This window comes from Musca domestica, unplaced genomic scaffold, assembly GCF_030504385.1.
Source record: "Musca domestica strain aabys unplaced genomic scaffold, Musca_domestica.polishedcontigs.V.1.1 6, whole genome shotgun sequence".
In the NCBI taxonomy this organism is placed as follows: domain Eukaryota; kingdom Metazoa; phylum Arthropoda; class Insecta; order Diptera; family Muscidae; genus Musca; species Musca domestica.
The window spans coordinates 6,416,472-6,488,560 of NW_026712363.1; the positions used below are offsets into that span (position 1 = coordinate 6,416,472).

Below are 72,089 nucleotides of genomic sequence, written 5' to 3' on the forward strand. Positions count from 1 at the left end.
GTACCTCCCTATATTCGGTATTTCGTATTTTAATACTATAATGACTATGACAAAAATTGCCACGTTTTCGTATAGACTCCAATATAAAAGGGAGTTATATTCTGCATTCCTAAGATTTTATTTTTTTTTTTTTGAAAACTTCCAATTATGTTCCATTTGGTGGAGGGTATTCAAAGTTCGGCCAAACTTACTGCTTTTTTTCTTGTTTTATGAACCTTGGAATTTTTTTACAAAAAAAAAAAAAAAAAAAAAAAAATAAGTAAATAAATAAAAAATAAAATAAATAAATTAATCTATATCTATAAAAGAGGAAAATGTTTTGTATGTTTGTTTGTTTGTAATTTATGGACTCGAAAACTGCTGAACACATTTTCCTGAAAATGTGCATGTATACTGCAACATCGCCTGAAAGTAACATAGTAACATACATTTTTGAAATTCCACTTGGAAGTGGAGATATAGCATCAGAATGTATGCACATATCTATTGATCGATTACAGATACAGTCTCCAAATTTAGAATGCGTAACGGAATTTGGAACAAAAATAAATTGGCTACATTATATTGAAATCGGTTCATTTTTGGATATAGCCCCCATATATATTTTCGGCCGATTTCAAGCATTTGATGCACCAAACACTCTATGTATCCCAAATTTCAATGAAATTTGAAGCGTGTGATGGATTTTATCTAAAAAATTGATTTCCCAAATTATATTGAAATCGGTTCAGATTTGGATATAGCTTCCATATATATTTTCGACCGATTTCGTTCATTTGATGCCTCAAACACGATATGAATGTTCGATTCCAATGAAATTTAAAATAAGTAACGAAATTGGGAGCAAAAATTATTTTGTCAAATTATATTGAAATCGGTTTAGATTTGGATATGGCTACCATATATATTTTCGACCGATTTCATGTATTTGATGCACCAAACAATGAAATTTGGAATGTGTAGCGGAAATTAAAACGAATATACATTTGTCAAATTATATTGAAATCTGATTTAATTCAGATTTGGATATAGCTCCCATATATATCTTCAACCGATTTCGTTTATTTGATGCACCAAACACGATATGTATGTTCGATTCCAATGAAATTGGGTATGTGTGACGGGATTTTGATTAGAAAATAAATTAGTCAAATTATATTAAAATCGGTTCAGATTTGGATATAGCTCCCATTATATTATCCGCCGATTTCACATATTCGATGCACAAAACACGATACGTATTTCCGATTCCAATGAAATTCGCCATAAGTGACTAAATTTGGTACAAAAATAAATTTGACAAATTATATTCAAATTCGCTCAGATTTAAGGTTTGATATAGCTCCCATATATATATATTCTCGGCCGATTTCACATATTTGACCACCAATTTCAATGAAATATGATAGTTGAGGCGGAATTTGGTGTAAAAGTAATTTTTTTAAAATTATATTTAAATCGGATCATATTGGGATATGATTTTAATAAGAACCATTGACTCACAACGCCTTAGGCTAACACTAAAAAACAACACAACAATTAGTTTGAAATACGCTTATTACGGGGAATTATGTTGCTACCTCGAATTCACTAATTGCAATAGAAATGCCACTCAACTTCAAAAAATTGCAGTTTCCTGCACGCTTGGTATTTGCTATGAAATAAATAAATCCAAAGGACAAACCCTTCGTGTATGCATGTCATGTTACTGCTTTTCTAATGGTTTTGTTTATTAAAGCATTAAAGTAGTCAAGTATTTTTTTTTAAATTTGTTTTTTTTGTCCAACATATATTCGTAAATAAAATTTTGAATGCATATAAAATCAAAAGGGGTAGCGAAGCGCACCGGGTTCAGCTAGTATATATATATGGGGCGAAACTTCATATATATATGTAGTTTCGGGCATTATGTTCGTAGTTACCTTTTTCATTGATTTTATGATATAGAATTATTTTCTAAGTCAATATTTATCTATGCATTCAAGTAATTAAAGAACAGCATGCAATTTAGTTTTATTAAAATAAAATTGAATTTGATTTCATAATTATTGCGCACTAAATGCACAGAAAGTCCACTTTAACCCTAAAATGTGTATTTATACAATACATCAGTATATGTTGAGGGTATTATATGATTTGGAAAAATTGTGGGTAGACCAACCATTTAGTATATCGATCCTAACTCGCGGATCTAAGTCTATCCAGTTATGTGTGTCCCCCCGTCCGTCTATCCATGTTACAGGCCGCAATTATGTCCCGATTCTCATGAAATTTAGCATTGAGTTTGGGTTAGCGTCAGCCAATAGTTTTTGTTGGTAGTCGCAAAATTAACCAAAATAGTTTCCAGATTTTGCAGTTATTATACAAGTCACAGTTATAGACCAATTTATTATATACTTATTTTTTGTCTATCGATTGCTTTTTACAACCCCCTTCTTAAATTTTGGCTTTATCAAATGTGCTATTTTTATTTGTGTGTGAATTTCCGAAGTTAAGAGTATCTCAAATTAAATATTGCATATGCACATCATCATTGGCATTTACAAATTCCGTTTGAAGGTTTTCGAAAGCTATTCGTTTCAAACATAAATTGTGTCAATAAAAGTGTAAAAACAAGAATATGTATTGATGTTTACGATTTTCAATTCAAACACTTTTACACTTTATCTATATTGTCTTTGAGAAGAATGTTGCTTTCTGGAAGTCGTAAGTCTAAATTACAGTCGTTAAAGGCGGAAAACGACACAAAACATAAAAGTAAAAGGCATTTTTAATGAGGCGTAAAATTAATTTTGGGTATAAACATTTTTCGCTATTCTCATTCTCAAGGACATTTTATGAAAATTTTCTTAAAGAAATCATTTTAATTAAAAAGCCATATATGAGGTTTACTGAATGAAGAGGGTCATATTTAATTTAACTGAGGTTGCACTCTTTCATTGCAGTCTTTTTGATCAAAGTAATACGAAGATGTTATTCTGTGCATCGGTGCGGTGTAATGGCTTTCCGTTGCTGTTTAACAATGTTCGCTTTGAATTAGTAACAAGGATGACTAAAGACTAATGGTAAAACAGGTAAACAAGCAGTTAAGTACGGCAGGGCTGAACTTTTTATAACCTTCACAATTGGGAAAGTTACAAGTTACGGAAATATGTCTAAAAGTGCCGAGTTCCACAATACGAGCCGTACATGTTATTTATATTGTAGTGAACAAAACTCATTGAAAAATGTATCTAAAATTATGAAAATACTCAATAATCGGATTATTATATCATTAATAACTGTGCCTTCCTATATTCAGTATATATAGAAAGGCACAATTACTTTACTGAAAACGTGTGCCAGTATGAAAAAAAAAATCAAAAAAATGCCAACTTTGAATAACAAATATTTTACGAACCCTAAACACATTTATGTAAAATGTTATCAACCTACTTCATTTCTTTCGGAAGTTAGAGTGTTGTTTGGAACGTCTTTAGAAACTATTTGTAACCCAAACTTTTGATATGGATCACCAATCTGCACTTGTTATAGCCTCCACAAAACAAGTTTGATATTTAGCGTTTGTCATGAGTTCTACCTCCTGCGGTAAACCATTTTCCATTATAGCCGCCATATTACGGTACCACTCACTTTTTAGTATTTTTAAGATGTTAACAACTGTATTCTCCAACCAATTTCAATGATATTATCTATTTGAAATAGATCACGTTCCAATATTAAATCCCGATACTTTCTTTTTCTACCTGAAAGAGAAAATACGAGAACAGATTTTTATACCCTAAGGGTATTATGTTTTTGTGCATTTGTTTGTAACATGGTGAAGGAGGCGAAATAGACCTATATTTATTTTGACGATCTTCATAGAATCACTTTCTGAGTCGATTTATGCATGTCAGTCCGTCTGACCGTCCGTCCATGTATTTTTGTGAATAAAATGCAGGTCGCATTTACTATCCTGAAATGCAATTTTGCAAACAATATTTGTTTGGCCCAAGGACGAACCCTATTAGTGATAATCGGATCAGATTTAGATATAGCTCCCATATATATCTTCAACCGATTTCGGGTTAAATGTGCACAAAATATAATATAAGTCCAAATGACCTGAATTTCGGTAAATCCCATGGAATTCAGTCTAGCAGAAAGTTAATCAAATTTGGAGAAAATCGGTTCAGATATAGCTATTGTACAAAATACTTTGTACATACTTTTGAGTGCGGTTGAGGCGCTGGGAAAATCTAGTAATAAACAATAAATATTCTAAAATTACATATTTCCCAGCCGCCATAAAACACCACAGTGAACGATTCGGTGATCTTGTGCGCTGACGCATACGATAATGTGAGAGATAATAAAGGTTATGACCCACACGCACATATATCGATGCGCTCAGTAAATGCACAAGACCACTTGAATGAGATGTGAAGCAGCCATGCAGTGTTCTCCATTCAATATTAGAATAGATAAGAACAATTGTGTGGCTGCGACTAGGTTAAGTTAGATTAGTTTCAGTAGTACGTAAGGAACATATTTTAAAAATAAAATCAGAATTGAATCAACAACCAAACCATTAGGTTGGTTTTCTTTTCTCATTCATTGGTCCTTCGAGCCGGATCCAAAATAGAATTGAAATAACACCCTAACGAAGCGGTCGTGTTTCTTTTCTCACTAAATAGTGCTCCAGTCGAGCCGAAAACGAAATAGAGTTGACAATCGAAGAGGGAGATTGGACTCTATTCTTATCATTAAAAACATTGATCCTCCGAGCAGGATCCAAAACTAGAACTGAATCAACAGTCAAACCATTCAGTCGTATTCTTTTCTCGCCCTTTTACAGCTATAGCTCTCATATATATGTTTCATCCTATTTGTCAAATTTGATCGAGATCAGTTCAGATTAGCATATAGCTCCCATGTATATATTTATCCGATTCAGGTTTATTGTGCACCAAATGACCAATATCAACCCAAATGGACTGAATTTTGGCACTTACGACTGAATTCATAATATTAACCATTGCTTCAAATTTGGTGTATATCGGATTAGATATAGCCATAGCTCCCATATATATGTTTAGTACTAGATATCAAATACAGCTCTGAAATAAGTGTATCAAATGTATCAAAAAAAGATCGGTTCAGATTTGGATATAGCTTCCATATATAACCTCAACCGATTTCGGGTTAATTGCGCACCAAATGGCTAATATCAGCCCAAATGGACTTAATTTCGGCATATCCGACCGAATTTAGTCTAGAAGATAGTACATTAAATTTGGTGTTTAAGTCCCTCACATTTGTATTATGTTCCATATATATATATATATCTTCAACCGATTTCGGGTTAATTGTGCGCCAAATGGCCAATATCTGTTAAAGAGTTCTGAATTTTGGTACATCCGACGAATTCAGTCTAGAAGCAAGTTAAAAAAAATTGGAGAAAATTGGTTCAGATATAGCTACAGCTCCCATATACATCTCCACATATGTATCCTTAATCCGATTTCAAGTTTATTGTGCAAATAATGGCTAATTTTAGCGCAAATGTAGTGAATTTCGGGATTAGAATTTTTGTCCGCCTGTCTATCTGTTGTAATCACGCTATCTTTCGAACAAATTGAGATAGAAGGCTAAAATTTTACACACTTGTTTTTTTCCAGTAGTAGGTTAAGTACGTAAATGGGCCATGTAGGTCCACGTTTTCATGTAGACTCCATATAACGGTATTTCCCGATATTCGGTATTTCGATGATTTTAGCGACAACATTCACCGGAATTGTTTCAAATTTGGTATTTGAAGTGCCAAAGGGATACTATAGCCTAAGACAGAAAATTGTCTGTGCAGGTCCACGTCTTCGTAAAGCTCCCATATATCAGTACCTCCCAATATTCGGTATTTTGATGATTTTAGTTTTGTTATTCACCGAAGTATTTTCAAATTACGTATTTAGAGTTCGTAATGGGAACTACAGTCTGTGACAGAAAATTGTCTATGCACGTCTTCAGATAGGCCCCATATGTCAGTACCTCCCTATGTTCTGTATTTTGACAATTTTAGGCCGAACTTACTGTTTTTAACTTGTTTTAATATAATCCCTAATAGCGAGCACTCTATAGCGATGTTTTTATACCCTCCACCATACTATAGAGGGTATATTAGTTTTGTCATTCCGTTTGTACCTCATCGAAATAATGATCTTATACCCAACAAAGTATGTATATTTCTGATCAGCGTAAGATTCTGAGACGATTTAGCCATGTCCGTCTGTCTGTTGTAATCACGCTATCTTTCGAAAGAATTGAGGTAGACGGCTAAAATTTTGCACACATGTTTATTTTGCCAGTAGGCAGGTTAAGTTCGTAAATGGGTCATGTAGGTCCACGTTTTCATAAAGCCCCCATATAACGGTACCTCCCGATATTCGTTATTTTGTTGATTTTAGCGACGTTATTCACCGGAATTATTTCATATTTGGCATTTGAAGTTCGAAATGGATTCTACTGTATTTCGAAATGGATATTCGGTATTTTAACGATTTTAGGTAAAATACTCACCGAAATTGTTTGAGATGACGTATTTGAAGTTCGTAATGGAAGCTACAGCCTGTGACATAAAATTGTCTATACAGGTCCAGGTCTTCGTATAGCTCCTATATAACGGTATCTCCTATGTACGGTATTTTGATGATTTTGGCTACATTATTCACCATTTTTTTTCAAGTTTCGAATTTGAATATGGTAATGGCTTGTGACAAACAATGCCTATGTAGATGCACGTCGTACAGGCCCTAATATAGCCGTTATATATTCTTCTCGAAAATTTTCTAATTCGTTTTAAATGGTGGAGAGTATTCAAAGTTCGGCCCGGCCGAACTTACTGCTTTTTATACCCTCCACCATACTATGGAGGGTATACTAACATTGTAATTCCGTTTCTAACTCCTTGAAATACTCATGTCAGACCCAACAAACTATATATATTTTTTAAAATTCTAAGTCGATGTCCGTCTGTCTGTCTGTCCCTCTGTCTGTTGTAATCACGTTGTCTTTCGAACGAATTGAGATAGAAGGCTAAAATTTTGCACACGTGTTTATTTTTTCAATATGCAGGTTAAGTTAAATGGACCATGTAGGTCCACGTTTTCATACAGCCCCCATATAACGGTGCCTCCCGATATTCGGTATTTCGATGATTTTAGCGACATTATACACCGATATTGTTTCAAATTTGGTATTTGAAGTTCGAAATGGATACAAATGGATTTTATTTTTTGAAAATTTCCAAATCTGTTCCAAATGGTGGAGGGTATTCAAAGCTCGGCCCGGCCAAACTTACTGTTTATACCCTACACCACAAGGTGGTCAGAGTATTATGTCTTTGTGCATTTGTTTGTAACAGGCAAAAGGAAACGAGATAGACCCATAGTTCCTTTTGATGATCTGCATAGAATCACATTCTGAGTCGATGCATGTCCGTCCGTCCGTCTGTCTGTCCATGTATTTTTGTAAACAAAGTACAGTTCGCAATTATTGCCCTATCCAGATGAAATTTTGCACAAATCGTTTGTTTGGCCCAAGGACGAACCCTATTGAAATTGGAGATAATCGGTCAAAATTTAGATATAGCTCCCATATATATCTTCGTCCGATTTGCCTTTTATTGTGCACCAAACGTGTAATATCAGCCCGAAATTTTGCACATACAACTAAATTAGGCCTGAAAATAAGTGTGCCAAATTTGATCAAAATCGGTTCAGATATAGCTATAGCTCCCATATATATTGTTCATCCGATTTGTTTTTTTGTCCTTCGCAGCCGTAATGTGTTACAACGATATTTGTTACAACGATATTTGGGGAAATATATCAACTACAGCCCAGAAATACATGTGCCAAATTTTATCGAGATCGGTTCAGATTTGGATATAGCTCCCATACATATCTTCGTCCGATTTACCTTATATTGTGCACCAAACGTCTAATATTTGTCCAAATGGGATGGAATTTGGCACCTAGGACAGAATTTAGTCTAGAAGCTAGTGTGTCAAAATTGGTGAAGATCGGTTCAGATATAGCTATAGCTCCCATATATACTGTTCATCCGATTTGTAATATTTGTTACCCACAGCCGTAATATGCACTTCTTAACAACGATATTCATGGAAATATATCAAATACAGCTCAGAAATATCTTTGAGAAATTTTATGGAGATCAGTTCAGATTTGGATATAGCTCCCATATATATCTTTATCCGATTTCAAATTAATATTGCACTAAATGGGTAATACACGTCCGAATTTAAAAGATACAAATGCTTCGGCATATTTAGTCCTTTCAACTTTAAATTATAATTATAATCATAGCTTGTATGATTGAATTCTCCCATTAAAAGTTTTAATTTTTATGCGGAGCTCTACTAAAGTGGCAAAGTGGTGTAAGATATCATAAAGTCGGCCCGGCCGACTTTAAGACTTTCTTTACTGGTTTTTAACTTGTTTTTTCTTGTTTGGTATAAAATATTAAAATGTCTGCGTCAAATTTAATGCAAATAGATTCAGAATTGGATATGCTTTTTATACCCTCCACCATACTATGGAAGGTATATTTACTTTGTCATTCCGTTTGTAGCTCCTCGAAATACTCATGTCAGACCCAACAAAGTTTATATATTCTTGATCAGCCTAAAATACTTAGTCGATTTAGCGATGTCCGTCTCTCTGTTGTAATCACGCTATCTTTCGAACAAATTGAGATAGAAAGCTACAATTTTGCACACATATTTATTTTTCCAGTAGGCAGGTTAAGTTCCTAAATGGGCCAGTAAGGTCCACGTTTTCATATAGCCTCCATATAACGGTACCTCCGGATATTCGCTATTTTGATGATTTTGGCGATATTATCTACCGGAAGAGTTTCAAATTTGGTATTTAAAGTTCAAACTGGATATTACCGCCCAAGACAGAAAATTGTCTGTGCAGGTCCACGTCTTCGTATAGTCCCCATATAACGGTGCCTCCCTATATTCGGTATTTTGATGATTTTAGCGACATTATTGACCGGAATTGTTTCAAATTTTGTATTTGAAGTTTGTAATAGATAGTACAGCCTGTGAAAGAAAATTGACTGTGCAGGTCCACGTCTTCATATAGCCCCCATATAATGGTATCTCCCTATATTCGGTATTTTGATCATTTTAGCGTTAATATTCACCGGAGTAGTTTCAAATTACGTATTTAGAGTTCGTAATGGGAACTACAGTCTATGACGGAAAATTGTGTATGCAGGTCCAGGTCTTCGTATAGCTCCGATATAACGGGACCTCCCTACATACGGTATTTTGATGCTTTTAGCTACATTATTCACCGTTTATTTCAAGTTTCGAATTTGAATATGGTAATGGCTTATGACAAACAAAGCCTATGTAGGTTCACGTCGTAGAAACCCCAATATAACGTCAAGCCAAGTGTTGATAGGTGGTATTAAATACTTGAAATAAATTCTTTTGTTACGGGAGCTCTACTAAATATGCATATTCGTTTATTTATGTGACGAAATTTAATTTTCATTTAACATTCAGTATTTGATGCAGATATTTTCCCAGAGTAAAATGTGATCATATTTCCACATCCTCTTTGTATATAAGACATTTGTAGCAAACTAAGAAAACATGAAATCAAAGTCCATGTTTTGGTATTCATCATTATTTATAAGAAGACTTTTCTATGAAATAGGATTAGTAACACTTCTAATACTATTCTTACTTTCGTGCTAATAATAAATCCGCTTATGTCTTTTGAATGAATATATTTACACAGTTTCCCTTCTTCCGGTGGTACACATATTGTTTGATTTATTTTGTTTGCATTTTAATATTATTGGTTTGAATATGTTTCCAAAGATTTGTTTGAATTCAAATAAACTGGTCCATATCAAATTAGAACACACGTTTTGATTGGTATTATTTCTTTGCGAGCGCGTGTTTGTGTTTTTTTTTTTTTAATTTTAATGTGTAAAATGTAATGGAAAGCAATTAAATTGAACTGCTTAAAATGTTTTCAAACAAATTCATAACAAATTTAAAATGCTTATTTTTTGTTACCTTTAGACGTGCGTGATGCCAATTCAAGAAGCAATCATTGCAGATTGTTACCGCTTTCGATTTATAACATGCAATTCATCCATGCGACAGACATAACCCATTTGAGAAAGACTTGTTCAGAAACCAATAAAAAAGTTTTATTGAGACAGCAAATGGGCCATGAGATATATGATACGTCAACACTTAAGCCAACAAACGACAACCATCTGTTGTTACCCAAATGATTGCCGAAATGGTCAGTACATTCCAATTTCATTTACAACAAAACTGTGATTACGAGACATGATGACTTCGCTTGAAACTGCTGTGGAAGGATTATCCTATAAATAAGCATTTGTCTTGCATCGACTGAAGTTATTGTTTGTATGTTTTAGCAATAATGGCGATTGTTTTGGTTCAACGAAATCATAGGGAGGACTACATAATTTATTTATAATGTTTATGTAATGTTTCACCATTCAAACCCCAAATGAAATGCATAAATGCCCAAAGTTGGATATACCGCCCGGTTCATGCGGATATTCTATTAATTCCATTATATGGACCATTAATATAGCTTACTCGGAAATAGGCAAATGTGTGAAAGTGAAGCCAACATCTATATATATATAAATCAATTGTTGTTCGTTGGTAATGGAATCAGTTGAGAACGGCTGGACCGATTTGCATATTTTTTGTACAAACGTTCGTCGTACCGTCGTCGTGTTAGGTTTTTAAAGAAAAAAAATTGAGCACGCCTACTTTTACGTGCACTATTTCGATTTATCTAGAATCCTTATATTTGTCAAACAATGAAGATATCGTTTGAAAATTATTACACGACATACTGTTGACTTTCCCTCCAATCCTATGTATTTATTTGGGAGCTGAGGAACTGACCACGCCTTCTACTTCTATATATTAACCAATTGTTGTTCGTTGGTAATTGAATCACTTGAGACCGGCTAGAACTATTTGTATATTTTTTAATGTTCGTTCTACCCGGATTTAGGTTTTTATGCAAAGAAAAAGGGACCACGCCCAATTTTGCGCAAATTTTTTCGATTTATCTAAAATCCTAATATTTGCCAAAATCATGAAGATATCTGTTCCACAGTTAGTATACGACGTAAGCTTGACTCTCCCTTCAACCATAGGTATCTGTTTGGGGTCAGAGGAACTGGCGACACCTACTTCGTTAAATTTATATGTAAACAAGTAAGCAAAGGCTATAGTCGTGCGGGGCCGACCATGTGATACCCTACAACACTACAAATGTTAGAAGTCCCTTTATGTCCAAATCCATTTTGAAAGATTTCGCTTTTGAAATTATGTCACGGAGCACTGACCAGACATTACCCTTAGCATTTTGAACAGGGACATTTGCCCAATATTCACACACTCCGTCCATTTTATAGCTAAATATAATCCAGTGGTCATCCAAAATGCTAAAATTTTTTCCTGTCCTTAACTCTCTATCTCTTCTTAAGCGTGTCGATTGTCTTCAATTGTGTGATTCAATTGTGTGATCAGGAAATTTTTTATGTTTTTGATCCATTTAAACACCCAAATATATTGCGGACATCTTTGAAAACAATAGGCCTAGCCCTTCCGAGCCTAACCCTACCCTTGTGACAATTTTCGTGAGGATCGAACGATTCATGCCATCGGTATATAATATCCCCAACCTGTGTTGTAAAATATTACAAAACAAACACATCAATATTATAAGTCAATATGAAAAAATCGCATGCAATAAAAAAAATATGGAAATATAAAAAATGTCACAAAATACTACCAAATCTATATTAACATCATTATTGGCATCTTTTTAAGCGATTTGTTTAGATTTTATTCTTTTATGCCAAGAGGGCATTCTGAATTGACAAAATTTGTCAAAATCGGTCCAGCCATTCTTGAGATATAAGCATTCTAGCTAACATCCCCTTCCCTTGTATATATATATATATATATATATATATATATGTTAGCTACAATGCTTATATCTCAAGAATGACTGGACCGATTTTGACAAATTTTGTCAATTCAGAATGCCATCTTGGCATATATATATATATATATAAATAAATATATATATATATATATATATATATATATATATATATATATATATATATATATATATATATATTGTATATATTTCGCTTTATATATCCGATACATTTACTATCGGCATATACGTAACGGTTAGGATTGACCCGTTCGTCTATTTGTAATTTCGCCGGGATTAAAAATATTCGCGGTTTAATGGAAAATTCGACTTTTATTTAACACAAATGTTATGGTCTATTCACCCACTAAATATTCTATTATTCTATTTCACCCACTAAATATTACCCAATGACCACCAAATTTAGAAGACTTGTGCCCAGCCCTAAGCTCTAGCCCCATGCTAAATTCGTCGATTGGTCTATAATTGCGACCTGTAGAGCAACTGCAAAATCAGGAAATTTTTCAGTTTTTGGTCCATTTCGACTCCCTAATATTATGCGATCATATCTAAAAACAATAGGGTTCTATTCTTTTTCTAGCCCCACCTCCATTCTAAATTTCGTGAAGATCGGGCCATAATTGCGACCTGTAGAGTGATTACAAATTAACATGGACAGACGGACGGACATACATAGCTAGATCGACTCATCTCGGCGAGATAGGAAGATCCATATATACTTTCCTATGTGGGAAATCAATATTTCGTGGTGTTACATAATTTTTGGCCCAATCAAACTTATAATTGGGGGTATTATACATTCTTATATCCACATAGTATTGTAGGATATAAAAATGTGAAAAAGTATAGTAACACATCAGTTAAGAACGGCTGGGCCGATTTGATTTTTTTTTTTTTTGTTATTTGTAATTACAGTGGAAACGTTGTCATAAAAGAGAATTTTGAGAAAAATCCCGGAACTAAAATAAAATTGACTGTTCTATTTTTATATGGAATTTTGTGTAGAATTGTTTCAGAATTCCTTTTGGAATTGAACATTTTTATTGAAAAAAAAAAAAAAAAAACGAAAAAATCGAGAAAGTTTGCATATTTTCTATACATGCTGTTATATGGTTGCCATACCCAAATTTTGATTAGATATGGAAATAATTTATCCAATGAGAACTCAAAATGAAAAATTCAATGGTACTTCAATCACTGAAATACCGAATATGAAAGGCACTGCAATATGTGACCTATACAAAATAGTGGAGTGAATGGAAAATATATTAAGAAAAGGATTCATATACTCGGAAATTTCTTCCGAACCCTTACAAGTAAACTTAAATCATAGGTAACGTTATACGGGCACTTTGCGCTATCGTCAGTAATTACACTACACCGCAGACAATCTTGGGGTTAGAAAATGTTTCCATACAAAACGGTCCGCAAATATTTTGCCCTATACTCCGCAAAAGTTACGATAAAGTTTTAAATTTGATACAGTCACAGGGGTTACATGAGGAATCATTTGTACAAAATATGTATCAGGTTGGTCTACATTGTGATGTAGCCCCCCTCAAATGACATAGTCTCTTTCAAATGCCTAAAATGTTGGTAATTTAAGATTTTAAAAAGAAGAACAAATTCTTTCAAATAGTTATAAGTATAGGACACTGCTTCATTATAACTCTTATGTAAAGGTATACGGTGATTTTAGCTATTACCAAGGACTTGGTCGCATTTTTCAATTGATATTGTCCTTATTTGGCATCTACACGCAAAAAAATATAAGCCTCTCTAACATATGTCCCAAACATATTTTGCAGCAAACAAATATATGTTTGCAAACATTCCCAAACATAACATATGTTTGGGTGCTGCAAACAAATTATGTTTGGGTCCAAACATAATTAATGTTTGGGTCCAAACATAATTAATGTTTGGGTCCAAACATAATTAATGTTTGGGTCCAAACATAATTAATGTTTGGGTCCAAACATAATTAATGTTTGGGTCCAAACATAATTAATGTTTGGGTCCAAACATATTTTTTGTTCGGGTGCAAACATAATTTATGTTTGGGAGCAAACATAATTTATGTTTAGATCCAAACATAATGTATGTTTGACTGGAAACAAACTTATGTTTGGGTCCAAACATAAGTTGTGTTTGGACCTAGATATAATTTATGTTTGGGTCCAAACATAATATATATTGGGGTGCAAACATAAATTTATGATTGGGTCCATTTGTATACTTACTGCAGATATAATTCAACCATAATGCAAACTAGTTTTAAAATCAATTTTTGATATTCACATTTTATTTAACATAAAAGAAATTCATACATATTATAATATATAATATAACTTCAGAACTTCAAAATCTTCACGTTTAAGTCTGAAAGATATTTTTTTTAATAAATAAATAACAATAATTATTGAAGTATTAAAAAATAATAAAAGCAAAAAAATATAAAACTTTTGCAAATACTAAAAAAAATAATAATAAAACTGATTAAAATCAATAAAAATATTGATATTAATAATTAATATTAAATTATTAACACATTTTTATTTTATCAATAACAACAATATATTATTTATAAAAATTAAAACATAATAAATTAATATTAGAAACATAAGAATAATTTTAAGCATAATAAAAATTGTAATAATTAAAATAATAAAATAATATCAGTAATAAAAAATTGTTAAAAATAATAATATTAAAATAAAAATTCTAATTATAAAAATATTAAAGAAAATAAATAATTTATACTGAAACATAGTTTTTTATTTTCTTTAATATCTTTATAATTAGAATTTTTATTTTAATATTATTATTTTTAACAATTTTTTATTACTGATATTATTTTATTATTTTAATTATTACAATTTTTATTATGCTTAAAATTATTCTTATGTTTCTAATATTAATTTATTATGTTTTAATTTTTATAAATAATATATTGTTGTTATTGATAAAATAAAATAAACATTTGTTAATAAGTTTATAATTTATATCGTGCCAGTTTTCATAAAACTTTTATTTTATATTAATTTTTTAATTTATTATTATTAATATTATTCTTAATATTTGTTATTATTTTTATTTATTAATTTATTATTTTTCCTTTTATTACAATCACTATTTTTTCAATAAAGTAAAATACTTACAATCTGTTAGGGTCTTCTTTTAGACATTCGTCAATAAGGGCCTTCGAAATATTCACCCTATCTTTATTTTGCAGGCGTTTTTCGGCAATAAAAATTCTCCAGATTTTGTTGATAGCCGGAATTGACTTGATGGACTCTATGTCAGTCTTTAAAGTTGAAATAACATTTGTTTTTGGGGTAAGATCCCCAAAACCACCTACGGATTCACACTCCGATAGAGTGCCACTAACTGTCGATGCTGATGCCACTGATCGAACGGAGTCTAAATGAAAATTAAATATATTATTTAAAAAAAGAAATATATTATTTAAAAAAAGAAAAAAATATTAACAGCCTGTTTCTTTATTTTGAAACGAAATTTTTTTTGTTCCGACATAAAGAAACAGGCTGTAAATCCAGTGTACTTACCTCCAAATTGCAACTCAATATGAAAAGTAGGTGTTGACATATATTGATGAATTACTTTTTCAAACTGGTCTTCTTTAATGGTTGCACCAAACTCTAAGGCTGTTATTTTTCTTGAGGCATCAATTTTTAACTCTAATTTGGCTGCTTTTATAAAGCTTTGTAGATTTAAAGGCTCCGGCGCTTCGACAAATAATTTGTCTTCCCCCAAAACAGTTGGTATCAACATTTATTACAACACTTGTGACACGACGCGAAGGCACAAAACAAATAAAAAGAATAAAAAAGAACACAACCAGAATGCCAACATGAGACACGCGCAAATGTTACGCTCTTTTGTTCTCATCAAGCAAATCGGTGTGTATGCGAAAAACGCATGTATGTATGCATGAACATTAGTAAGAAGCAACGTCTCAGCAACAAAAAAACATCCAAACAGCTCTTTGTGTGTTGTTGTTGGCATTTTTTGGTGCATGGACAATAGAAAAGAAATAAACGTCTCAGCAACAGTTTCCATCCCATCTCAACTTGAGACACGCGCCAATGCTACGCTCTTTTGCTCTCACCAAGCAAACACTGCCGATCGCTGCTGTAACTATGTGTGGTGTGTGCGCGGCAAGAGGGATGGAAACTGTTGCTGAGACGTTTATTTCTTTTCTATTGTCCATGCACCAAAAAATGCCTACTTGAGAAAGAAAACGTTACAACAACAACACACAAAAAAATTGACTCCTCTGTATATATGTCGGTGTTAATGCGAAAAACGCATGTATGTATGTATGCATGAACATTAGTAAGAAGTAACGTCTCAGCAACAACTAGAAAATTCACACCGCACAACAGCAACGAAAAAACATGCAAAAAGTTTTTTCGTTGTTGTTGTTGTGCGGTGTGTATTTTCTAGTTGTTGCTGAGACGTTACTTCTTACTAATGTTCATGCATACATACAACTTCTATTTACAGTTATATTTGGAAGAGAGCAAAAAATGTTTCGGTTCTGCTTTGTTGTGCGGCCAACCAAGCCAACACATCATCAACGCAAAAACAGACTTCTCACCCTCCTGTCTTCTTTTAAGTCACCTATAACACCAATTCAAAAGTAATCGAGAGCTCTGTTGTTTAGCTCTTTGAAAAAAATCCTCTCCGCACCCATAAAAAAATATGTTCTAACATATAAAATATGTTGGTACCTAACAAATAAAATTGAGTTATGTTACAAAATGTTGCAAACAAATATTTGTTTGCACCGAAACAAATTATGTTTGCATCCAAAAATATATTTGTTTGCAACCAGTCCCAAACAAATATATGTTTGGATCCAAACATATTTCTAACATATATTTTTCTGCGTGTAGCTTCTGGTAGAAGACCTCTTCGCGAAAATTTTTCAATATTTCGGAGTAGCGCTTATATAAAAGTACCTCCTGATTTTACATATTTCGAGGGTTGTGATTATATTTTCGAATCGATTTGACTTAAAACTAAAACCTCTTACTGAAAAATAGGATCAGGTTTTCTGAAAGACGTATTTATTTCTATTTAATCGAGTCATCATTTTTACTAAAAATTGTACCACTTATGTGAGCCAGATTTGTGAATTATTATGCTTTAAAAACTATGCAATAAAGACTAAAACTACGGGTCGACAACGGGGACTGGGCCAGCTAGTTTTTTATATTATTCAAAAGCTTCATATTAATGGGAGTTCAAAGTAAAAAAATATGGTGCAAATTTTTTTTTTTTTAACACAAATGTTGACTGTAAAATTTACGGCGTTATACTACTTTTATTTATTTATACTTTTTATACCCTCCACCATACTATGGAGGGTATATTAACATTGTCATTCCGTTTGTAACTCATCGAAATACTCATGTCAAATCAAAGAAAGTATATATATTCTTGATCAGCGTAAAATTCTAAGTCGATTTAGAGATGTCCGTCTGTCCATCTGTCTGTTTGTTGTAATCACTGTTGTAATGTTTTGCCCCCGGAGCTAGAACCCATTAAAACCTACAAATACCAATTTGTAGATAAATCCGGGGAAAAATGTGGCAAAAATCAACAAAATACCGAAAATCGAAAGGTGCCGTTATATGGGGACTATACCAAAACGTGGACCGATATATCTCATTTTCAATACCAACCATCTTAGATACAATACAAATTGTTCTGCCAAATGTTGACGCTCCACGTCAAAACATAAAGACAGACCGACATCGGTAAATAGACTTAGAATTTTATGCTGATATTTAGGGATGTTACGAACGGAATGACAAGGTTAATATACCATACTTTCCAAGGTGGTGGGTATAAAAAAACTGCAGATTGTTAAATTCTGTAGAATATGCTTTAAACACTAAGACTAAGCGCCAACAACTCGGAAGGGCTTAGCAAATTTGAAATTACGTTCCAACTTCAACCAAAATAAATTCTTAATTGCTAGATTGTTTACCACCGCATTAATGTGTTACCAATTTGAATTTTAAATAATATCACCGAGGGTTAAACAATTTTGAAAATTTTATTCGGTTGGTCTAGATACAAATTTTCTTAATCCTATAACCGTATACGAGAGTATTGCAAGTACTAAACATTCTGGGTAAATTATGAACGAAATTATGAAAAATAAAGACTTGAGATTATTTTTATACCCTACACCACTAGGTGGTCAGGGTATTTTGTCTTTGTGCATTTGTTTGTAACAGGCAAAAGGAAACGAGATAGACCCATAGTTCCTTTTGATGATCTTCATAGAATCACATTATGAGTCGATTTATGCATGTCCATCCGTCCGTCTGTCCGTCTGTCCATGTACTTTTGTAAACAAAGTACAGTTCGCATTTATTGCCCTATCCAGATGAAATTTTGCACAAATCATTTGTTTGGCCCAAGGACGAACCCTATTGAAATTGGAGATAATCGGTCAAAATTTAGATATAGCTCCCATATATATCTTCGTCGGATTTGCCTTTTATTGTGCACCAAACGTGTAATATCAGTTTGCACGTACGATCAGATTGGACCTGAAAATAAGTATGCCAAATTTGATCGAAATCGGTTCAGATATAGCTATAGCTCCCATATATATTGTTCATCCGATTTGTTATTTTTGTCCTCCGCAGCCGTAATATGCACTCTGCAACAACAATATTTGGGGAAATATATATAATACAGCTCAGAAATACATTAGCCAAATTTTATCGAGATCGGTCTAGATTTGGATATAGCTCCCATATATAACTTCGTCCGATTTACCTTTTATTGTACACCAAACTTCTAATATTTGCCCAAATTGGATAAAATTTGGCACTTACGACAGAATTGAGTCTAGAAGCTAGTATGTCAAATTTGGTGAAGATCGGTTGAGATATAGTTATAGCTCCCATATATACAGTTCATCTGATTTGTCATATTTGTTACCCAAAGCCGTAATATGCACTCCGTAACAACGATATTCAGGGAAATATATCAAATACAGCTCAGAAATATTTTTGCCAAATTTTATCGAGATCGGTTCAGATTTGGATATAGCTCCCATATATATCTTTATCCGATTTCAAATTAATTTCGCACCAAATGGGCAATACAAGTCCGAATTTAAAAGATACAAATTCGGCATATCTAGTCCTTTGAACTTTAAACTATATTTATAATCATAGCGTGTATGATTGAATTCTCTCATAAAAACTTTTAATTGTTATGCGCAGCTCTACTAAATTAGCAAAGTGGTGTAGGGTATCATAAAGTCGGCCGCGACCGACTTTAAGACTTTCTTTACTGGTTTATTTTTAGCATGGGGGTCGTTTGCGCCAGAAAGTATTTATTTTTTACTTTTGTTAAAGTTTATATTTACAAAATAACATTTACGGCAATAAAAATATTTGTTCGAAAATAACTTGCATATAATAGTAAACTCTTCTATTATATGCAAGATATTTCTTTAAAAGTGAAGTTTAAAATGTTCCTTATGTTTTAATAAAATTGTCACACAAACATTCCGCTAAAAATTTTATGTGACATGTTTTATCATCTTGACTTGCACGCACTCTCATGTTGCCATTCAAAGTATGTGGTTAAGAAAACAAACGTTGACATTTACGGAGCAGTTGTCAGTCATGCTTAACCACATTTCGTAACCCATATTTCCAGCATAAACGCAGACATTGAACAATGCTGCAGATATACATACAAATACAACAAGCGTATGAAACACCCGTTACTACAAAAAGATGTTTTAGAATTCTTCCAACTAATTATTTCGTCAGTTATAAACTCTACTGCATATCTGGCAGTGTGATGTGTCTGCACTCCACATGAAATGTACTTAAGTAAAGTGAAAATAGTTTTTACAAAGGCGGTTTCTTATCCCTGGTAATCTGGAAAGACAATTCTAGTATTAAATATTGTTTAAAGCTTATAATTAAATACTTTTTGGTTGAGAAAGGAGTCATAGTATTATAAAGAAAGCAGAACCATTATACAGGGTTAGATGAAAAAACTGCAACCAACTTCATTTCCAAGCCACTCGTCCGAAAGATGTTAAAATTAAAATAATAAGATTATTCCAGTGACAGCTCTTTATATTGTTTACAAGCGTACAAAAACATTTTGGTGAGTATTTTCCAGGAAAAGAGTTATTCGCGATGGAATTCAAGCGTGATAATGTGATTTCTGCATATTTGGCTGCAAGTGGCTATCGTTAGAGCACTCCAGCATTTAAATGTGAATAAATCCTTTGTGTACCATCGCTCGTTACTGTGATACTCGTAGCGTAGCCCGACGTCAAGGAAGTGGACGGAAGAAAACTGTAACATCAGCAGAAATGGCTCCAAAAGTAAAGAAGTGATTTGATCGAAACCCGCGTCGCAGTGGCCGAAATATGGCTCGTGAGCTGAACGTATCCCAATATTCCATTCGGCAAATATTTAAAAATGTGCTCGGGGTTAAGCCATTGAAATTCCAAAAAGTGCAAGAACTTACACCGCAACAGAAAGAAAATAGACTCAAAAGAGCTAATGAGTTGCTTCGCTTGGCCGAAAGTTTTGGTTTGCTGCGATGAGAAAACATTCGTTGTCCATCAGTTTGTGAACAAACAGATCGTTTTTACTTGCCAAAGAGGTCAGCTGAACTGTTCACCTTCGGTTGGCCACCAGAACTCAAGCGCCGGCCATGGAGATGGTGTGGGCCGCCATAACAATCGATGGTCTCTTTCCGTTCGAATTAATCGACCGTGGCATCAGAATAAATGCCGAATATTATCGCGAAAATATTCTGGAGGGTGTATTTAAGCCTTGGACATGCAAACATTTTTGGCCGCAGACCTTGGACATTCCAACAGGACTCAGCAACCGCCACCCAAGAATGGTTACAAAATGAGGTTCCTCGCTTCATTTCCAGCGCACACCAAAATCTCCGGATACCAATCCGTTGGACTATTGTGTATGGAGTATTTTGGAAAGCAAGTTTGGCACTAAAAAAATACCAAATTGTCGATCACCTCAAGCAAGCGCTTCGCCGGGAATGACCCAAAATACCGTAGAGCAACATTCGGACAGCGTGTGGCGGTTTCATTGGCCGTTTGAAGCCCATAATTCTTGCCAAAGGTGACCAATTAGAACAAATCTAAACTTATTCTAAAATTGGATGCTATTTCCGAATTTTTTTGCTTTCATTCAATAAAATTTAAAAAAAAAAAAACAGTAAGGAAAGCTCAAAAGTCGGGCGGGGCCGACTATATGATACCCTACACCACTATGCATATTTAGTAGAGCTCTCGTAAAAAGGTTTATACAGTGCATTTCAGAGCTCTATGAAATATTTGGTACAAAATCAAAATCTATCTAATTCTATCTAATTCTATAGCTATCTCTGAACCGGGGTTCTCCAAATTTTACGTATTAGCTTCTAGACTGAATTCGGTGTTATGTACGAAAATTCAGGTGATTTGGGCTGATATTGACCATTTAGTGCACATTTAACCCTAAATCGGATGAAGATATATATGGGAGCTATATTCAAATCTGAACCGATTTCGATAAAATTTAAAACAGCTATTCCTGTGCTCCATCTAATACCTGGTACCAAATATCACGGTTGTGGTGTGAATATCACAAATGTAAGGGACTAAAACACTAAATCGGATGAAACATATATATGGTTGCTATATCTATATCTGAACCGATTTTCACTAAATTTGATATACTTGCTTATAGGCTGAATTTGGTCCGATGTACTAAAATTCAGTCCATTTGGACTTATATCGGCCATTTGGTGCCCAATTAACCCGAAATCGGATGAAGATATATATGGGAGCTATATCCAAATCTGAACCGATTTCGATAAAATTACAAACAGCTATTTCTGGGCTGTATCTTATATCTGGTACCAAATATCATTCTTGTGGAGTGCATATTACGAATGTGAGAGGCTTAAACACCAAATCGGATAAAACATATATATGGGAGCTATAGCTGTTCCTGAACCGATTTTCTCCAAATTTGTTGTATTTGCTTTAAGGCTAATCTCGGTCACATGTGCCAAAATTCGGGCCATTTGGGCTGATATTGGCCATTTGGTGGTCAATTAACCCGAAATCAGATGAAGATATATATGGGAGCTATATCCAAATCTGAACCGATTTCGATAAAATTTAAAACAGCTATTTCTGTGCTCCATCTAATACCTGGTACCAAATATCACGGTTGTGGAGTGCATAGTAGGAATGTTAGGGACTTAAAGATCAAATCCGATGAAAGATATATATGGGAGCTATAGCTATATCTGAACCGATTTTCTCCAAATTTGATATACTTGCTTCTAGGCCGAACTCGGTTGGGTGTGCCAAAATTCAGGTAATTTGGACTGATAGTGGACATTTGGTGCACATTTAACCCGAAATCGGATGAAGATATATATGGGAGCTATATCTAAATTTGATCCGATTCTCACCAATTTCAATAGGGTTCGTCCTTGGGCCAAAAAAATATTGTTTGGAAAATTTCATCTCAATCGGATAATAAATGCGACCTGCATTTTGTTCACAAGAATACATGGACAGACGGACGGACGGACGGACGGACAGACGGACGGACGGACGGACAGACGGACGGACATGCATAAATCGACTCAGAAAGTGATTCTATGAAGGTTCTCAAAAGTAACTATGGGTCTAACTCGTTTCCTTCTCCATGTTACAAACAAATGCACAAAGATATAATACCCTTACCACTATGTGGTGTAGGGTATAAAAATGTAAAAATTATTGCGTTTTGACTTTTTTGCAGTTTTTATACCCTCCACCATACTATGGAGGGTATATTCATTTTGTCATTCCCTTTGTAATTCATCGAAATAATGATCTTAGACCCAACAAAGTATATATATTCTCGATCAGCGTAAAATTCTAAGACGATTTAGCCCTGTCCGTATGTTTATCTGTGTGTCTGTCTGTCCGTCTGTCTACTTGTCTGTCTGTTGTAATCATGCTATCTTTCGAACGAATTGAGATAGAAGGCTAAAATTGCACACATGTCTAGTTTGCCAGTAAGCAGGTTAAGTTCGTATATGGGCCATGTAGGTCCACGTTTTCATGTAGCCCCCATATAACGGTACCTCCCGATATTCGGTATTTTGATGATTTTAGCGATATGACTCACGGGAATTGTTTCATATTTGGCATTTGAAGTTCGAAATGAATACAACAGCCTGAGACAGAAAGTTGTCTGTGCAAGTGCACGTCTTCGTGTAGCCCCCATATAACGGTACCTCCCTATATTCGGTATTTTGATGATTTTAGAGACATTATTTACCGGAATTGTTTCAAAATTGGTGTTTGAAGTTCGAAATGGATACTACAGCCCATGGTACAATGATATCAAGGTAGGGCTATGATACCATATGATTTTAATTTTTTTTATTTTCTTGGCTTAATATGTCATCTTTATTTGTTTATGTAAGTGTTTTATTTTCAATAACTAAAAAATTGTTCAGAAAATATTCAAATTCGGATGTTTTCAAAATGTTTATTTCAACGTATGCATCGACAAAATCTAGAGTTTTTGTAGAGAAATAATCCTTTAGAAATATATAGTACATGATTTTGAAAAGATGTGTTGACTTTTACAGGGGTTTTCAATTATTTATTCAAAATAAATGCAACAAGTTGTTTGATTTTTTATTGTTTGTTTGTACCATGCTACAGCCTAAGTCATTATTCGCCGTAGCAGTTTCAAATTACGTATTTAGAGTTCGTAATGGGAACTACAGTCCGTGACAGAAAATTGTGTATGCAGGTCCAGGTCTTCGTATAGGCCCCATATATCAGTACCTACTTATATTCAGTATTTTGACGATTTTAGGTACAATACTCAACGGAATTGTTTGAGATGTCGTATTTGAAGTTCGTAATGGAAGCTACAGTCTGTGACGGAAAATTGTCTATGCAGGCCCAGGTCTTCGTATAGCTCCTATATAACGGTACCTTCCTATGTACGGTATTTTTAAAATGATAACAGAATTTTTGGCGAATATTATATTTTTCGAAAATTTTCAAATTTGTTTTAAATGGTGGAGGGTATTCAATGTTCGGCCCGGCCGAACTTACTGCTTTTTTACTTGTTTTATCTCACCCTGTATAGGGGCTATACCCAAATGTGTGTAAAATTTGGCTACTTATCTCAATTCGTGCGAAATATAACGTAATTATAATGAATATGTGGGCATCGCTTAGTCGAATTTTAAGCTGGCCATCTTGATTATTTCAAACGGAATGGCGTAGGCTATTTAAAAATAGATCTTCAGAGCCTTTCTCTAAATAGTTAAAGACTATTATCGGTAACTGCATTTGGCGAAATTGGTTGTCAAGTTTGCGACAAAAAGGTAAAATTCGACTGCCAGAATTTAAAAACAATCTTAAAATCCTAAAGCTGCACTACTCACAGGCATGCTAAGTTTAAATACATTCAGGGTTGATTTCAAAAATGTATAATATGAGTAATGCTCTTATATATCTTTGTATTGCCTGTAATAACAATTATGATTATGTTATTTTCCGGAGACCTATTGGCGACATCATCATCATGACTATAACCAAATTAAATGTTTCTTAAAGTGTCCCCTGTTTTCTTTATGCCAAACCACAATTCTTAGAATTAATTTCTCTTCGCGTTTCCTGTTACACGTTCTGCTAGACACGTGTACTTTTCTATTTATGAATTGATACAATTTCACTTGCTCTTTGTGTTAATGTCTTACAGTTCAAACTGACAATTATTTAAACACTCTTCATTTTATTGATGCCAAGGGTGTCATAAGTTGAACCAACATTATTATATTAATATTTTAGCGAGTTTTTAATATTATTTTTGAACATAAATCGTTTAATGTGTTGCGTCAACATATTTTTACTTTGGGAGAATCTCGCACCAAATAAATTGCTAATGTGTATAATTTTTAATGATGTCTTCCAGATGCACAAACAAACCTCCCCTACTCGGCGTCATCCCGTATCGTATCATTTCAGGATTCAATTATGAAATTTGTATACACAATTGCCTATGCAAATGAAAGAAAAGTATATGCATGCTAATAACGTTCATCAGGAACGGACTTTAATCCAAAAGAAGAATATTGGGAATGTTTTATAATTTTTTTTTTACATTTTTGATGGGATAAACAAATAATTTTTTAATAAGTCCTCCTGTCTCAATATATTGAGCATAAATCATATAGAGACGAGTTTGGAAAAATATCCAAGCATTATTTCCATTTCATTATTATTATGCAAATTGAAATAAGCTGAATTGTTAAAAGCTTTTGGCAGCAACATGCGCCAACAGTGCCAATGTGATTTAAATTAGAATAGATTGTATATTTATTGGAATTACTAAATAAAATGATTAAAAATGTATTTATAAGACCAAATCAACAAATCATTAGGATGCGTGGAGCAAATGCTTGATATGAAGATACCAAACTAGTGTGAACTTGATTCTAGGTCGAATTCGGTTGGATGTGCCGAAATCCACTTCATTTGGGATGGTAATAATCATCATCATATCCAAATCTGAACCGATCTGCATAAAATTTTGCAGATGTATTTCTGAGCTGTATCTGGAACGAAATATCATAAATACAAAATCGGATGAAACATATATATGGGATCTATATCTGAACTGATTTTCACAAGATTTGGCGTATTTTCTTTGGATGTGCCTAAATCCATCCTATTAGGTCAAATATATGGGGGGACACAATAAAATTGAAATCTGACTAAGATGGGAGCTACATCTAAATTTGAACCGATTATCGTCAATTTCAATATTTGATGTACTTGCTTCTAGGCAGAATTCTCTCGGATGTGCCAAAATTCAGGTCATTTAGACTGATATATGCCATTTGATGCACAATTAACACGAAATCGGTGGAAGCTATATGTGAGTGTATGTAGGGTATAAAATGTGAGTGCTATATACAAATTTGAACCGATTCTCACCAATTTCAAAAGAGTTCGTCCTTGGGCCAAGCAAATATTATTGGCAAAATTTCATCTCAATGCGACCTGCATTTTTTTCATAAAAATACGTAGACAGACGGACGGACTGACACGCATAAATTGACTCAGAAAGTGACTCTATGAAGATTCTCAAACGTAACTATGTGTCTATCTCGCTTCCTTTTCATTGTTACAAACAAATGCACATATACATAATACACTTACCACTATGTGATGTCTATATCTATAAAAGAGGAACATCGCCTGAAAGTAACATAGGCTATATAAATGTTTGAAATTCCACTTGGAACTGGAGATATAGCATCAGAATCGGAGTTACCTCCCAAAATTTTAGATTTTAAATGCACTTATCTATTGATCGATTACAGATACAGTCTCCAAATTTGGAATGCGTAACGGAATTTGAAACAAAAATAAATTTGGCAAAATATATTGAAATCGGTTTACATTTAGATATAGCTCCCATATATATTTTCTCCCGATTTCATGTATTTAATGCACCAAACCCGCTATGTATCTCTAATTCCAATGAAATTTGGAATCTGTGATGGTATTTGTCCATCAAATTTGTTTGCCAGATTATATTGAAATCGGTTCAGATTTATATATAGCTCCCATATTTTTCGGCCGATTTTATATATTTAATGCACCAAACCCGCTATGTATTTCTAATTTCAATGAAATTTAAAATGTATAAGGGAATTTAAAACGAACGTACATTTGCCAAATTATATTTAAATCGGTTCAGATTTGGATATAGTTCCCATATATATTTTCGACCGATTTCGTTTATTTGATGCACCAAACACGATACATACGTTCTATTTTAACGAAATTTGGAATAAGCGAGGGGATTTAATCAGAAAATAAATTTGCCAAATTATATTGAAATCGGTTCACATTTGGATATAGCTCCCATATATATTTTCGATCGATTTCGTTTATTTGATGCGCCAAATACGATATGTATGTTCAATTCCAATGAAATTCGGAATGCGTGACGGGATTTTGATCAGAAAATAAATTAGTCAAATTATGTTGAAATCGGTTCGGATTTGGATATAGCTCCCATATATATTTTCTTCCGATTTCAGATTTTTGATTCACCAAACACGATATGTATGTCTAATTGCAATGAAATTTGGAATAAAGGACGGAATTGACTACATAAAATTGTCGATTTATATTGAAATCGGTTCAGATTTGGATATAGGTTCCATAAATATATTTCGGCCGATTTCATGTATTTTATGCACCAAAAACAATATGTATGTCCGATTAAAAGAAATTCAGAATGTGTGGCAGAAGTACGTAATTTAGTACAAAGAAAAATCCAAATTATATTGAAATCGGTTGAGATTTGGATATAGCTCCTATATATATATTCGGCCGATTTCACATATTTGATGCAGCAAACACGATTCTTATGAAATTCGGAATAAGTGAATATCAGAATGTGTCGTGGAGTAAAAATTAATTTTCCAAATTATATTGAAATTGTCTGAGGTTTGGATATACCTCCAATATATATATTCGGTCGATTTCATATATTTAATCAAAAAAAAAAAAAAAAATCACCAATTTCATATATGGAAGGTGTGACGTACTTTGGTCCAAAAATAAAATTTTGTCAAATTATATAGAAATCGGTTTAGTTTGGGATATAACGCCGTTGCACACAAAAATTTAATTGAGGGTACGATTGTTATAGGGAAGTATGTTGCTACCTCGAATTCTCTAATAGCATTGCAGATTGCAGTTTCCTGCACGCTTGGCTTTTGCTATGAAATTAATAAATCCGAAGGACAAACTCTTCGTGTATGCGGACTAAATTTGGCAAGTTGGTGTTTTTCTCATGGACTTCTGTGGCTGGCATGTTCACGCGATGGTAGACCGAGAGATTTATTTGTTTACGCATTAAAGTCTTACAATATATATGTTTTTTAAATTCTTGAATTTGTGTTATTATTTTTTTAAAACCACAAAATATTTGTATATAAAATTTTGAATGCATATAAAATCAAAAAGGTAGCGAAGCGTACCGGGTTCAGCTAGTAGGGTATAAAATCGCTAACGATTTTCTCATAAAGTTATTTTGCATACTTAAAACTCTGAATGTAATAACTTTAAATCACTGCCAACGACTTGGATTAAATTCAAAGCGCACTACAGTAAATCTCATTATATATTAGTTTATTGAGTCGTCCTTTGCGGTTGATAGTTGCAAATGCGAACGGGATTCGAAATGCACATTTTACATGTGAAATAAATTATTTCCCAACACAGTCTTGTTGTCATTTCTATTTATGTTTGAATTACATTGTTCGTTACATGTATGTATTTTGCTAGAGGGAAATTAATGTCTTTGAACCACATTCCACATCCTTTGAACCACAACGAGTTGTAAGACGCACTGGTGTTGCAGATAATAAGGTCTTTAAAGAATATTCCAAGGTATATTTTGGATGGTACTGAAAACGAAAATGTAATTTAAATCATCAAAATTAATGTCCCCAATGCCCTAGCTGTTATAAAATGTCCGCAATAATATTTGAATTTTTAGATCATACTTCCATATTTCTCATTAAACGTTTTGTTTGACTGGATATCTATTTTTTTAACATTTGTGGATATAAGTGAGATTGCTTGTAGTTTCTAAAGTAAAAGTGGTAGTGTGAATACTGGACATACTTAAATGGTTAATCTTACAGTGGTGAAGAGTAATAGCTGTTACTAAACTTGATTACGGTATTCAAGAGCTTTTATTTCTTAAATCTATATTTTAATTTCTATATTAATAACTAAAAAATCACTTTCAGTGTGAAATTGTAGCTGGTATTATTAATAAAATTTTGTTCGTAAATTATTCAATATATAATACCACCACATCAAAAATTAGTTTTAATTATTTATTGTTGGCAATCTGCAATTTCACATACCATCTCAGCTTGTCAACTATGTAAGTATCTCATTACATATTGCATATTCCCTCACACATATTTAGGTTTTTGAGGATTTTCTCTCGAGGCATTTCCATTCTTCAAACAAACCAACAATAGATTCGCTTAGCTTTTCTCTTTCCTTCCATTAGAGCACTTTATTTTTAGCTTTATAAATTTCCCAAGGGCAAACGGAAAGAATCACATCTTTAATTAATTAAAATGTTTTTCTTTTGTTCTGGGTAAAAGTATGATGTAATGCTCACGAAAAAAAACTTTCCTAATATATTAAGGAAAGATAAAGAAAGAAAAAGATTTCAAATAATGCAAATTTTTCCAAAGTATCCTTCAAGTATCCTTAACATTTACGAAATTGTCTTTGATAAAAGGTCGCAGTGTCGCTATGAATCTTAAAGGTTTGTTTAAATTTTCAGCAAATAATAATTGTTACCTACTAAGTAGTAGCTCAAAACTTCAAATTGGATATGCATATTATGACTCAAACGATCCCAGTAACTTGGCATGTTTCATCAATCGGTAATAGATCGAAAAAAAAGTATTTGTGTTGTTAGGTCTGTGCCTTTTTTGTCACCTTATGAAATAATAAACCAAAACTACATTTACAAAAGGACTACCCGAAAAAATTGTTAAACATTGTTTTTATACCCTACAACACTATGTGTTGGGGGTATTATAAGTTTGATTGGGCCAAAAATTATGTAACACCACGAAATATTGATTTCCCACATAGGAAAGTATATATGGTTCTTCCTATCTCGCCGAGCTGAGTCGATCTAGCTATGTATGTCCGTCCGTCCGTCTGTCCATGTTAATTTGTAATCACTCTACAGGTCGCAATTATGGCCCGATCTTCACGAAATTTAAAATGTAGGTGGGGTTAATGTCAGAATAGAAACCTATTTCTTTTGGAGAAAATGGACCAAAAACTGAAAAATTTCCTGATTTTGCAGTTGCTCTACAGGTCACAATTATAGACCAATCGAAGCGAAAGTTAGCATGGGTCTAGAGCTTTCGGCTGGGCAGAAGCTTTCCAACTTTGATGGTCATCGGGTAACATTTAGTGGTTGAAATAGACCACAGCATTTGTGATAAATAAAAGTCAAATTATCCATTAAACCGCGAATATTTTTAATCCCGGCAAAATCAAAAAATAGACGAACAGGTCAATTCTGACCGTTACGTAGATGCCGATAGTAAAAATATCGGATGTATATAGCGAAATATATACAATGTATATATACAAAGGAAGGGGATGTTAGCTAGAATGCTTATATCTCCAGAATAGCTGGAGCGATTTTGACAAATTTTGTAAAATTAGAATGCCCTTTTGACATAAAAGTATAAAATTTTAAAAAATCGCATAAAAATATACCAATAATGATGTTAATATAGATTTTGTAGTATTTTGTGACATTTTTTATTTTTTCATATTTTTTATCGCATGCGATTTTTTCAATTTGACTTATAATATGGAAATGTATATTTTGCAATATTTTTGCACTTTACAACACAGGTTGGGGTTATTATTTATATAGAGATTGCAATTATCGTTCGATCCTCACGAAATTTTTGACAAAGGTAGGGTTAGGCTCAGAAGGGCTTCAAAGATGTCCGCAATATATTGAGGGGTTGAAATGGGCCAGCAACTCAAAATGTTCCTGATTTTTAAGACAGCGGGTAGAATGGACTACTATTTTTGTGTGAAAAAATACCAACATTACTTACATGTGATATCCGAAATGCACAATAGGCGAACTTCTAGCTTTTTTATGCTGATTTCGTTGATTAATATAGACAAATTGCTTTCGGAGATGATCGCAAAATATTTAGGGGTTCAAATGAACCAAAAACAGAAGAAAAAAATCCTGATAACACAATTGAAGCCAATCGACAAGCCTGAGAAGATAGTTAAGCACAGTGATGAATTCTAGCATTTTGGATGACCATTGTATTATATTTAGCCGTAAAATGGACCACAAAAACCAACAGCACGACGGAGTGCATAAATATCGGGAAAATGTACCCAGTCAAAATGCTAAGGGAAATATCTGGACAGTGCTCCGTGACATAATTTCAAAAGCAAAATCTTCCAAAATGGATTTGGACATGAGGGGGCTTCTCGCATATTGTATTGTTGTAGGGTATCACATGGTCGGCCCCGCACGACTATAGCCTTTGCTTACTTGTTAAATACTGAAAATCCAAATTGGGGAAATAAAATCAAAATAAATCGAAAAAAGTAAAAATATCTATTCTTCAACCCCTCTAAAATTTTCTCAAAAATTATATTTTCTAAATAAAACGAAAGGTGCATATGAAAGAGTTGAGACTCCACAATATTTCTTTCAGATTCAGGACTGGTTCGATATGAGGTAATAGCTGGCCCCTAACGGCCATATTCATATTCATATTTTGCAAATCATAAAAGTGGATACAATATGCCAATATTTTCGGTACCTCCACCATTAAGGGCCGGTTTTAAGAAAATGTAACTCTTATAAAATGACAAACTTTTAATTGAAAATTTTGAACACATGTATATTTTTTTCAGGTAAAGTTCGTAAATGGGCCATGTCGGTCTGCGTTTTCTTATATCCCCATATAACAGTACCTCCCGTTATTCGGTATTTGGATGACTTAAGCAAAATTTTCAAACGGAATTTTTTAAAATTCAGTACTTAGAGTTTGTAACGGGTTCCACCCTTCTGCGGCAGAACATAGTTTATATAAATCCTTTTGCTTCTACTTCCGATGATTTAAGACTCATTTTCTAACGAAGTTGTTTAAAATTTGGTACAAAGGGGACCGAAAAAATTGATTCTACCTCTACCTTGCAGGCCCATATTTTAATACATCCCGATATACGGTATTCTGATGATTTTAGACACATTTTTTCAAGGGGAATCGGTTAAAATTTTGTATGTACAGTTTGTAATGGGTTCTGTCTCCTATTGCAGAAGACTGCTGATACCTCCAAATATTTGAATTTTTGGTAATTTTAAGCCACAATTTTTAGCTCATTTTTTATTTTTAATTTAAACACCATAAAATGTAAAATCTTAACAAATCTGTCACTTTTTGACCACTATTTATTCGAAATTTATAGTGGCTGTATTGTGGAGAAGGCAACAAACATTCAATTACGTCGGTCAAAGACACAACTGTTTTACCACACGTTTATTGTGATAGCAGCATTGTAGTTTATTTTAATTAACTTAGGTTTTATTATCATCGTTTACTATTTAAAAGAAATAAATAATAGTTGCTGCTCACACACACTAATAATAATTAGGATGGGAGCTCATGAATCATTCCACGATTCATTCCTACAACACTATGTGTTTTTGGGGATTTCTGACAGGAAAACTATGTCACATAATCTTTCTGCCGCCAGTATTGACTTGATAAACAGTAAACAATCGGAAAGAACAACGAATATACGCAACAGTTTCCGACCTGAGTGAAATACCATATTTTCCGTGAAACTTCAAGGGAAAATTACTTTGATAACGAACGTATAGATTTGCCATTCTTAGAGAATTCGGTCAAAATCAATTGTGGCAATTGTTTTATGCATTAAACAAAAAGGAAAACATTAGGAATGATAATATACCATAAACTTTAAGAATAAAGCAGCGCGTAGTAATTTCAGCAATTTTACTCATGGTTTAATAAGGAGGCTTTGTAAACCTACAGAAATATAGCCCTTAAATAGAGCGAAAAATGAATGAAATGCCTGGATTTTCTCTCAAAAATATGATCCAAACTGTTAAATTTTTCAATTTCATGGCTAAACTGGTAATAGGTTTAATGCGCGAGCCGCAGTTTACGTGTCTTCCACTCATTGGTTTTGAACATATTTTTTATACCCTACACCACATAGTGGTAAGGGTATTATGTCTTGTGCATTTGATTGTAACATGGAGAAGAAAACGAGATAGACCCATAGTTCCAGCATAGAATCAGATTTTGAGTCGATTTATGCATGTCCGTCCTTCTGTCCATGCATTTTTGTAAACAAAATGCAGGTCGCATTTATTATTCGATTGAGATGAAAATTTCTAAATAACATTTGTTTGGCTCAAGGACGAACCCTATTGAAATTGGTGAAAATCAGTCCAAACTTAGATATAGCTCCCATATATATCTTCATCCAATTTTAGGTTTCTTGTGCACCAAACGGCTAATACCAGTCCAAATGGTGTGAATTTTGGCACTTCAGATCGAACTTAGTATAGAAATAAGTTCTTCAAATGTGGTGCACGATACAAGATTAATATTTGGTACCAGATATCAGATGCAGCCAAGAAATAGCTGTTTTCAATTTTATGAAGATCGGCTCAGATTTGGATATAGCCTCCATATATATCATTATTCGATTTCAGGTTTATTGTGCACCAAATAGCTAATATTAGCCCAAATGGAGTGAATTTTCGAAATTCAACCGAGTTTAGCATAGAAGGAAGAATTTCAAATTTGCTCCCATGTATATGTTTCATCCGATTTGGTTTTTAAATCTTCAACTTTCGGAATATACACTCTACCATAATGAAATTTTTGTACCAGATATGTCATAGAGCTCAGAAATTGCAATAGAAACCTTTTTTTTACGAGAGTTCTATTAAATATGCTTAGTGGTGTAGGGTATCATATAGTCTGCCCGCCCGACTTTTGAGCTTTCCTTACCGGTTTTTTATTTTCCAATCTGACTCAACTTTTCAAAATTGTGACAAAATTGTGCTCAAATGTGTGTTTCGTCTGCAGGACTTTTGGTATTGAAAATGGTCTATATCGATCCACGTTTAAGTATAGCTCCCATATAACTGTACCTCTCTATATTTGGAATTTTGACGATTTTAGCGATACTATTCACTGTAATTGTTTCAAATTTCGTGGTAATAGTTCGTAATGGGTTCTACAGCGTTTGACGGAAAATTGGCTATGCAGCTTCAGGTCTTTGTATAGCCCCTATATAACAGTACCTCCCTATTATTCGGTATTTTGATGCATTTATCGACCTAATTCTTCAGTATTTATTCAAATTTCGTGTTTGCAATAACGGGTACTACAGCGTCTTTATATAGACCCCAAACGGTGACTCCCTATATTCCGTATTTTTAAGATTTAAATAGAATTTTTAACGGATTATTTTTGTTATTTTTTATTATTTTTGTTCACCATTTTAGATAAAAATTTTCTAAACTTTTTTTAAAAAGAAAAAAAAAACACATTATTTTTATATCCTCCACCATTATTTTTAACACCTCGAAATATACATTTTAGACCCTACAAAGTATTTATATTCTTGATTAGCATAACATTCTATGTCCATTTAAAGATGTCCATCCTTCTTTCCGTCTGTGGAAATCACTCTAGCTTCCAAACGAATTAAAGTAGATTGATAAAATTTTACTCAGTCCTGTTTGGTCTGTATTCGGTATTTTGATGATTTATATTTGTTTAAGTTAGAATTGCAAATTGCCAAACGATTCAGAGAGCCTACGTTCGCTTAGTACGGACCGTAGAGAGATGCATTCTTGGGCTAAAAGGTTGCCTGCAACTTCCACTTGGAGCCTACGTTCGCTTGGCTCGGACCGTGGGGAGAAAGCCTTCCTAGTCTGAAGATTTTCCCTACAACTCTCCTTGGGGCCTACGTTCGCACAGCTCGGACCGTAGGCAGCTTTTCCAAGTCGTTTCTCTACAACTCTCTCTCTGGCTACTCTTTCAGCCCGTGTTGCTGTTAGAGATTTCCTGGAAGCATCGGTGCTTCCAGCCACCTCGATGCATTGCGACTTGGCATTCATAGTGACTCTTTTGCAAGCACGGAGCTAACCGCATAAAAAAGGTAATCTATCAACTCGTATAGCCTCCATATAACGGTACCTTCCCATATTGAGTATTTTTATAATTTTAGCGACATTATTCACCGGAATTGTTTCAAATTTCTTATTGGCACTACGTAATACATTCCATAGCCGGTGGTGAATTCCGTATGCAGATCCACTTCTTCGTATAGTCTCCCATATAACGGTACCTCAATATACTCGGTATTTTGATGATTTTAGTATTATTTTGATGATTTTAACATTATTCACCGGAATTGTTTCAAGTATCGTATTTGAGTATTGTAATGGCTGATGAAAGAACTTGCCTATGCAGGTTCACGTCTTCGTATAGACCCCTCCCTATATTCGTTAATTTTATGACTTTTTACAGTATTTTTCAACGTATTGTTTTTTATTTCCAAATTCCTTCGAAATGGTGGAGGCTATTCAAAGTTCATCCCTCCCGAACTTGCTGCTTCTTCTTAATTTATTAGAAGAACACAAAAATATATATATCTATCTTCTATATTTCTTCGATATATTTCTTCAATTATAAAACAAAATTACATATACAATAACAAATATCTTCATTCAGATCCAAACACCAACAAGGCTAACTTTCAAATGCGTTAATGAATTGTCAAATTTTGAAGCTGTTAGATAATACGAAGATATTTCTGATGTTTATTACGACTTATTATTTTGATGTGAAATGTTTTTAATAGTTATTCACAAACATACGTTACGTTGGAGAGAACCTAAAAACTAAAAGTATTGACCACCTCCACAACCTGAAAATCTATATCCACACATAAGTATGAGTGTTCAAATGGTTGATTTTAATGGAGTTGCTTTTGATTACGATTTTAAGTATGGAAGATTGTCGACATTGATGCTACCACCAACAAAACGGCTGGAAGGTTACCGAACGTCTCTTTCAGCTTTTGTATTACTACCATAGCTCCAATTTCAAAGACGAATGCTTCCGTGGTGGAAAAAGTGAATTCTAAAATTAACTTTATAGTAGTTCTATAAATATTGTACTTATGAAAATTACTTCAGTGTATAACAAGTATAAAAAAATTAGAATGCATTTGCTAGAAAATTATATGAATTTGCACTAGCATTATTTAGCCAAGATTACCTACGCTCGCATTTAAAACCTCGCTATTTGTGAAAATTACAATTTTTTTTTTTTAATAAACTTATTGTTCTTATTTCATAGTCTTCAAATGAAAATTTCAAATTTCAACTTAAATATTGAAATATTTTCACAGACAATTTACTTTCAATTCCTTTAAAAAGAAAACAAGTAAAAAAGAAGTTAAGTTCGACCGGGCCAAACTTTCAATAAAAATAAATACGAAAAATACATACAAAAATGTTTGTTATCCCATTACGAACTTTAAATATGAAATTTGAAATAATTCCGCTAAATACTGTCGAAAATACCCAATATCGGTGGGTACCGTTATATGGGGGCTATACGAAAACGTGGACCGAAATGACCCATTTACGAATTTAATGCATGTATGCAAAATTTTAGCCTTCTATCTCAATTGGTTCGAAAGATAGCATGATTACAACAGACAGACAGACATCACTGATCCAGAATATGTATACTTTGTAGGGTCTACACGCAGAGAAAAAAATATGGTTCAGCCAACAATATTCGAAGAGCAAAATATATATGGTAAATATATGGTTGGATTCTATTATGTAATATTGTCGCTGCAAACATGTTTTTGGTTAGGCTGTGTAAACTGTATACATATATATGTTTGCCCCAACCAGTTTCATGGTTGTCCCAATCATTTGATTGGTAAGATTTTATAAAACGTTCTTTTAGCCTGAAAATATATATTTTAAAAAGGTACAATATATATGTTTTCTGTAACGATTTACATGTTTGTCCCAATCATTTGATTGGTAAGATTTTATCAAATGTTTTCTTGGCCTGAAAATATATATTTTTAAAAAGTTACAATATATATGTTTTCGGCAACCATTTACATGTTTGTCCCCATCATTTGATTGATAAGATTTTACTAAACTTTTTTTTGGTCTGAAAATATATATTTTAAGAAGTTACAATATATATGTTTTCCCCAACCATTTACTTGTTTGTCCCAATAATTTGATTGGTAAGACTTTACCAAACTTTTTTTTGGCCTTAAAATATATATTTTTAAAAAGTTACAATATATATGTTTGACCCAACCATTTACTCGTTTGCCCCAATAATTTGATTGGTAAGATTTTACTAAACTTTTTTTGGCCTGAAAATATATATTTTTAAAAAGTTACAATATATATGTTTGCCCCAACCATTTACTTGTTTGCCCCAATAATTTGATTGGTAAGATTTTACCAAACTTTTTTTTGGCCTTAAAATATATATTTTAAAAAGTTACAATATATATGTTTGCCCCAACCATTTCTTATACTCTACCTTTTTAATATTATGTATATTATTAAAAACATCTTGGATAGTGTTTTATAAATCAAATTTTATTTCATTTTACAGGTAATAGTATAAATTAACATATTAAATCTAACACATAGTATACAATTATTAATATTACGAAAATGGAATTGCATTTAGTTTATATAAAAGCAGTCTTCTTTGGATGTACAAATATATCCCGTATAATTTGATTCTAAATATAATACATTGACAGAAAGAAAAACATTTTCATATTCTACTCTAAAAGCATGGTAGTGCGAATCAAATCCATGTGTTAAAAGTCTTTGAACGCACAGGAAAAAACTATCGTCGAAATAACAAATATGAATAATGAGTCCAAATAATGGAATGTTATCATCATATTCTCCAATTTGAATAACCATTCCAGGTTTAAAATAAATTTCATTGTATTGAAGATTGGATAAGACACGCAATGGTACTGTAGACAAAATATTATATTTTCGGAAAGTATCGCTGGTCATTTCCACAGAATGACCTAATTCTATTTTAGCATCTAAAATATCTGAATAGTTAATTAAAAAGTCAAATAATTTAACTTCATATTTTGTGTATATAGTTTTCAGGAGATTAATTTTATTATTAGAGCTGTTACATATTTTTTTTAATTCCTTATGAAGAGATTCAAATCTCATTGAAGAAATATGTTTCAAAGGTCCAATTTGTTTCATAATATTTGCATAGTGTAACAAGTTATGAAATTTTGGTTGCAATGTTGATTTTGTAAGTTGCATGTACAAATCGTTGTGTTCGCACACTAGCTGTTGAAAATGTCCAGGAACACCAGTTTGAAATGAATATGATTCACATGCTATAAAAACTATTTTTTTTAATAACAAAAATAGCGACCATTCTTGACAATCAGGCACTAAATCTCCTATAATTAAATTTAGGCACCTTACGAAAATTAATGTTTCAGAAGAAGATAATTTCAATTTAATTTTTTTCTGGAAATCTTGACTCAGTATAGGTGGCTTGCTCCTGCTATTGATTGGACCATAATTGAAAGTTAGCAATCTATAATTTAGTTGGTCTAAACTAAAGAATTCGTAATCCTTTATGAAACGAGTCAATATAAAAATTAAAACGTAATGACATACTCCTTCTAATAAATCATGCATAACGTCGACACTATAATTCCTTGTTACATGAAATTGTTTTAAATTATTCCAAATAGAATTTTCTTTTATACCGGTGGTCTTAAAATCATTAAGACCTACATCAGAACTATAATTATGAGGATTTCGTAACATTTCACTATTTTCAGAAACTGCCACTTTGTTAACTTCTCGATGCTGTTTACAAAAACGACAGTAAAAATTGCTGGAAAATGTTTCAGAAAAGCCAAGAATTGTATTGAGTCCAAGGTTGTCTCCCAAAATTAGAGAAGAAATTAATTTAATTTTTTTTATAAGATTTCCTTCAAATGAGATTTCTTCATGAATATCTATTCCAATTTCTTGCAAACTATTAAGTTCATTTATAAATGCCTCAAATACGCGTTTGTTACCGAATTTTTTTCTATCTTCAGAAAATAATAGCATTCCTACAAACATATGAGACAATTTTGACTGAAGATATTCGGGAATACAAGGAATTTTAATGTAAACCCCACCAAGTTTTTGAAAGCCAGCGTGAGAACCTAATGCGTTATCTGGCTCAAATTCATCGAAATATACGAAAAGGGGTAAAAACAATGTATCTGACTTGTCATTACAATTTAGTTTCTCACGCCAAAGCTTACTTTGAACAAAATTATATATAACATTCGGATCACGTAGTTTTAAACAACTTATGTAAGATACAACTTCAGTCAAAAATTTAGTTTTATTAAAAAGTATAAAGAAAAAAGACTGCAATGATAATATTGCGATGGAGTAGTCAATATTTTTTAAAGTAATTTGTCCTCCTGTAGTTAAAACCTCTTGAGGCTCACGATGTAGCAAAAGGTATTTGGCTTCAACAAAGTAGCCTGTTTTCTTAAATTCGTTCAGTAATTTATATTCTGATTTAATAATACAACTATTAATAATATCTTCAAGAAACGCTATTATTTCAGGTTCCACTACATTATCTACTAATTTATTTCTTAGAATTTTCAGGTACTTTAAGAAACCATTTGCAACATTTCTTATAATTTCTAAACACTTATTTCGAGGAATACTTTCATTACAATAAGCTTTCACAATTTGTTTCAATAGATCATTTTTCATATTTGTAACTAATTCTATCTGAGATCGCGAACTATTATCGTCAATATTTGTATCTAAGGGGAAAATTCTTCCTAAAGGTTCACTATTTATGTTTGAGTATTCTGATGAACTATCCAAAGAGTTATTAAAGACATTTTTAGGAAAATGTCTTTGCAAATGAAACTTATATGAATCAAACCGATCGTATCTGCGATTGCAATTAGGAAAACAACAAGATATTGACGTTATATGTTTATGATGCCTTCTCATATGTCGGATTAATTCATAAATTGAAATAAATAAATGAGATGAACAAAAACATTTAATATAATCCATTTGTAGATATAAATTTATATATAAAAGTCTTATATAATGAAATAATAATAAAATAATTCATTTTTTTTGGACGAACATAAAATAATTCTCTTCGAAACTGAAAAAACAAATCTATTCCAGATTTTCCATACGAAGTTCATTGATTAAGGTACTTACAGCAGGTATTGTCGTATCCCATGGAGTGTTAATTTCATAAATAATATATTGTATAAATGTCCATACGTGTAGGCATGCAGTTGGGTATTTAATATTCATACTCATAAAAGAGTAAAAGCAGGCTTCAACAGCTTTTAAAGGATTTTCAAATTTCAAACGATTTCCACATATATCCACGTATGCAATGGAAATTGGTTTTGTCGTATCGCCAACAAAATAAATTTTGGGTTGAGTATCCTTTTTTAGTCGGTTATTCGGTTTCTTGTTTCGTCATCTGCCACTTGAATATTCTGTTAGGATGATACATTTTTTTATTAATATATGAGGTATTGTGGAATAAAAGTATATATATGAACCGACCTTGCAGTAATAAATGAATGATTCCAGCGATTCTAACTTGCTGTTCTTCCTGTAGTGTGGTAGAATAAATGGAATAATCATCAACGAAAGAGCAATTTTGCAATCTATTGTAAAAAAATGTGGATGATTATGTATAGCATATTCTTATATTCATACATACCTTCGTCCTCAGTTCTGTCGATATTCGCTAAAATTTGTAAAACGCTATTCTCTTTTGATTGTTCGGCTTTCAATATTAGTTTTCCATAGAATTGTTTCCATTGGTAAATGCTTTTGTAATTTGGGTACAGTATTTTGAAATCGATTTGAAGCTAGGCGAGAAGTATATGAACAATATTAATCGAAATTTACATAATATTAATAATTCAAAGACTTACCAATTCATGAAAGTTCTCATTAAGATGAATGTTGTATTTTTGTATATAGTCAATAGTACTTAACTCGTTGTTTTGTAATTCGTTTTGTCGATAGGAATGAGATTTAATCCAAAGTTCTCTTGTTTTGTTCCAATCTACATTCGTTGTTTCAAGAATTTTCATCTGCTGATATGCCAGTTTCGTGATCTTCCGACAATTGCGTATGATTTGCTAAAAGAACGTATTGTTTTTCAAAACATATAAATATTCTTATATTTACTATATTTATATATATATTTACGTTTTCACGTCTATTTATCAGTCCTGCTGCACTTAATTGTGTTCTCTTATTATTGTATGCGTCAAACAATTTACCCTTTGCCAAATGACCTTTTGTAAAGGGTACGTAATAAGTTTCTCTAACTTCCGATGGAAATACTTCTATTATTGATCGGGAAAGTTGTAACAAATCATCTTTATATAAACTGCAAATTGAAAAAGAATCTCTGAATATAAACAAATTGTTAAGTGTTTAGGATTTACATACCGTCTATTCACATTTTGGCTCAGGATATTTGACACTATATTCTTTGCTATAAAATTCTACAAAATGTATTGTAAATTTATTAGCAACATGATTGTGAAGACCATTGGTATTGTAAATTATTTTTATCATATTACAAAAATTCGATTTAAATTTTGGAAATTATGGTTGCAGGGAACAAAGTATTTTCAAATATGCAATTCACATGTTTGCTACAAACATATAAAAGTTGTGGCAACAATAGTTATGGTTTCTGCAACCATAGTGAAAAATATTTTTTCTCTGCGTGTATATATAATATTTCGAGGAGTTACAAACGGAATGACAAAGTTAATATACCCTCCATAGAATGGTGGTGGGTTTAACAAGTTTTCTACTCCCTTATCCCCAACTGGCAAATTACTTTTCTCGACTCAGTCTCCGACCCCAACTGCGCGGCCCTGAAATATTTTATAAATTTCCAAACTCATGAATACAGTAAAATTCAATTAATATCAATGGAAATTATTTCGATATTTTATATATTGTGTTCCGTCCGAATTCAATTGTTGAGGTCCTATTAATCCGTTATTCATGAATTCCGTTTCAGTTTCAGTTAAGGGCTATGCTTATTGTCTAGACGTTTTTAACGAAGCCTAGCAATTATAAAATTATAGTTGAAAAAACATTGTTTATAAATAACAAATGTGCCTGTATATGCATACATTTATGTGTGGTCAATCCTTACTCATCAAACTTGCCCTGATAAGAGTAAAAGTGGGTCTGTTTGGGTGGCTAGGAATACTCACATTCAGCAGCAATAAATCCACTCAAAGGACTTAAAAGTGCTACATAAATGAAAAAAATCTTTTTCGTATTGATGCGAAGGAGTGAAGATATGCCAACATTCAAAAGTATGCTAATGACAGATGTGTCTACAGGAAGTAAATATTCTGTGTAAGCAAAATATAAAAGGAAATAATTTAACGACAAAAAGAGATGTGAAGGGTCGTGTAGTAATAAAACTGTGTGTGTAAGCGGAAAATTGCAGGAAATTAGGACAAAATGTGTTGTCCATTACTCATGGTTCGAATAAAATGGTGTTTGTACTAAAAAAACAAAAGTTTAACTAGAATTAAAGGCAATCGGATAAAATTTGATCCGAAATTACAAACGAAAGTTCGTATACCCGTTGAATATCAGCTGGTTTATTAGTCGTTAACGACATATCTTGGATTGATTCAATTTATAAGTAAGTTATAAGTAAATTCGTAATAATTGCCAAAATTTTTATAGCGTTTTATTAGCTTCTATTAACATTGTAACATTGTATTATAATTTAACTCATACATACATTTCACATATTAGTCTGTTTAGTAAGAAAATGTTATTGCCATTCGTATAGAAACGATACGACGTGTGCTGAATTTCAATTAATATATTTGTCTATAAGTGTGTATATGCGAATCTCGCTAATTCCTTCACACATTCTCCTACTTTGAAACATTTGCCTATTTTAAGAAGATAGCAGTGGTTTAATACGCTTGAAGTTTACTTTGCTTTGCCAGCATTACTTTGTGAGTAATGCTACTTTATCTTTTCGGGATTCTGACGTATATTAATGTATACTTGTATGTGTGTACGATGATTTTTCGTGAAAAAACGTACAAGTTCACAAACCAACGTCGATGAATGCCTTCCCCCATAATTTATTTTGTGGTTTTGAGAATGTGTGCAGGCGACTGAGGAAGAAGGCTTCCCATCCCTAGTTTTAACAGTTTATACAAGGGATGCTCCCCAATGCTGTGAATCAGGCACCACGATGCCACGCATCAAATTCTTGGAGCGTAAAGGAATGGGTGTTGGACTTACTTGAGACGGCATATACTCATTTAGGTATTTCAATAAGCGATTGAGTGGGCTGGGAATTATTATATGCAAATTGAGGCGAACCTTAATGTATGATTGTGATGACTATTTTATCAAAAAGTTCATAAAATACTGTTATATATTCATGCACTACACAGTAATAAGTACTTACTTACAATATTTTGCAATCATTTGCTTGAGATTAGGTCCCAAAATTAAATTCTAAAATGAAAAAAAAAAAATATTTGATGATAATAAATTATTAAGAGATTAAAAATGGCAAACAAAATTTTATACCGATTTCTGTAAAGCAACACATTTGTATCTCAAAGGTTTTACAATTTTGTCATTATCATGATTTCAAAATTTGATGAATGCCATTCCTGATGAGAAGTATACAAATACATATTAGGAAATTGCTATAACATTCTTTCCAGCTTTTCTGGCATTTTCTCCGCTGTAATCTTTCCAGTTTTTTCTCGCATTGGGAATATAAAAACATAACTGGCAACCTTTTTTAAAAATATGACACGTTCTTGACAGGAAAGTGGAATGGCGTTCAGATGAGTTGCCTCTGTGGCATAAAATGAGATGTCAAAAGATTAATTTAAAACGAAACTGGGTTTTACTTGAAGAAAATTTAAAATAAAATGATACAGATATCTCTTGATTTTTACTTCAAGCGAGGCAAAACATGACACGACAGTATATAATTTCGTACTCATGAAACATATATGGCGGTTGGTGTATGTTAAATGCATGGGTAACAGAGTTTTCTTTTATTCCTGCAGACAATGTTTCTGAAAGCGGATATGAAGTATTTTAATAACTAATTAAAAGTGTAAAATTGCACTACACAACAAAATAAAGAACACTTCCCAATAGTTAAGGAATTGAAAAAAGTGAAGCATTTAACCCTCAAAACCCTGAAATCGTTCAGCATCGCTATATATGGCGGGTCATGCATTCAGAAATTGACAACTTTCTTTAGGGATACTAATATTACGGATAACGCCTTTGCATAAATTGTAAACCTTCAAAAATACAATGTAGAAGGGGGAACATTGAAAGGATTATTCAAAACTCTAATCTTTTGTCGAGGAGGTCACAATACGTACGCGATATAGTCTGTTAAGATTATCTATTATCTGCTTGGTTATAAATTTAAAATGTGACGAGATCTGCGACGATTGGAATAAAATTAGTAACCGTTATTAAAAGGTTAAATTTCGAACTTTGTACATGATAGTTTCCATAAGGAATGGGCCGCTGCTATCTGTATTTGTACCTTAATTAAATCTAATATACAGGGTAAGATAAAAAACTGCAACAAAGTCAAACGCCATAATTGTTAATTTTATTGAATGAAACCAAAAAATGTCGGAAAAAGCATCAACTTTTGTAATAAGTTAAGATTTGTTCGAATTGGTCCCCTTTGGCACGAATTATGGCCTTCAAACGACCAATGAAACCGTCACACGCTGCCAGAATGTTGCTCTGCGGTATTTTGACCAATTCCCGGCGAAGCGCTTGCTTGAGGTGATCGACACATTGGTATTTTTTAGTGCCAACCGTGCTTTCCAAAATACTCCGGACATAATAGTCCAACCGATTAATACGAGCGGAGAGCGACCATCGGCTGTTATGGCGGCCCACACGATCACCATGGCCGGCGCTTGACTTTTGGTGGCCAACCGAAGGTGCACATTTTCAGTTGACCTCTTTGACAAGTAAACACGATTATGTTGTTTGTTTACAATCCGCTGGACAACGAATGTTTTCTCATCGGAGAAAACCAAATTCGGAAGTTCACCACTTTCGGCCAAGGGAAGCATCTCTTTAGCTCTTTTGAGTCTATTTTCTTTTTGTTGCGGTGTAAGTTCTTGTACTTTTTGGAATTTCAAAATTGCCGAATGAAATATTACGATATGTTAAGCTCACGAGCCATTTTTCGGCCACTGCGACGCGGATTTAGATCTAGTCGCTTCTTTACTTTTCGAACAATTTCTGCTGACGTTGCTGTTTTCTTCCGTCCACTTCCTTGACGTCGGGCTCCGCTACCAGTATCATGGTACGAGACACAAAAGATTTATTCACATTTAAATGCTGGAGTGATCTAACGATAGCCACTTGTGGTTTTCCAGCCAAATATAAAAATATAGTGTGATTATCACGCTTGAATTTTATCAGGAATAACTTTTTTTTTATGGAAAATGCTCACCAAAATGCTTTTGTACGCTTGTAAGCAATATAATGAACTGTCACGGTAATAATTTTAACAGCTGTCAGGCGAGTGGCTTAGAAATGAAAGCTGTCTGAAGTAGGTTGCAGTTTTTTCATCTCACCCTGTAATTGTTAGGACGTGCGATGTTACAAACAAATCGAATGTTACTTTCATTTTCTCTGCAAGAAAACTTTTCTAAGAGTGAGCCGGCATTGATTAACTTCACACTCGTTCTAAGTTTGATGAGAATGTTATTGTGTGCAAATTTTTGGCAAAATCGGATGCCCAACAGCCATTCATATGGAAGTTCATCGATAAATCGACGGCGAAGTCTTCAAAAACTGACTTCGTCCAAAAACATGAGATGGGAGGAAGCTAGTACAACATACTTAAGGTATCAAGTGTTCGTCTTTTGTTATTCATAGCTCCTTTGACAATTATTTCTTTTAACAAGTGATAAGGAATATCGTGACACTGCCGTAGAGTTTTCCACCAGAAACAACACGCGTTAACAATTATTTAACCGTAAAAACCATAAAACAGAAAATTAGTCATGTCACATGGAATGCTAATGAATAAAGAATAATTTGTAATAAATGACACATCAACTTGTTCTTTGAACTTAGGATTATTCTATGTTTCTCTGAGGCACTATTAAATCTATATGCATATATGAAGCATTTTATTTCTAATGTGATTCGGGTGTTTGTTAAGATGGTTTGAAACTGAGTTTTAGAATTAGAATTTCTGAGCATGTATTAATGTCTTATTCTTATTCTTTAACATTATTAGAAAAAAAAAAAAAACAAATAGAAAGGAGCTGCGGGCCAAAGTTTAAAATACCCTCCACCATTTGAAAAAAAAAAAAACATGAAACATTTCAAAAATTCCGTAAAATACCGCTAAAAGTAATAACCGACATTTACAAACTTATCCTGCCTACTGACAAAACACATGTGTGCAAAAATCTTTGCCTTTTATTTCAATTCGTTCAAAAGATTACAACAGACCGACGGACCGTTTATTTCAAGTTTCGAATTTAAATATGGTAATGGCTTGTGACAAACAATGCCTATGTAGGTGCACGTCGAACAGGCCTTAATATAACGGCTATATTCGGTATTTTTAAAATCTTAACAGAATTTTTGGCGTTCTAAATGGTGGTGGGTTTTCAAAGTTCGGCCAAAAAAAAGTATGGAGGGTATATTAAGTTCGTCATTCCGTTTGTAACTCATCGAAATAATCATTTTAGACCCAACAAAGTATACATATTCTTGATCAGCGTAAAATTCTAAGACGATTTAGCCCTTTCCGTCCGTCTGTCCGTCTGTTGTAATCACGCTACAGCCTAAACGAATTAAGATAGGAAGCTATAGCAGGCAGGTCAAGTTCGAAGATGGGCTAAATCGGTCCACGATATCGTATAGCCTCCATATAACGGTATCCCCGGTATTCGGCATTTTGATGATTTTAGCCACATTTTTCAATGGAATTTTCTGAAATTCCAAAGGAGTTCCAAAAGGAGTCCCTTGTTGGCATTTTACCCCCCCAAAAAGAATTGTCTACATAGGTCCACGATATGGTATACCCCCCCAATATGACTGTACCCCCTGATATTCTGTATTTTGATGATGTCAGCAACACTTTTCAATGGAATTGTCTTTAAATCTACACAAGTAGTTCCTTGCGAGTACTTCACCCCCTGAGATAGAATTGTCTGTACGGGTCACGATATCGTATATCCCCCATATACAGTTACCGCCGATATTCGGTATTTTTATGATTTTACCCACATTTTTCATCGGAATTGTCTGAAAATCCACACCAGGAGTTTCTTATGGGTACTTTATACCTCGGCAGAGAATTATGTATATAGGTTCACGATATCGTATAGCCCTCATATAACGGTACCTCCGATATTCGGTATTTTTATGTTTTTAGCCATATTTTTCAACGGAATGGTCACAAGGGGTTCTTTGTACACAAGAGGTTCTTTGTGAGCACATTACCCCTGAAACGGAATTGTCTATATAGGTCCACAATATCGTATATCCCCCATATAACGGTACCCCCTATATTCGGTATTTTGATGATTTTAGCCACTTTTTCGAATGGAATTATCTGAAAATCCACACAAGATGTTGTGAGTACTCTACACGCAGACATAGATTTGTCTTTATAGGTCCACAATATCGTATATTCCCCCATATATCGGCACCTTCCTATATTAGATATTTTAAAGATTTTAAAAGAATTTTTAATGGATTTTATTTTTTTGAAATTTTTCTAATTCGTTCCAAATGGTGGAGGGTATTCAAAGTTCGGCCCGGACGAACTTACTGCTTTTTTACTTGTTTTTTATATAATCCTTCTCGAAGTTATATTATGCATTCTATAGCAATGTTATTGGGTATAAAAAATTAAAATGTCTCGGTAAAATTTAGTGAAAATCGATTCAGAATTGGATATGCCTCCCAAATATTAGTTCTCTCTGAAACCAAGATATAACTGATCTAAAGCCAAATGTTGATAGGTGGTATGATCTACTTTAAGTAAATTATTTTGTGACGAGAGCTCTACTAAATATGCATAGTGGTGAAGGGTATCATATAGTCGGCCCCGCCCTACTTTTGACCTTTCCTTGCTGGTTGTGGAAGGCAATGTGACTATTAGGACTGCTTTTGGTACTTTTCATAACAACTCGGAATATTCTTACTAGGATTTAAATTTACTTAGCGTTAAACAGTCTACATATATCTCTTCAATTTCAAGTACTAGATTTTATGATTCTAAAACAATAATATAGAATATACTAGTTGACTTGGTCCGTGTTGCAGATCTTCCCTTCTAGTTTTTAATGATAATTCTTAGGCGATTGATACATAATGAGGCCATAGTAGTTATAGATTCAAATTAGTAAAACATTTTCTCCCTTTTTTTATAGTTAGGCTCAATCCAATAATTGTTATTTTTATAAAAACAACGTTAATTTATTAGTGGTAAAGATTTTGACACCACACCTTTCCCAAATGACATCGTGATGTCTTCACTCAAAAAAAAAATAAATAAAATAAAATAAAATAAATAAATAAATAAATGGATCCGACCGACTTTATTACTTTTTTAGCCAAAGAGCTTGTAATTTGAGATATCAAACTACGCATTGATATATCAAAACTTCATATGCTGGTAGATGGGTGGGAAGATTGGTATCTTACGGTTTTAAAGACTTTAGAATATACAAACCTTTATTCGTACTATACAGGGTGAGATAAAAACTGGAAAAAAGCCAACGCCATATTTTTTACATTTTTTTTAATTTAATTGAATAAAATCAAAAAATGTCGGAAACGGCATCAAATTTTTAAATATGTTTAGATTTGTTCGAGTTGGTCTCCTTTGGCTCGAATTATGGCCTTCAAACGAATGTTGCTCTGCGGTATCTTGGCCCATTCCCGGCGAAGCTCTTGCTTGAGGTGATCGACACTTTGGTATTTTTTAGTGCCAACCTTGCTTTCCAAAATACTCCAGACACAATAGTCCAGCGGATTGGTATTCGGATATTTTGGTGGCCATTGCGCGCTGGAAATGAAGCGAGTAACCTCATTTTGTAAACATTCTTGGGTGGCGCGTGTTGAATGCGATGCTGATTAGTCCTGTTGGAATGTCCAAGCTCTGCGGACAAAAGGTTTTTAATACACCCTCAAGAATATTTTTGCGATAATATTCGGCATTTATTCTGATGCCACGGTCGATTAATACGAATAACTTACTAAAATGCTTTTGTACGCTGTAAACAATATAATGAGCTGTCACTGTAATAATTTTAACAGCTATCTGTATATTTTCAGTATTATGGTGATTTCGGGCCCCAGATTAACCCGGTGTATTTTAAGAAGGACGGTAAAGATCGAAGTTTTCCAAATTGTCCACCCCATGATTTATGAGTATAACTTTGCTATTCAGAGTCAAAAGCCCGAAATATTTGTACCCAGATTGTATATATTGTAACGTGACCGTTTCATGCACCTTGCATCTTCAAAATAAACCAGTCATTTTTAAACTCATACAAAGAAATTCTCATTCACTTTACTGCATAACACGGATTTATAGTTTGGTTCCTTTCACAGCGGTCGTCGAATTCCGCCGACAAAGTACGAGTGAAATAGTCGTGTGGCTCGTCCGCAGTCTCGGAAACACTTCGACCACGCTCTTAGCAAGCTCCACGCTCATAGCAAGCTCCACGCTCATAGCAAGCTCCACGCTCATAGCAAGCTCCACGCTCATAGCAAGCTCCACGCTCATAGAAGCTCCACGCTCTTAGCAAGCTCCACGCTCATAGCAAGCTCCACGCTCATACCAAGCTCCACGCTCATACCAAGCTCCACGCTCATAGAAGCTCCACGCTCTTAGCAAGCTCCACGCTCATAGAAGCTCCATGCTCTTAGCAAGCTCCACGCTCATAGCAAGCTTTACGCTCATAGCAAGCTCTGCGCTCATAGCGCTTGTCGCTCCCACTAATCAAAGTTTCTCCCGACAGCAACCCGCAAGCTTCGGAGGACCCGAATAGACATCAACCCGAATACTCCCGAGTCGATATCAACCGAATACTCCCGAATCGACATCAACCCGAATACTCCCGAGTCGATATCAACCGAATACTCCCGAATCGACATCAACCCGAATACTCCCGAGTCGATATCAACCGAATACTCCCGAGTCGACATCAACCCGAATACTCCCGAGTCGACATCAACCGAATACTCCCGAGTCGACATCAACCCGAATACTCCCGAGCCTACAACTCACGAACACTGACCAGCTGAATTGACCTTCGAATTAACCGTAATCCGCCTCCATGCGTACCCAGCCATCTCAAACTCACACCATATTCTTCATATATTATGCGAAATATAATCACCAGAGGATTATAATAAAACCAGTAAGGAAAGCTCAAAAGTCGGGCGGGGCCGACTATATGATACCCTACACCACTATGCATATTTAGTAGAGCTCTCGTAAAAAGGTTTATACAGGGCATTTCAGAGCTCTATGAGATATTTGGTACAAAATCAAAATCTATCTAATTCTATCGTGCATTTTACGAACTATAGCTATCTCTGAACCGGGTTTCTTCAAATTTGACGCATTAGCTTCTACACTGAATTCGGTCTTATGTACGAAAATTCATGCCATTTGGGCTGATATTGGCCATTTGATGCACAATTAACACGAAATCGGATGAAGATATATAAGGGAGCTATAGCTATATCTGAACCGATTTTTACTAAAATTGGTGTACTTGCTTCTAAGCTGGTTTTGGTCGGATTTGCAAAAATTGATGCTATTACGGCCATTTGGTGGTCAATCACCAGAAATCGGATGAAGATATATATGGGAGCTATATCCAAATCTGAACCGATTTCGGTAAGATTTAAAACAGCTATTCCTGTGCTCCGTCTAATACCTGGTACCAAATATCACGGATGAAACATATATATGGTTGCTATATCTATATCTGAACCGATTTTCACTAAATTTGATATACTTGCTTCTAGGCTGAATTTGGTCCGATGTACTAAAATTCAGTCCATTTGAACTTATATCGGCCATTTGGTGCACAATTAACCCGAAATCGGATGAAGATATATATAGGAGCTATATCCAAATCTGAACCGATTTCGATAAAATTACAAACAACTATTTCTGGGCTGTATCTTTTATCTGGTACTAAATATCATTCTTGTGGAGTGCATATTACGAATGTGAGAGGCTTAAACACCAAATCGGATAAAACATATATATGGGAGCTATAGCTGTTTCTGAACCGATTTTCTCCAAATTTGTTGTATTTGCTTTAAGGCTAATCTCGGTCACATGTGCCAAAATTCGGGCCATTTGGGCTGATATTGGCCATTTGGTGGCCAATTAACCCGAAATCGGATGAAGATATATATGGAAGCTATATCCAAATCTGAACCGATTTCGATAAAATTTAAAACAGCTATTTCTGTGCTCCATCTAATACCTGGTACCAAATATCACGGTTGTGGAGTGCATAGTAGGAATGTGACGGACTTAAAGATCAAATCGGATGAAAGATATATATGGGAGCTATAGCTATATCTGAACCGATTTTCTCCAAATTTGATATACTTGCTTCTAGGTTGGGTGTGCCAAAATTCAGGTAATTTGGACTGATAGTGGACATTTGGTGCACATTTAACCCGAAATCGGATGAAGATATATATGGGAGCTATATCTAAATTTGATCCGATTCTCACCAATTTCAATAGGGTTCGTCCTTGGGCCAAAAAAATATTGTTTGGAAAATTTCATCTCAATCGGATAATAAATGCGACCTGCATTTTGTTCACAAGAATACATGGACAGACGGACGGACGGACGGACGGACGGACGGACAGACGGACTGACATGCATAAATCGACTCAGAAAGTGATTCTATGAAGGTTCTCAAAAGTAACTATGGGTCTATCTCGTTTCCTTCTCCATGTTACAAACAAATGCACAAAGACATAATACCCTTACCACTATGTGGTGTAGGGTATAAACACTAAAATTATTAACACTCGTGTTTTACTTAAGGTTTGTGGGTCCTTAGGTTGATCCTGGCAACGACTGAACTTACATCAGCCTAGGCAAAACCACTCGTTATAATATTCTTGATCAACATTAAACCATTGGTCGATGAAAGTGTTTTGAAATTCCTAAGAAGTTTTAACTATCGAACATTTCAGAATTCCTGCTCCATTCGTTCAGTTAGTATAATATTTACACTTAGTGCAAATTCCCAAAACCACCTTCTTACACCAACAAACAAACTTAATTCTCGTTGAAAAATATAGAAAATGAAAGTGAGTTATTCCATACATATACACAAAAATGACATATTTTGATTTCATTCCTTTAAACTGTTGCAATTGTTAAGGTATCCAAAATATCTTACTTTTTAGAGAAATATCTCTCTTTGAGGTTTGGAGATTTTCTGTGCCCCTTGAGAAGTTCCAGGGAACATTATTACGATTGAAATATTCAGTTGCATTTGACTAAGTAAATTCTTTATATATTTCCATAAAATTATTCTTCGGTCTTCTACAGGCATTTTCAATAATTTCATTCATCATCCCATTTACTTGGTGTTCATGAAGATGTACATAGGTATGTATTCACTATAACTAAAATGTAACTAAAGTGTAAGTAAAAGTTTAGCTAATAACAAACAATTAATTAGAGTATAATTTGTTGGCTTGCCAATTAATTATCAATAATTATTTAATTGTGGCCTCCAACACACATAACCAATATTAATCATAGCAACTGTCTAAAAGAACCGAGGTATCCAAGGAGGGGATATCACATTATTTCGTAAACGTTGTCATGTAAAACGAGACACATACTTACAAACATTTCTTGTCGCTTGACAAGTTATGAGTGTGTGTAGCTAATGAAAAAAATGAACTTCGTAAAGCCTATGTAAAATATGTGTGGAAACACGTCGATAGCTGACACTTTTGAGTGGCCAGCTGATATCACACCCACCGCTGTTGATTGTAGAAATAATTGTTAATGAATGGTATAATTGATTAATGTTCTACTGCCTGTATGAACACGTCCATTTCATTTTTGATTTTATCTCGCAGAATTGTAAATGAACAATCATGTCCCAGCGCAAAGTGCTTCAAACGTTCTATGACACACTCCACACACACACATGCACTTGACTATATTAAAATTCATTCCACAATAAATCACTTAATTACACTTAATTAAGTTGTACTGAAATGTCAGGCACTGCAACAGGAATAAAACACGCGGTGATAAACATGTATTGAACATGTTCATAACGTGGTCATAGTGACACCGACACAAATAGTTCGTAGCAAAGATAAATAAGAGAGTCCATATATAATATAAACCACAATAAGGTTTACAACATCGATTACAATAATTTAGGTACAGATAAAGAGACGACACAGTCAAGGAAATAGTTATCAAATTTAGGACTATCCTTGATATCAAGTGTAGGTTTAGAGGTGCCGTTATATGGGTACTATACCACAGCGTTAACCTACACAGACAATATTCTACTACAGGGAATGCTTTATATTGCGAGTTGTATATGACAATTTTGAAAACTGGAAAATGTGTCGGGAAGTAGTAAAATTTTGACCTATATAGAAAATGTTCTGCCACCAAAGTTAGAACCCATTACGAATTACAAATACCGAATTGTAAACTCGCAATATATAGTCTATGTGGGTTCACGTTGTGGTAAAGTACCCATATAACCGTACCGCCAACTCAGTGGCATTTTGAAGGGCTATGTATTGCGAGTCTTTAATGTCAAATTTGAAACCTTAAACTGTGCAAAATGTGGCTAAAATCAATGTGAGCTATAGAAAAACAAGATAATGTTATGCTATAGGGGGTAGAACCCATTACGAATTACAAATAACGAATTTTTAGACAAATCTGCAGATAAGGTGGCTTTTTTCATCAAAATACCGAATATCCAAGGTGCCATTATATGGGGATGTAGGAAAACGTGGCCGATATATCGCTTTCAAAACCAGTAATTGTAGACACAATTCAATCTGTAATGCCAAATTTCATCTTGTATTTAACAAACAAGGGTTACGCTCAGTAGGGCAAGGCCTATTGTTTTTAAAGATGTCCGCAATATATTTAGAGGTTGAAATGGACCAACAACTAAAAATGTTCCTGATTTCGCAGCCGTTATAAAGGTCACAAATAGAAACCAAAGGACACGAAATAGAGGTAGAATGAACCACAACTTTTGTGTGAAAAAATACCAACATTTCCATTCTACCGAAACGCTGAAAATAACTTACAGGCAAAATCCAAAATACACAAATGGCAAACTTCTGATTTTTTTTTAGCTGATTTCATTGACGAATATAGCCAAATATCGTAGACAAGAAAATCATATAGATGAGTCTAAATTTGGAGATACAGAGGGACCTCTAGCTTTTGGCGATGATTGCAAAATATTTAGGGATTCAAATGAACCAAAAAAAAAATGTTTCCTGATCACACAATTAAAACCAATTGACACGGAATTTTGCATGAGGAGAGAGTTAAGGTTTGGATGATCATTGGATTATATTTAGATGTAAAATGGACCACAACAACTAAAAGCACTAAAAATATTGGGCAAATGTCCCTGGTGAAAAAGCTAAGGGTAATATATGCTTACAGTGCTCTATGACATAATTTCAAAAGCGAAAATTTCCAAAATGGATTTGGACAAAAGGGGGGGCTTCTAACGTATTGTAGTGTTGTAAGGTATCACATGTTCGGCCCGCACGACTATAGCCTTTGCTTATTTGTTTTAATTTGCTTCTAAGCTTTCACAATTTATGTGAAAACATTGATTGGGTTTTCACCTTATTATAATTCTGGACATTGTTAGCTAAAATATAATGCAAAAATTCAAAAATATGCAAATTAGACACAAAATTTCAACAAAACTCACACAATACTCTACGCAAATCAAATTTTTACTCTTTTTATTTCGAATAACAGAACTTTACCTTTTGTTACACTTTCAATTATTTGTGTTGTAATTTAGTGTACAATTTACATTCATTTTTAAATCTTTTCTGAACAATGTATTGCTAACAAAATCAGGGTTTTGCCAACAATAATGCAAAATTGTGAAGTTTTATGAAATAAAATGAAAAGTATGACATACTATATATAAATGTACGTACATAAATTTCTACACATTGATGGACCCTTTAAAAGTGTATACTGCTTTCAGCGGCATTGATAATCTGAGCTTGTATTTAGTACTCAGATCGTATTAAATAAGCTAAAAAATTCTCGATTTGGGTTGACGTTTTGGTATGACACCCCCCCCCCTGTTAAGGTATTACTTCGATTATGGCATTGTCTTGCGAATTTTGAGTTGGGACATACGGTTTTTACCACATTTTTAATGGAATGGAGACACTTAACCATCGTACGAATAGTTTGCTTGATATAGGACCCACATACATTCGAAAAAAATTAACATAGGTCAACGTTTTGTTTACGAATCTGGGGGTCGGGCCAGAAGAATTATATTCAATTGCCAAATGTATAAAAATAATGAAATAGCCAAATCCGCCCTTGTCCATAACAAAATCTATTTAACTTATTTATTAACTGAACATGCTTACGGCATTTCTGAGCAAATATACTTCAGTGATAACTACTTTGCTTTCAGAAAAAGGGGAATGGCAAAATTATTGCTGAAAAAATGGTCACAGTTGGCTGTCACCTGTCATTTGTTAAGTATAATTATATTAACGATATTGTTGTAGAAAATCTTAATTGAGTTAATAAATTAATATAAGATATGCATGCTTCGATGAAACATTTATTATGATATCAATGTACCTAGACATATCTTCATTTACCTTATAAGCCTGCAGAAGATAACTGATTAATTTGCGATGACGTACAAAACTATGTCGAGGCCATGGGGATGTTTATAAAATACAAAACGTTCATCATCCACGTGCTTTATTTTATTAGGAAAACTGCACACTTCATTTAACATTAATTATATCGTAATTGGTTTTGCGATGAGCGAAGAATGTCAGAGTAAAGAGGAAAATCAATAATTATTCCTTAGCAATTTATCTCCAATAGCATATAGAATTAATTTCTCTGAAAATTAGCTCATCGTCATATTAAAGTACATATCTAAAGATTGCCTTAAATACATATACACGATTTTCTTTACAATTTTCTTCTTTATACCCTACACCATAGTATGTCATTTGTCATTCCGTTTGTAACACATCGAAATTTACAAAGTATATACATTCTTGATCAGCATAAAATTCAATGTCGATTTAGCGATGTCTGTCCATCTGTGGAAATCACTCTAGCTTCAGAACGAATTGAAGTAGTTTGATAAAATTTTACTCAGATGTGTGTTTGTTCTGCAGGACTTTTGGTAGTGGGCCATATAGGTCCACGTTTTGGTATAGCCCCCATATAACTGTACCGACAGATGTAAGGTTTTTTGGCTGCTTTAGTCACAATTTTATTTGATATAGTCCCCATATAACAGTACCTCCAATTCCCATATAACTGTACTTGTAATTCGGCTCGACTGCATTTAATTTAATATTAGGTTTGTAAGATAATTTTCAAATTTAAAACAACTCAGTAGCTTGTATAGAGAGAATATGTTCTTCAGATATAAGCATTGCAAACATTTTTCGTACGACATTTAATGAAATTAGCAAAAATATAGCCAAATCCCAAAAAATATATGCAACTTATTTTGAAATTTTTGAGAGAGTCAAAAAAATGGGATTTTTATTAAGCTATATTATTTGATTTTGATGTCTGAACACATGTAGAGAAGACTTCCATCAGTTTATTTTCTGAATGTTTATTTTCGAAATGCGGCTCGAAAAGTAATTAATTCCACGAAACAGTATTTATTCTTTATACCATAATTACTATTCGCATAATTCATTCACTTCAGCCATAAATATTATGCTAATGTATTTATTATCAATATGAATATGAAATGAGACTCATTATTCTACGTTCAAACTCAACGGTGTTCGCAAAAAAAAAATGAATTAATAATTTTATATTCTTAGACGTAAATACTTCTTTTTATTTATCTAAACCAAAATTAATTCGTATTGTGTTGTGATTTGTGTTTTATTGACTTTCTTTAGCTACCGAAACGCGGCGAAATATTTACATTATGTTCATCAGTATGATCTAGGAATCGCTTAATCATTCAAATAGTTATAAAAGAATACGAAGTTATTGCGAATAAAAGTTTTGTTTGAATATTGATGAAATAACAATAGAAGGTAATTAATTAATTCAACTATTTTAGCAAATATCGACAACCTGTTGGTATACACCTGAAGTTTTGCAAAATGAATGGATACTATTCATACACTACTTTTGTTCTTCATAAATTATGAGAGTAACTCTAAAGCGTTTTAAGTTTAATTGGACTAAAGTGTTCACATCTTTCAACATGTGGAATACATTAAAATCGACATTTGATAAGTACTAAAAACCTACATTATCGAATAGCATTTCACAATCTACCATAGTAAAGAGGGAAATGGTATTAACATTTCTTTTTTATGACATACCCTAAAAACCTCAACCCTTAATTACAGTTATATTCATTATCAAATTAAAAGTAATGAAACACTTACTGCACTTTTCTAAAGTGTAGGTCGAAAAAAGTTTGATTTATTTCCTTTATGTCGAAAAGCTTTATGAATGAGCTTTTCGTATCCTATCAATGAAAGAGAATAGTTAGTTTTTCAAAAATATGTTTTATTTTTCAATATAAACTCCTGAAACTTCAATAAACTTAGTTCAACGCTTTTCTAGCAATTCTATCCCTTCACTAAAATAGTTTTCCTCAAGGTCTCCAAAATAGAGGTTCACAATTGTAATTGCATCTTCATTTGAGGTGAAATGCTTGCCAGCAAGGTTTTTTTTAGATTTGGGAACATGTAAAATTCACTGGGAGCTAAATCAGGAGAATAAGGTGGGTGGTCAAGCAACTCGTACTTTAATTCGTTGACTCTAGTCATTGTTAAAACACTATTGTGCGCTGGTGCGTTGCCTAGATGAACAATTATTTTTTTGTGGTGTAAACCAGGACGTTTTTCTCGAATTTGTACATTTAATTCATCCAAAAGGTTGCAATAGTTCTCTGAATTTATTCTTTTACCCTTTTGCAGTAGTCCCAAAAACCCAATTGTTTTTGCCTTCTTTGGGGCACTTCCCCAGCTTCAGTCCATTGTTTGGATTGTTCTTTTGTCTCCGGAGTATACTGGTGTATCCATGTCTCATCAACAATTATGAAACGACGTTTTAAATCCATTTTATTTCGCTTAGATCGATCCAGACAAGCTTAAGAAATGTTCATTCTTATGCATTTTTGATCGACTGTTAACAAATGCGGCACCCATCTTGCTGAAAGCTTTTTCATTTGTAGTTCTTCCTGCCAAATTAAGTGGACTCGATCATTTGAGATGCCCATGATATTAGCAATTTCACGCACTTGTATCCGTCGATCATTTAATACCATATCATGCACTTTGGCTACAATTTCTGCACTTTCACCTAACACATTCACCATATCATTATGAATTTCTTCTCCCGATAAACCTTTTTTAGGTAAATATTTAATTAAGGATGCATCTCTTTGAACACCTGTTTCTAAAGGGTGTTTGTTTTAAGAACTTGAAATTGTAAAAAATAACACAAAAAATGAAATTTTAATCATTTTTTTTGTCGAAAGATCAATACGTGACATTAACATTTGAAAAAGATTTCGGGCATATGGGCACCGCGGCTGTTCTTGACGAAGTGTATTCTGGACGTCCAATTTTTGACCACTGCTGGCCGTATTTCACGAATAACACGAACAATGCTGGCCTCCAAGGCGTCAATTGTTGCTGGTTTATCAGCATACACCAGTGACTTCACGTAGCCCCACAGGAAATAATCGAGAGGTGTCAAATCGCACGACCTCGGAGACCAATTGACAGGTCCACTTCTCGCAATCAACTTATCTCCAAATTTTGATTTCAATAAGTTGATGGTTGCGTTCGCCGTATGGCACGTAGCGCCATCCTGTTGAAACCACATCTCCTCCGGATCAATGTCATTCATATTTTTAAACAAAAAAATCATTGATCATGGTGCGGTAACGATATCCATTGACCGTAACGCGAGCTCCGGCCTCATTTTTGAAGAAAAAAGGTCCGATGATGCCACCAGCGTGAAAACCGCGCCATACGGTGCATTTTTCTGGATGTAATGGAGTCTGTAGGGTCTCTTGTGGATTGGTCTCACTCCATATGCGGCCATTTTGCTTATTAACAAACCCGTTAAGCCAAAAATGCGTCTCATCGCTGAACACAATTTTGCGATAAAACAACTGGTCATTTGCCATCTGCTCTAGAGCCTGATTTTCAAGGTAAATTTGGATAATTTCGAAGCATTGTTCAAGCGTGAGTCTATTCATAATGATTTGTCAGAGTATACTGAATCAAATAAAAACAAGTAAGCAAAGGCTACAGTCGAGCGGGCCCGACCGTTGAATACCCTACAACACTATAATAAACGATACAGTTTATATAGGCGAGATACTCGAAAGAATTCCACAAGATATTGTGACAAATAATAAAATAAAACCATCAGGTTTCGTTTTCTAATTTTCGAATAATAGCAACTTAAACTAATTTGCTCATTTCCAATTTATTGGTAGATGTTGCACGTAAATGGTCTTCCTCGATCTGGAACCAATATTTCCCAAAGACCCATAATCTCTCAGAAGTGGCAAAAGATTAACATTTATTATTGGTTTTTGACTGAAACGCATCTATATGAGATACAGAAATTTGACTATATTCGTTAACGAAATAGTCAGAAGTGCGTCTTTCCTGTATTTGTGAATTCTCGAAAAAGTCTCTGGAATGGACATTTTCGTATTTTGTCTACAAAAGTTGGCAAACTATTTCACACATTGAATATTTTTGGATGGCCATCCAAAACTGCTTGGCTTTTGCAATGTCCGGTAACCCCCTTTCAAATTTGCGTGAGGATCGGGCGATAATTACGACCTGCCGACAATTTTGCAGTTTTTTGGTCCATTTCAACCCCTAAATATATGGCGATCATCTCCAAAAAGAGTAGGCTTCTATTCTGACCCTCATCTTATCCCCATGCAAAACTTCGTAAGAATCGGGCCATAAATGCGATCTGTATATGGCATCCTGATATCCTAACTACTTAGTTTTGTTAGCTGTAGAAATATTACCAAATGTTTAATTCAAAATGAAAATATGCCAAAAATATGACAAAATTGAAAAAATATGAGAAAATTTTACAAAATCAATATTTTCATCTTTAGAGAGATATTTTTATGCGATTTTTTTAGACGTGTTTTCTTTCCTGCCAAGAGGCCATTCCGAATTAAACACAACTGTCGAAATCAGTTCAGCCGTTCTCGACATATAAGAGATCTTTCAAGCATATCTTCTTTGATAAACATATATATCGCACATATTTTGCTATATATCCGATTTGTTGGATGTTAACATCAATGTAAAGGTCAGAAGTAACCTGGTCATGGCTTTGTGCTTTCGCCGGGATTTAAAATATTCGCGGTTTAATGAAAAATTTTGAATTTTTTCAACACAAAATATATGGTCTATTTTACCCGCTAAATATTATCCGATGACCACCCAAATTGGTAGGCTTCTTCCCCGTCCTAAACTCTAGCTACATGCGAAATTCCGCGTCGATTGGTCTATAATTGCGACCTGTATAGCTACTGCAAAATCCGACATTTTTTCAGTATTTGGTCCATTTCAACCCCTAAACATTTGGCGATCATCTCAAAAAGAAATAGGGTTCTATTCTGGCCCGACCCCGACCTCCATTCCAAATTTTGTGAAGATCGGGCCATAATTGCGACCTGTAGAGTGATTACAAATTAACATGGACAGACGGACAGACGGACGGACGGACATACATAGCTAGATCGACTCAGTTCGGCGAGCTAGGATGATCCATATATACTTTCCTATGTGGGAAACCAATATTTCGTGGTGTTACATAATTTTTGGCCCAATCAAACTTATAATACCCCCAACACATAGTGTTGTAGGGTATAAAAAGTTTCATCAAAATTTTATTTTTATACCCTACAACACTATGTGTTGGGGGTATTATAAGTTTGATTGGGCCAAAAATTATGTAACACCACGAAATATTGGTTTCCCACATAGGAAAGTATATATGGATCATCCTAGCTCGCCGAACTGAGTCGATCTAGCTATGTATGTCCGTCCGTCCGTCTGTCCGTCTGTCCGTCTGTCCATGTTAATTTGTAATCACTCTACAGGTCGCAATTATGGCCCGATCTTCACGAAATTTGGAACGGAGGTCGGGGTTGGGCCAGAATAGAACCCTATTTCTTTTCGAGATGATCGCCAAATGTTTAGGGGTTGAAATGGACCAAATACTGAAAAAATGTCGGATTTTGCAGTAGCTATACAGGTCGCAATTAATGACCAATCGACGCGGAATTTCGCATGTAGCTAGAGTTTAGGACGGGGAAGAAGCCTACCAATTTGGGTGGTCATCGGATAATATTTAGCGGGTAAAATAGACCATATATTTTGTGTTGAAAAAATTCAAAGTTTTTCATTACACCGCGAATATTTTAAATCCCGGCGAAATCGCAAAGCCATGACAAGGTTACTTCTGACCTTTACATTGATGTTAACATCCAACAAATCGGATATATAGCAAAATATGTGCGATATACATGTCTATCAAAGAAGATATGCTTGAAAGATCTCTTATATGTCGAGAACGGCTGAACTGATTTCGACAGTTCTCATTAATTCAGAATGGCCTCTTGGCAGGAAAGAAAAAACGTCTAAAAAAATCGCATAAAAATATCTCTCTAAAGATGAAAATATTGATTTTGTAAAATTTTCTCATATTTTTTCAATTTTTTCATATTTTTGGCATATTTTCATTTTGAATTAAACATTTGGTAATATTTCTACAGCTAACAAAACTAAGTAGTTAGGATATCAGGATATCATATACAGATCGCATTTATGGCCCGATCCTTACGAAATTTTGCATGGGGATAAGATGAGGGTCAGAATAGAAGCCTACTCTTTTTGGAGATGATCGCCATATATTTAGGGGTTGAAATGGACCAAAAAACTGCAAAATTGTCGGCAGGTCGTAATTATCGCCCGATCCTCACGCACATTTGAAAGGGGGTTACCGGACATTGCAAAAGCCAAGCAGTTTTGGATGGCCATCCAAAAATATTCAATGTGTGAAATAGTTTGCCAACTTTTGTAGACAAAATACGAAAATGTCCATTCCAGAGACTTTTTCGAGGATTCACAAATACAGGAAAGACGCAGTTCTGACTATTTCGTTAACGAATATAGTCAAATGTCTGTATCTCATATAGATGCGTTTCAGTCAAAAACCAATAATAAATGTTAATCTTTTGCCACTTCTAAGAAATTATAGGTCTTTGGTAAATATTGGTTCCAGATCTAGGAAGACCATTTAAGTGCAACATCTACCAATAAATTGGAAATGAGCAAATTAGTTTAAGTCGCTATTATTCGAAAATTAGAGAACGAAACCTGATGGTTTTCTTTTATAATTTGTCACAATATCTTGTGGAATTCTTTCGAGTATCTCGCCTATATAAACTGTATGGTTTATTATAGTGTTGTAGGGTATTCAACGGTCGGCCCCGCTCGACTGTAGCCTTTGCTTACTTGTTTGTGTTACTTTTTACAATTTAAAGTTCTATCTAGCTTAATAAAATACCATTTATATGAAGAAGTTGCCAGATCAAAACAAACCTTAACATGTGTTCATAACAGAAATGGATGTTTCCAAAACACTTAACTTTTTTCTGTTTATACCGCTTTTTTTTGCTAGGCTAAGAAGTTTCCGGACTCCGAATTTGCTCTTGTGTAATTTAAATATTTTCATTCCTGACTGTATCCCCGTATCAGACGGGCATATCTTCCATCTCTGAACATTTTTGTTAAATTAATATAACATTGAATGATTGTATTCAGAATGCCTATAAAATTATAAATTTCGAGAGAACATTAGTTTGGTCTATCTTAAGCCTTAATTCATCAAAAAACGAACGAACGGTTTTCGTCATCAACTCTCAGTGGCAATGCCACACGTGTTTTAGTTTTTCAATTGGATCAATAGCAAGTAAGCGATAAACTTTTCGTAGAATTTCTTAAATTATATTTCAGTAAAAATATTTATATTTTCATCTTTGTATAAAATGTTCTCTTTCATGCAATTCCATTGCCTGGCTCTCGACGTTTTATGTCCGTTCATTGAGTATCAATCATTCAACTCAGCCCACATCTTACAAATGTCAATATAACCACATTTCAATCAAAACAGGACCTTATGGCGCCTTGAATTGAATTCTTATATTTTTCTCATCAACTTTAACCACATTTTGAAGCGTTTGTAAGATGACAAGCATTTAGAAAAGAAAGGACGAAGATACGGATTTAATTTACTTATCTGTCAGTTTGTTTATGGCTAATTGGGCGGCAATGGCGGTGCCGCACTTTTGTGTATTTGGTGTCTCTGTGTGAGCGTCCTTTCTCGTTGGGTGGGTAATCAATTCAATTCTAAAAACACCGACTTGACGACAATTGGCGGATGAGTTAGATGCGCTGTTTTGTATTTGTACGATGGAGCGATACACAACTGCTGCTAATGATATTGACACCCCTTACAATGGCTGCCTTATAACATCATCCAATGTCAATTTCATACTTAATTGATATCTACATTGTTGAATAACAGGACTGTTGGACGCATAAATAATAGAACAGTCCTACAATCACTCCAGATCGGAATTATCTAAGAAACGGACGAGTTGGCATCAACTGCTGTTCTTACGACAGCCGCAACAACAACAACAACAGCATCAAAAATTGGAATAATTAACAGAGATGAGCGGAATTTCGTTGGTATTTCATTCAAAGAATTGATACAGTGCCGTCTTTGCGCTTATTATAAAGAACCTAAATTGTGAATGGCTTGAGCTAATTATAATTCTGGTATGCAGGAAATATAAAATGCCGAAGGTTTCTCAACACAATATTTGAATATAAAAATAATGTCAAGGTAACGTTGATTAATTTAAAAAATACGAATGAAATGTCATATGGCGTTAAACCCAATATATAAAATGATATGTATAAATACATTTTAATATAATATCTATTTACAATTTCTCTGGAATTTTTTAGCACTTGTATTAAACATTTGCAAAGAATACATTTGTTTTAACATTTATTTTACATTTTTGTCTTGTCTGTTGAAAAAAGCTCCCATCACTCCAAGTAAATATATCTGCTGCTGGGATAAAAGTTTATATTAATTGGTAATATAATTGGTAATAATGATAGGAAAGAAATTGTCGAGAAAGCTGCATTTTCAAATTTCCCAGTCCAATCATGGGCGCAAGTATTTGGAAAACATATTTTTAGCAGTTTTATTAATTCTTTCAACAATAGCGTGACTCTAAAATATTCAATTCAGTATAGGGCCTAGATCACGTCAAGACTTAAACATGGAATTGTTACCGGATTGGACTTTTTTGAAATAAATAAGTATAAATTTTAAAATCTATCAATTAAATTGAAGAAATGCTTCTTATAGTTATTATTCTTGAATGAGAAATTGTTTCTAGTCCATCCAGCATTTTTCATAAATTATATCACATATTAAATTCAAATGGATATATAATTTATGGTTCACAGGCTACGAAGTTTTCATTCTGAGATCTATAGTGGGATTCTCTAACTCATTTTTGGTGTGATCGACAAAAATCGGTAAAATCCAAATGCTCACAATTTTGTTAATTAATGGTAATTTTTGTTACCGACAAATGCAGGATTATAAATGAAAATTTCAAATAAAAGTTGACAGTAGTCGCCAAGCTGTCATCTTTTAGTTGAACTTTTCATTTATAGTCTTGCATTTGTCGGTAACTCAAAATATAAGTTAGAGAATCCCACTACTTTTCTACTTATGACTTATCCCACCACTGTCCTACTTAGGCTCTTGGGCTTTATTTTTTTCGAAAACTTTTTTCATTTCCATGTAACAACCTTGCATGCATGGTGTTAGTTGTGAGTCAGAACATTTGAATAAGTTACGAAGTAATTACAATATTTTATATTTACTTTATTGATTGGACAAAATTAATATATTTAACAGGGGACAAATTTTGTAATTCAACATCGAGCAAATTTCGATCAAAAACGAATAAAGTCCATATACAGGGTGAGATAAAAAAATGCAACAAAGCCAAACTCCATAATTTTTATATATATATTTTTTTTAAATTTTATTGAATGAAAGAAAAAAATGTCGAAAATATCATCAAATTTTAGAATAAGTTTAGATTTGTTCAAATTGGTCACCTTTGGCACGAATTATGGGCTTGGCACGAACGGCCAATAAAACCGCCACACGCTGCCCAAATGTTGCTCTGAGGTATTTTGGCCCATTCCCGACGAAGAGCTTGCTTAAGATGATCGCCACTTTTGTATTTTTTAGTGCCAACCTTGCTTGCCAATAGTCCAACGGATTGCTATCCGGAGATTTTGGTGGCCATTGTGGGGTGGAAATGAAGCGAGGAATCCGATTTTGTAACTATTCATCGGTGACGAGTGCTGAGTGCGATGGTGCTGAGTCCTATTGGAATGTCCAAGGTTTGCGGCAAAAATGTTTGCGTGCCCAATGCTCTTATAAACCCTCCAGAATATTTTCGCGATAATATTCGGCATTTATTCTGATGCCACGGTCGATTAATAAGCGCCAAGAGCGACCATCGGCTGTTATGGCGGCCCACACCATCGCCATGGCCGGCGCTTGAGTACTGGTGGCCAACTGAAGGTGCACATTTTCAGCCGACCTCTTTGACAAGTAAACACGATCATTTTGTTTGTTTACAAACTGCTAGACAATGAATGCTTTCTCATAGGAGAAAACCAAATTTGGTAGTTCACCCCTTTCGACCAAGCGAAACAACTCTTTAGCTCTCTAGAGTCTATTTTCTTTCTGTTGCGGTGTAAGTTCTTACACTTTTTGGAATTTCAATGGCTTTACCCCGAGCTCATTTTTCAATGTTTGCCAAAAGGAATATTGCGATATGTTCAGGTTATGAGCCATTTTTCGGCCACTGCGACGCGGGTTTCAATCAAGTCGTTTCTTTGTTTTTCGAACCAGTTCTGCTGATGTTGCTGTTTTCTTCCGTCCACTTCCTTGACGTCTGGCTACGCTACCAGTATCACGGTAACGAGCGATGGTACGAGACACAAAAGATTTATTCACATTTAAATGCTGGAGTGCTCTAACTATAGCCACTTGTGTTTTTTAGCCAAATATAAAGAAATCGCACTACCACGCTAGAATTTCATCTCGAATAATTTTTTTCTGCAAAATTCGCACCAAAAAGCTTTTGAACGCTTGTAAACAATATAATGAGCTGTCACTGGAATAATTTACAGCTTTCGGACGAGTGGTTTAGAAATGACAGCAGTCTGAAGTTGCTTGAAGTTTTTTTCATTTCACCCAGTAAGGTTGATGAAAATGTTGATTGAAACCACTGGGACGACATTTTCAATCCAATCGTGTTAAGGGCAAGGAGATAATCGCAAATTATTAAGGGATTTAAATTAACCAAAAAAACAACATTTTCCATATTTTGCAGTCAAGTCACAAATCGAACAATTGAAGCATTGGGGTTGGATATTTACAGGATAAAATGCACGATATCTTCTGTGAAAGCAATTCAAAATCTTAAGTTTAAGCGCAAATATTTTTGATGCTCAAATTCACTTCCTGCCAAAATTCCAAAAACTTGAGAAACGAATTTCTATTCTTTGGATGAAGTAAGTAGTTCTATTATGTCTCACAACATCTTGAAGTTTTCGTTTACTCAATGTCAAAGGTATCACACCTACTTTGCTTTACTAATTTAGCGTAAATTATAGTGTAGTAGGGTACCGTATGGTGAGCCCGTCCAGCTTTAACCTTTGTTTACTTCGTTTCAATAGAAAAAGTTTTATTGTAATTATTACTCTTTTTATTTTCGGCATAAAACAAAAAATTAATTGCTGCCAAAGTTTAATATTTTTAACATTGAAATTTTATACGTTCGACGAATAAAAAATCCCGACTTTCTTTGAACTCACTGAACTCACTATCCAAAGTAGCATTACGTGAGACTAAATCTAAAAAAATTAGTGGGTACTGACTGTTATTATATTCTGCATGATATCCGAAAATCTCTTTCTTCGCACTTCTAATAAACTTAGCATTTGAGGTACGTTTGTTTGTGTGTCAATCACGTTGAATTTTCATGTAATTTTCTTAGCACATTACTGAAGTGTCGAAAGTAACATAGCCTATAATGTATGTCGAAGTTCCACCCACACATCCAAGTCTTAATAAATATTATATCTAAAAACACTTTAAACATTTGGTTCGAAATTTGAATACTGAGTTTTGATATTGCTAAAAAACGGAAAGTTCATTTTGTCTTTTGAATTATGCTATAGTTTAAGAAAAATATCTCACATTCTAAACCAAGATTTTATCCCTCACAAATTGGTATAGCTGGACGGGGCCAAAAATGTTAGCCTACTCCACTAATGTTGCGTTAAAAATCGACATAAATAGGATTAAATATTGTGGGTTTAAGAGTGTGACATCTTATTCTGAACTGATCTGGACAAAAATTTGTGATATTGAATATCGCAATTATAGAGTGATTTTTGCGGCATAAAAGAATTACCTTTACATTGGATGAAACATATATGGTAGCTAAAGCAATATCTGAACCAATTACTTACAAATTTCATAAGCTTTCTTCTGGACTGAATTCCGTCGATTCAAAATGTGATTCTATGCAGATTTGGAAAGAACTATAGATCTATTTCGGTTCCTTGTGGATGCTGCAAACAAAAACACAAAGACATAATACCTTTTACCGCAGTTTGGCGTAAGTAAGTTGAAAAAGACCAAATTCAGACTACTGTCATTTCTAAGCCACTCGTCCGATAGCTGTTAAAATTGTTCCAGTGACAGCTTATTATATTGTATACAAGCGTACAAAACGTGAGAATTTTCAGGAGAAGAAGTTATTCGTGATGGAACTCAAGCGTGATCGTGTGATTTCTTTATATTTGACTGGAAAACCAAAAGTGGCTATAGTTAGAGCACTCCAGCATTTAAATGTGAATAAATCTTTTGTGTCTCGTACCATCGCTCGTTACCGTGATACTGGTAGCGTAGCCCGACGCCAAGGAAGTGGACGGAAGAAAATAGCAACATCAGCAGAAATGGTTCGAAAAGTATAAGCGACTTGATCGAAACCCGCGTCGCAGTGGTCGAAAAATGGCTCGTGAGCTGAACATATCGCAATATCCCATTCGGCAAATATAGAAAAATGAGATCAGGGTAAAGCAATTGAAATTCCAAAAAGTGCAAGAACTTACACCGCAACCGAATAGACCAAAAGTGGTGAACTGACGAATTTGGTTTTCTCCGATGAGAAAACATTCGTTGTCCAGCAGTTTGTAAACAAAAAAATGATCGTGTTTACTTGCCAAAGAAGTCAGCTGATAATGTGCACCTTCGGTTGCACATTGACGTGGGCCGCCATAACAGTTGATGGTCGCTCTCCGCTCGCATTAACAGACCGTGACATCAGAATAAATGCAGAATATTATCGCCAAAAACATCTGGAGGGTTTATTAAAACCTTGGGCACGCAAATATTTTGGCCGCAGATCTTGGACATTCCTACAGGACTCAGCACCATCGCTCTCAGCACACGCCACCTAATAATAGATACAAAATCAGGTTCTCGCTTCATTTTCAGCGCACAATGGCCACAAGAATCTCCGGATACCTATTATGGAAAGCAAGGTTGGCACTAAAAAATACCAATGTGTTAATCATCTCAAGCAAGCGCTTCGCCGGGAAAAATACCGCAGAGCAACATTTGGGCAGCGTGTGGCGGTTTCATTGGCCGTTCGTGCCAAGGCCGTAATTCGTGCCAGAGGTGACCAATTCGAACAAATCTAAACTTATTCTAAAATTTGACGATATTTCCGACCTTTTTTGCTTTCATTCAACAAAATTAAAAAAAGGAAAAAATTATGGCGTTTGACTTTGTTGCAGTTTTTTATCTCACCCTGTAATTATAACCCAAAGAAAAACAATCAATTAAATTAGACATCAATTTAGAATATTCGGTAAACATTTCCTCCTGTCTATTGAAAGGAAAAGGTTTTGTTAAGGTGCTGATTTTGTTCCGCTATATATATTTGCATTCATGCATGACTTTTCCTATTCTGCTCATAATTATTTTTTAAGTAAATGATTGTCAGAATCGAACAATGTGTCTACAAGCATACAGTATGTAAAATAAAATTCGACGTTCCATTCAGCGATATATATTTGTAAAAAATCATTATGTATTGAAATTTAGAATGACATGTTTTTTCAAGCTTTTTTACTTACCTAAAGCTTTTTAAAATCCATTAATCCAGCAAAGTCAATGGGTAGTTTATAGTTTGTGTTTGCTGGTTTCAATGAACACTTTTTTTTTAACACTTGATAAGAATAGGTTAACATTCGATAGTTAGGTTAACATCGCCATTAAGTTCCACATATAAATATTCTTAGGCCACCAACACCATTTTGTCAATTAATTTGAGAATTACATTGAATGTTTATATGTTTGCTTTCACATCCACCAACACAGCCTGCAAATTCTGTTTATTTCGGTTCTATGTATATCTAAAATGTGTTGCTTGTTTAATATAAATGGAAATAGTGAAATACGAAATGCTATAGTTAGTATAGCCTTATTTTGGTGTCCCGATTAAACATTGACTGTAATATTTTATTTAAAAATTGTGAGTTGTTCAAATTTACCACTTAAAAAATGTTTATTCAATTTTATATATCAATTTTATTTCGCATTATTAGACAAGAAACGATGTGTGTGAAGATAAAAACGAATTCAATTAGCAACGACTCAAACCGAATGGTATAACATTTATAATTCTCAACATAACTATTTACCGATTAACTTTATTAATATTTAATACTAGCTGGCCCTGTCCGCGTTGTCGGCCCGTAGTTTTTGTCTATTATGCATATTTGTCAAAGCATAATTATTCACACATATGACTGATATAAGTGTTCACGTACTGGTCGATTAAAAGTGTTTTAAAATACATGTAAACACATTTAAGCCGTGGGCTTCCAGTGTGTGGATGTGCTATACAAATCTATTAAAAAGTATATATCAATCTTACCCCATGTAAGAGATCAAATTAATTTTTAGTATGGTAAAAATCGTAGCAAAATTTTCCAGTCAAATGAGCAATAATTTGGAATTTACTGTATTTTGACCACCTCATAATTGTGGGCTGAATGATTTAAGAATAGCCAAAGTTAATTACTTTTTTATACCCGTTAACACCTTAGATTGTGCATTAGAGTCACAAATCCCCCTAACCATGGCGGTCTGTTTGTCCGCCAAAAGGTGAACTTGAAAGGGTACTATTACATGGAGAAAATTCTAAAATTTGTAGATATGTTGACATTTTTGTGTAAGTTTCTACCCCTCAAATACACATTTTTAGCCCAATCGTTTGAAATATGGTGAAGTCAGGAGGTACCTTTATATGAGTGCTACTCCGAAACATCGATATACATTGAAAACTTTCTTCTACCCCTTATAATCCAAGATGACAAATAGAGGCCAAATCAAAAATATAGCAGAACAACAAAGCATGTCAAACTGGAAAAAATTACTGGGGACTTTGCTTAAATAAATTATCTGTATGATGGTTCCCTACCCCAGGGTAGCATAAATACAATTTTTTAGCCAAATCAATTGATTAATGTGGTCAAGACCAATATGGGCTCTACCCCAAAAATTTCAAAGTTTATGAGAAGAGGTTCTCTACCTCCTTAGGAACAAAGATGCCAAATAAGGGCCAAAAAAATGAAAAAAGTGGCCAAGATCCCAAAAAGAGCTTAAATCATACGATGTAACCATCGTAAAATGAAATCGGGTTGTACCCTTATCCGTGAGCTATGATCGATATCATGACCTGCAAAAGCGATTTAAGGTATCTCGAATGTTTGGGAAGAATTTCTGGAAGGATATAAATCCTTTTCTTAATAATTCCTCTTTTACTCTAAAAGTCCCTTACGCTCTACTATTTTGCACCCTTTAAATTTGGTATTTTACTGAATGTACTCCCAAAAAATTTTGCATTTAGAGCCCCATTAGGCTTTATCGGTCATTTTTGTTTGTTTAAATGTGTTCGCATCTTCCAGCTGAACCACAATGTAGGAGTAGATGTCAGTTGAAAGGTAGATGTCAGTTAACATTGTATTTCGCACTTATTTCATTTTTTTGGTGAAAAATTGTATATAGTGAAAAATTATTCTTTATTTTGTTCACAAAAACTCCTCTGAATTCAATATGATAATATAAATTGAAAAAAATTGACAAAAGAAGAACAACAAATTGAAAAACTCTTCAACTTGTTCGTTGATTTTTTACCTCAAATATTTAAAGGTCCTTACAAAGTTTATCAATAGCATGTACTATTATTTTAAAATTCGATGCCATTGAATTTTTTTTTCGATTTTTTCCCGATTTGAGAAGTTTTGCAATTAGATCCCTTTTTTCGTGATTTTTTAGCGATTTTGAAAAAGCAATTATCTTTTAACTTTGGTGTGACCGCCTTAAATTATTTCGATATCATCTATTCCGTTTCGCCACCACATAATTCGGTGCTACACTTCCATGTAATCCGCTATCAATTTCAGTTCTCAAGAAATCAAGTCAATTAAATAAATTTGTATTAATATTCAAATTCAAAAATAAAATATACAAAACACAACAAATGTACATTAGAAAAAAGTAAGTCAAAATAAAAAAAAAACATCCAAAATAAAACATTTCATTGTACATTTCAAAAGTCAAAAT

General features: G+C 33.7%; 2 protein-coding genes across 2 annotated transcripts; both read right to left on the reverse strand.

Moving 5' to 3' along the window:
* Nucleotides 1–14,336: 14,336 nt before the first annotated feature.
* On the reverse strand, nt 14,337–15,916 carry LOC105261520 (uncharacterized). Its single transcript, XM_059129177.1, has 3 exons — nt 15,623–15,916; nt 15,215–15,476; nt 14,337–14,435 (listed from the first exon to the last, which is right to left on the reverse strand). The coding sequence occupies exons 1-3, from the start codon at nt 15,846–15,848 to the stop codon at nt 14,387–14,389; spliced, it is 537 nt and encodes a 178-aa protein (XP_058985160.1). The 5' UTR covers nt 15,849–15,916; the 3' UTR covers nt 14,337–14,386.
* Nucleotides 15,917–39,631: 23,715 nt separating this feature from the next.
* Nucleotides 39,632–40,989, reverse strand: LOC131805716 (uncharacterized). The gene is made up of 4 exons (XM_059129263.1): nt 40,828–40,989; nt 40,611–40,761; nt 40,451–40,554; nt 39,632–40,380 (listed from the first exon to the last, which is right to left on the reverse strand). The coding sequence occupies exons 1-4, from the start codon at nt 40,987–40,989 to the stop codon at nt 40,333–40,335; spliced, it is 465 nt and encodes a 154-aa protein (XP_058985246.1). The 3' UTR covers nt 39,632–40,332.
* Nucleotides 40,990–72,089: the final 31,100 nt, after the last annotated feature.

Bases quoted from the DNA above. Each gene is read 5' to 3' on its own strand.
- LOC105261520 (XM_059129177.1), bottom strand. From the start codon at position 15,848: ATGTTGATACCAACTGTTTTGGGGGAAGACAAATTATTTGTCGAAGCG. The intron at 15,477-15,622 runs GTAAGTACACTG...ATTTTCATTTAG, and splicing joins TATTGAGTTGCAATTTGGAG to ACTCCGTTCGATCAGTGGCA. The intron at 14,436-15,214 runs GTAAGTATTTTA...AATATCTTTCAG, and splicing joins AAAGAAGACCCTAACAGATT to ACTTAAACGTGAAGATTTTG.
- LOC131805716 (XM_059129263.1), bottom strand. From the start codon at position 40,989: ATGAAAATTCTTGAAACAACGAATGTAGATTGGAACAAAACAAGAGAA. The intron at 40,555-40,610 runs GTATGTATGAAT...TTTTTACAATAG, and splicing joins CGACAGAACTGAGGACGAAG to ATTGCAAAATTGCTCTTTCG. The intron at 40,381-40,450 runs GTCGGTTCATAT...TCATCCTAACAG, and splicing joins CATTCATTTATTACTGCAAG to AATATTCAAGTGGCAGATGA.